This window comes from Fundulus heteroclitus, chromosome 11, assembly GCF_011125445.2.
Source record: "Fundulus heteroclitus isolate FHET01 chromosome 11, MU-UCD_Fhet_4.1, whole genome shotgun sequence".
NCBI classification, from domain to species: Eukaryota; Metazoa; Chordata; class Actinopteri; order Cyprinodontiformes; family Fundulidae; genus Fundulus; species Fundulus heteroclitus.
Window position 1 is genome coordinate 9,937,755 of NC_046371.1, and position 71,912 is coordinate 10,009,666.

At 41.1% G+C, this 71,912-nt stretch overlaps 3 protein-coding genes across 3 annotated transcripts in view; 2 read left to right on the forward strand and 1 right to left on the reverse strand.

Moving 5' to 3' along the window:
- tbl2 (transducin beta like 2) overlaps positions 1–11,131 on the forward strand; it is a 15,314-nt gene extending 4,183 nt beyond the window's left edge. Inside the window, exons 3-7 of the mRNA XM_012881472.3 lie at positions 7,725–7,909; positions 8,946–9,097; positions 9,171–9,297; positions 9,417–9,569; positions 10,533–11,131. Coding sequence (XP_012736926.2) covers positions 7,725–7,909; positions 8,946–9,097; positions 9,171–9,297; positions 9,417–9,569; positions 10,533–10,992 — 1,077 coding nt within the window. The 3' untranslated portion in view covers positions 10,993–11,131. The remainder of the gene's footprint in view (positions 1–7,724; positions 7,910–8,945; positions 9,098–9,170; positions 9,298–9,416; positions 9,570–10,532) is intronic.
- A 1,923-nt stretch (positions 11,132–13,054) lies between these two features.
- On the forward strand, positions 13,055–41,269 carry mybbp1a (MYB binding protein (P160) 1a). Its single transcript, XM_012881466.3, has 27 exons — positions 13,055–13,292; positions 14,287–14,382; positions 14,628–14,711; positions 14,801–14,875; positions 15,572–15,679; positions 15,768–15,958; positions 19,204–19,371; positions 19,628–19,745; positions 21,948–22,237; positions 22,314–22,424; positions 22,515–22,640; positions 24,053–24,250; positions 24,345–24,453; positions 24,539–24,641; positions 26,022–26,185; positions 28,314–28,478; positions 28,604–28,756; positions 28,848–29,021; positions 29,119–29,276; positions 30,282–30,416; positions 30,608–30,704; positions 35,475–35,606; positions 35,687–35,755; positions 38,751–38,864; positions 40,323–40,424; positions 40,519–40,643; positions 40,748–41,269. The coding sequence occupies exons 1-27, from the start codon at positions 13,104–13,106 to the stop codon at positions 41,085–41,087; spliced, it is 3,894 nt and encodes a 1,297-aa protein (XP_012736920.2). The 5' UTR covers positions 13,055–13,103; the 3' UTR covers positions 41,088–41,269.
- A 14,739-nt stretch (positions 41,270–56,008) lies between these two features.
- On the reverse strand, positions 56,009–58,396 carry LOC105939359 (uncharacterized protein C11orf87 homolog). Its single transcript, XM_012881471.3, has 2 exons — positions 57,995–58,396; positions 56,009–57,601 (listed from the first exon to the last, which is right to left on the reverse strand). The coding sequence occupies exon 2, from the start codon at positions 57,485–57,487 to the stop codon at positions 57,089–57,091; it is 399 nt and encodes a 132-aa protein (XP_012736925.2). The 5' UTR covers positions 57,488–57,601; positions 57,995–58,396; the 3' UTR covers positions 56,009–57,088.
- Positions 58,397–71,912: the final 13,516 nt, after the last annotated feature.

The window sequence follows — 71,912 nt, forward strand, 5'->3', positions numbered from 1 at the left end:
CACACAATGGACCAGAGGGACATGGCTCCTCCTTCCCATGGTGATTCTCACTCCACGATGTACTATCACAAACGGCTTGTCAATGGAATGTCCAGGCTTGTCATAACTGAGCCGAATGACTGGTTTAATCTCTCGACGTGACTGATGATCACCGAGGGGCTCTGCATTGCTTTCAGACTGACTAGCTAAAGGACGCGCTTCCCCAGCTAGACCTGTGTCCGCCACAGGGTCATCAGGCAGTTGCCTAACCTCTGGTTCCTCCTCAGCCTCTGAGAAGGTAACAGCACTCATAGGCTCTGTCGGACAAGCACTGTTTGAAGCTGTTGGGTCTGTAATTACGGCAGACTCTTGTCGGTTGAAGTGATCTGCAAGGAGATCGAGTGCTTGGGAAACAGACTCTCTTTGAGCAGTGGATAGGTACCACAGATCGTCTTCCTCTGCCTCAGACATAATTTCCTTGTCAGTACTTTGCATTGCACTGTCATCATGCGTGTTGGTCTTGGTCTCTGCTGAGGACCTTGTTTCTGGTCGGTGGTACTCTGGTTTCTCTTCATGATTAACAGGGAACCGAACCAGCTGTCCAATAGGTAGCAGATGGTCACGATGTAAAGTTTTGACAACAACTCTGCCTTTTTCTGACTTTACCTTGTAAACCGGCAGGCTTGGCAATTTTTCAACCACTGTATAGGGGCTTGAGTTCCACTTGTCTCCAAGTTTATTCTTGCCAGGCACGCCGGTAGCTCGAATAAGTACTCTGTCTCCTGGTTCCAGAACTTGATTTCTTACTCTTGTGTCATAGTATCTTTTGTTGCGCTGATGGTTCTTGTCTGCAACTTCTTGCGCCAGTTTGTAAGCCTTTTGCAACTCTGCTTTTAGCTTTTCAACATATTGAAGGTAACTTTGGTGGTCTTTATCATCTGGAGACGTTCCAAAGCATAAGTCAATGGGCAGACGAGCCTCACGACCAAACATGAGGTAGTATGGTGAGTAACTGGTAGCGTCGTTTCGCGTACAATTGTAAGCGTGAACCAGCAAACTGATATGTTGACTCCACTTTTGCTTTTGAGAGGGATTGAGCGTGCCCAGCATAGATAGGAGTGTGCGGTTAAAACGCTCCGGTTGTGGGTCACCCTGGGGGTGATAAGGAGTGGTCCTAGACTTCTTTATGCCCAACATCTGTAGAAGGTCTTTGATTAACCTGCTCTCAAAATCACGCCCTTGATCCGAGTGAATCCTCGCAGGCAGCCCGTAGTGAACAAAGAACTTCTCAACCAAAATCTTGGCAACGGTTGAGGCTTTTTGATCTTTGCTGATGTAGGCCTGGGCATATCGGGTGAAATGGTCTGTGACCACGAGAACATTGGACACTCCCTTCGAATCAGGCTCAATAGATAAAAAATCTATGCAAACTAGGTCGAGAGGGCCACTGCTTGTAATTTGGTTTAGTGGTGCAGCCCGTTGAGGTAGGGTCTTGCGGGCAACACACCTGCCACAATTCCTGATGTAGTCTGTAACATCGGAGACCATCTTGGGCCAGAAAAATCTGTCTCTCAGTAACTCAACTGTGCGATCAACTCCAAGGTGCCCTGACTCATCGTGAAGAGCTCTGAGTACTTGTGGTCTGAACTGAGTTGGGAGAACAAGTTGTAAGTTCTGGAGGCCTGAAGGTCTGGAAACTTTTCGGTGTAACAAGCCATCTTTCATCAGGAGTTTTGAACTTTCCTTTTGCAGAAGCAATAACTCAGGATGTTTGTTTGTGGGCCAGACCCCAACCTGAACTGCTTTCTTGGCAGGACCTATTACAGGGTCTAGGTCTTGTGCTTGGGCCAGCTCCACTTTGCTTAGTCTCTCCATAGGACTGAACTGCAGGTGAGTAAAACAAGCATATGCGTCAGGAACAGCACTTGGCTTGGCCCCCAGTTGGTCAATAAACCGTTCTGGATGCTCTGAGGACTGAGTTCTGTCCACAGGGTGGAAAAGAGCTTTAACTCCCGAGGGGGGTATTATTCTCCAGCCGCGTTCACCATCTATGGCATTTCTGGACAACCAATCAGCATCCACGTTGTCTCGGCCGGGTTTGTATTGGATGTCGAAGTTGTAAGTGGTGAGGGCGGCTAGCCACCTATGACCTGTTGCATTCAACTTGGCGGTTTTGAGTACGTAAGTGAGGGGATTATTATCTGTCCTCACAGTGAAGCGGGCCCCATAAAGATAATCATGGAACTTATCCACGACTGCCCACTTCAACGCCAAGAATTCTAGTTGGTGAACAGGGTAGTTTCTCTCTGACTGGCTCAATTTGCGACTAGCAAATGCAACAGGGCGTACGCCATCAGAGTGCTCCTGGTTAAGGACCGCTCCAAGCCCGTCAAGACTGGCATCAACATGAAGGATGTACGGCTTTGTTGGGTCCGCAAAGGCCAAGACTGGGGCATGAGTGAGGCACTGAATAATTTTTTTAAATGCCTCAGTGCATTCAGGCGTCCATCGCTCGCCAAATGGCTGAGAGGGGTGATAGTATGGTGTGACAAAGCCCTCATTTTTCTTTTGTTTCCTTTGTGTTGGTGGGTACCCCTTTGTAAGGTCTGTGAGGGGCCTGACTATGGCAGAGTAGTTGGCGATGAACTTGCGGTAATAACCGCAGAACCCTAAAAAGGACTGCAGTGATTTTAGGTTCACTGGAGGTTCCCACTTTGCCACTGCATTTATCTTGTCAGGGTCTGTTGCGACGCCAGCGGCGGACACAATGTGACCAACGTATTTGACTTGGGGTTGGCAAAATTGGCACTTATCAATGGACAGCTTTAAACCTTGTTCTCTCAGGCGGTCGAGCACTTTCAGAAGGCGCTCTTCATGCTCTTCTAGAGTACGACCAAACACAATAAGATCATCGAGGTAGACGAGACACTGGAGGAGATTCATATCGCCTACTGCCTTCTCCATTAATCGCTGGAATGTCGCAGGGGCACCTGTGATCCCTTGAGGCATGCGTTCGAACTGGTAGAAACCCAAGGGGCAAATGAACGCAGTTTTTTCTTTGTCTTCTTCTGCCATTTCAATTTGATAATAGCCACTGCGAAGGTCGAGCACAGAGAACCAGCGACTCCCAGTGAGGCAGGCCAAAGCATCGTCTATTCTCGGAAGTGTGTATTGGTCTGGTACGGTTCTGGAATTAAGTGTGCGGTAATCAATGCACATTCGAATTTTGCCAGTTTTCTTTCTTGCGATTACTATTGGTGAGGCATATGGTGAACGAGATTCTTTAATTATGCCAGCAGCAAGAAGCTCTTGTAAATGTCGGCGGACATCATCAATGTCTGCGGGAGCCAGGCGCCTTACCCGTTCTCGAAATGGTCTAGAATCTTTTAATCGGATGTGGTGTTCAACCCCTTTTGCAAGTCCAACATCCCATTCAGTCAGAGAGAATACTTCTGGTCGCTCAGCCAACTTATGTGATAGTCTGACTTTCCAGTTTTCAGGAATGGGGGAGTCACCAAAATTGAAGACTGCCGGGTCAAGTCGTTGGTGAGGTACTTGGCTTGGCTGTATCTGGGTGACTATGTCAGCTTTATGGACATGAGCTACGACCGTGCCTTTAGGAAGGGACTTGGGTTTGGCAGTTTCATTTTTCAGGAACAGTGGGAAGTGTTCTGCGTCCATGTCTATGGACAAAAGCACACTTGAGGGCATTAGTACCCCTGCCGGAAGGGATCTGGTAACAGGTGTCTCTATCACCAGTATGCTGTCCTCCAGAGATTCTGAGCAGGATACCTTACACATAGCTGTACGTCCAGAACCAGGGGGTATAGTAAGAGGCCCAGGTCCAACCCATTTCACAAAAGCTGCTGCTTTGTTTGGGGTCACAGGTGACATTTGGATGGGCTGTGTGCGTACCCGCATAGTTTGTGCCAGATTGTTGCTCTTTGATCCCATTTGGGACTGTGGCTCATGAATGAAAGTCCGTGCATTTGTGCCAATAATCACAGGCTGCTGTTCGGGACCATTCGGTTCCGGGCAGACTAAGGCTAAGACTGTCCGGGACCCACCTTTTACAATATCCTCTGGAAACTGTACTTGAGCAGCGATAAACCCTTTGTAGGGGTAACTGTTCTGGCCAAGACCCCAAAGGTCTAGGCTCGAAATGGGGTGTAATGGTAAGTGAGATAGGTGTTGGGTATACCAACCCTCAAATACAATAGAAACAGTAGAACCACTGTCCATTAATGCATCACAAGGCTGGCCTTCAATGATAATTCGGCCTACTGTTGGTGCTCCAATGAGACCTGTAGGAATTTGGTTGGGTGTGGGAGGACCAACGTGGCTCACAGTGACTTGGCCACCTTTTCTTTCTGGCTCTGAAAACCGTGAGCTGGTTCCCTTTTGATTTTGTTGCAATTTTTGCATTGACTGAATTAGTTTTCGGATGACCTTGGAAGAGTTTTCAGGACAAGTGCAATTGGTGGCGATGTGGCCATCTTCGCCACAACGGTAGCAAAATACATTCGAACCCTCTCTGGCAAACTTTGTGGGTTCTCTACCTTTTCGCCAAGAATTCCTTTGGCTCCTCCCCTGAGGTACGGGAGCCGTGGGTGGTGTAGCTTGTTGACTGAGCTGGTGTTGGAGACTAAGAACTTGTTCTTTTAACACATTCATCTCAGGATTAGAACGGGCGGCAGCAGCTTGTGGCACTCCTCCAATTATGTGAGGGCTATCTTGTCCTTTTACTGTTAGCTGCTGCACTTGGCTTCGAAGCTCCTTTATCTGATCCTTGAGGGCATCCATTTCAGAGAGCTTTGGTGTCTTTATGTCTGCTGCACCGACTTGCCGCACACTGGTAGTATGCCGCCTTAGCATTTTCTGATCCTCATCTGCACGTATCTCACTTAGCAGTGCCATGAAGGATGGGGGATTGTGAAGTCGTTCTTTTAGCCGCAGCTGCAACAGCATAATGTCAGACTCAACAGCACCCCGTAACAGCTGCTCAGCTCGTGCACGGTCTCTTAGGGCAGGGGGAACCCCACCCTTTTGAACAGCTTTGGTGAGAGCTTTTTCCAGCCTTCTAACAAAATCTGAAAGTCTTTCATTTGGGTTTTGCTGCATAGATCTGAAGGCAAAATATAGGTCTTCACCTGACTCTGTTGTGCCAAATACATTTTCAATTGCCTCCAAGAATCTTTGAGGGGGTGTATCTGGATCATTGCAGCGTAAAGCTTGTATTATTTCAAGTGCTGGCCCCTTTACACTCTCAACAATCCTCTTCCGCTTCTCCTTGACAGAACAATCACATTCATCGAGCATTAATTGTGCCTGCTCCAACCAGTTCTCGAGTGTCTCTTCCCCAGCAGGGGTGGGAGTAACTCCAGAGAAAACCCGTAGTCGGCGAAACGCATTGTTCTCCTGTGGGGGTCTCACTTTTTCCAACAGTTCTCCAACAGCCCGGATAATAGATGAAGGGTGTTCCTGTTTCAGGTTTGACTCTTGGGAAAGCAAAGGCTCAATGTCTGCTAATGTTTTTCCTTCACTTTCAAGTAGTCTTTTTAGTTTTATGGTAAACTCGTCTGTTTTTTCAGCAGGTTCAGTAAGCAAAGTTAGCTTCCATGGTAATTCACCTGTGTGGGGAAATATTTCTGGAGGTGCTTTGCTAGGGTCGACTGGGTTGCGACACTCACACAGCAGTATGTCAGTATTCAGTTTAGGGACAGATTTTTGGGCTCGGACACGTACTCTGCCGAAAGCTTTAACTGTCTCCATTAACTCTTCAACATCAGCAACACTGGTGTTCATGGGAACTCCACTCACAACAACTGCATGAGCTGGATTTACATTTGATTCGCTGCACCAGGTCTGAAGCTCTAATGGTGGTAGTGAGAGGGATGAGTTGGCCATTTTGGGGAGATTATAATTCTTCTAGTCTTGATTGTAGGACAGTTACTCGGTCTAAAATCGCAGCGGTGCCTCCATTTTATGTAACCACTGTTCTAGTTTTCCCCTATGAACAGCGCCTAGATTCTCTGACCTACACTCTATCAAATACTTTACAATGAGTAAATAGTGTATTAAATGGCAACGGTGTGTGTTGTTAATAGAGTGCGTAACTGAGCACAAAAGCAAGGCTAAAATAACTATAACTAAGACCTAAATGTAGTGCGACTTGGACCTTATACTAAAATAAGAAAGCAAAATGATAAAGTGGAAAACGTACCAGTTTAATAAATCATACTGGTCAGTAATGAACCAAGGGCAAAGTACAGTTAACTTTAATTACCACACTTAGTGTACTGTTTGGTCTCCGAACTGTTCAAAACCACCCTTTAAACCAGTCTTATACATAAAAACAAAAACCAAGGCTGAATGAATCAAACTGGTGGTATCAACCACACCATTCAGTTCCCGGAATGAGTAAAACCGTCCATTAGTCTTATTAACGTTGCAGGCCTGAAGGGACTCGGTTAGCATTCATCCTCAGAATAGCAGTTCCAATGATGGCGGCTCCCAGAACAAACACGAGGCATGGGTTACTCACCCCACCATGGATTACCAGTTTCAAACAAACGGTAACAAAAGGCTCCGACTCCGGTCCAACCGTCCATTCCAGCCCACGAGCGTGGTTCGGATCTGCAGCTCCAAAATCCAGCAAAACGTTGAGCGAGGTCCGGCTATGCGGCTCCAAAATCCAGCAAAAACTCCCAGAAAAAAAATTCGTAGCTCCAACTGGTTAGCTAAAAATAAAAACAGTCCAAAGCGGCAAAGAGCCAGCCTAGTCCATGAACAGCCGCCGGCCGAGTGCCAGTACGCAGCAGCGAACACGTAAACAGTCATCCAGTTCCCACCCCCGGCCCATCACAACCAATCAAATTGCTTAAACTTGATTTTGCCCTTGACTGACCAGTAGGGTGAAGACAAGTAAAGTTGATGCATTTACTGACGGTAGTAAATAACAAATATTAGCAAACGCTACATTTACTGCATGTTTTAAACCAGCAGAAAATACATATATGCACTATACTGTTATGGACTTTTACGGTGTGTAAAACCTCCAATATGTGAGTGTAGAACATTGACTAAGTTAAGTAAAATGTGACTATTATTGTTTAAAGGGAAAATGTCTACAATGCATTGTATCTAAGAAAATGTTTAAGAAGCATGGGAGAAAAGAGTTATATATATATATGTATATATAACCTGAGGGTTACATTTGATTAAAAACAAAACAAAAAAGGTATCGTTAAAGTACCGAGTCAATGAGGAGTATCGTTAATAGTAGTAATATCGATAAATCCATATCGATGCCCGTCCCTCAGACTCACACGGTCACAGAGAAACTTATAATCTATCAAACATGACGATCCAGTTCAACCTCCCCAGTCCTCCACTCTAGGATCCTGAAACTCTGGGATCATGAACTAATTTCAAATCCTTCAAGTGTGCCTATATTTTTAAACACCAGCTTAACATTAAAATAATCATCATCTGACTGTTCTCTGCAGGACCCCTTCCACTTTTTGCAGTGTTTCCATTATTATTACCGTAATATGGGTTAATTAGTAGCCTTCCTGTCAAAAAATATCTGAAGCGGACACTTTAGAGATGCTCGGTGCAGTGTGTGTGTTTGACAACATGAGTTAGAAGGTGTTGGAGGCTTTTGTTATCCAAGCATAGATGTTTAATCTCTGTTTAATGTAGTCCAGTTTGGATATGATATAGTCTGCATGTGTGCTCTTCAGGGCCATAGCGGAAATGTGACGTGCCTCGATTTCAGCAGCAACGGGAAATACTTGGCGTCGTGCGCCGATGACCGCACCGTCCGCATCTGGAGCACCAAAGACTTCCTGGAGCGGGAACACAAGTGTCTGAGAGCCAACGTGGAGCTGGATCACGCCACGCTGGTCCGCTTCAGCCCAGACTCCAGGTTCTCCTCCCTCCTCCTATCCAAACTGTATTTTTCTCTCTCATGGAAAGCTCTTTAAACTTTAAATGCTGGCACAACTTGTGTAACTGGCTGGAAACGACGGCTTCACCTTTTAGTGAACGTTGTGCCTCTTTCAACACACTCAAGCATAAAGTTAAACATCATTGTGGTCATAAGTGATCAAATCCTTGTTAAATTCTTTAGAAGTTAACCATAAGACAGTAAAAGAAATATCTTAGTACTTACTAAAGATACGTAAATACTGGCCTTCTGTGTAAAAAGTAATTGCTCCTCTGGACCCTAATAAGTGGTTGTGCCAAAATGACTTCAACAGCCACCATCAAGTTATTATTATTATTATTATTATTATTATTATTATTATTATTATTATTATTATTATTATTATTGGATCATGAACGTGGCTCTTAACTGGGTTGCGTGAGGCTGGCAGTGTGTTGGATGTTAATTCGGGTTCTTTTGTGACCTCCTGGATGAGGCGTTAAAGGACCCATGGAGTAATTTCTGTAGGCCAGCCATTCCTAAGAAAATTTCCCACTGTTCCGTGTATTCTCCAGTTGTGGATTATGGTTCTTGCGGCGATTCTCTGGCGTTCCATAAACTCAGAAATGGCTTTGTAATCCTCTCCAGACTGATAGATAAAAAGTAATTTCAGTAATTTCTTGCCATTATATCTGGACATTATGTGTCGCTTGTATAGATTTATTTGCCTACTTCGTGTTGTCAGACAGGTTCAGGTCAGTCAGTAATCAGATCGGGTGTTCATCACAGTTAATTCATGATTTAACAAGGTAATTATTTTTCCACTCAGGGTCAAATTGGTTTGTTTGTTTTTTGTTTGTTTTTCATTTAATAAATGAAATCATCATTTTTATTTGCCCTGGTTGTCATGGTCTTTGAATAATTGATTCTAAAACATTTAAGTATGACCAAAAAGGAGGGAATCAGCCAGCAGGGACATCCATTTATTCACAAAAGATGCTGAAACCTTCGGCGACGGCGTGTTTTTCTCCTGCAGGGCGTTCATCACCTGGCTCGCCAATGGCGACGCTATCCGCATCTTCAAAATGATCAAGAAGGACGACGGGACGTTCAGCTTCAAGGCCGCCTCGGAGGACTTCCCCCAGAAACACAAGGCCCCGATAGTCAACATCGGCATCGCAGAGACGGGTGCGGGACTCACAGCGGGAGGCGGGGCTTCGTACAGTCATGGAGATCCTAATAGTTTGTTCTCCTTCTGCAGGGAAGTTCATCATGAGTGCCTCCACAGACACCACCATCCTCATCTGGGACCTGAAAGGAGAGCTGCTGGCCTCCATCAACACTAATCAGATGACCAATTCTTATGCCGCCGTCTCCCCCTGTGGCAGGTCAGCCTCCACCCAACAAACCAGCCTTTCTATCTGAAACATGTCTTGATGCTCTCGTTTAGATTCACGCTGAGAAGAAGCGAGACTTTCTGCTCTCACCACGCTGCCTCCGTCCCCAGGTTTGTAGCGTCCTGCGGCTTCACTCCCGATGTGAAGGTTTGGGAGGTTTGCTTCGGAAAAGGCGGGGAGTTCAGAGAGGTTGCCAGAGCGTTCGACCTGAAGGGCCATTCTGCAGGCGTTCATGCGTTTGCCTTTTCCAACGACTCCCACAGGTAATGGATGTTTCTGTTCTGAGCCAATCAGGGAGAGTCTTTGCACTTCACCGTAAAATTAAAGATGCAGTGTTTATAGAAAAACTAAGAAAAAAAATTTTCTTTGTGTTTCTCTCTTCTTAGTTGTCTTTCTTTTTACATTTATTTTATGTATTTATGGAAACTTGTGTCAAAAGACTGAAAGCAATAACGTGTATTGGTAAAAATATGACAGTCATATTCAATAAAGTAGAATATGGGTTCCAGTGACGCTCATTTAAGCAAGAATTACACATACTTTTCATTAAGCTTACATTTCTATAATAAAAATTTATTTTTTATTGATTTGATTTGATATTCTGATCTTAGATGTCGTGTTTTCATTATATCTAAGCAAACAATTCTCGTTTTTAACATAAGGGCTTAAGAAACATCAGTCTGTGAGTAATTAATCTATAGTAGATTTACTTTAATTGCTTTACTGAAACAATTTTTTGATAATATTCTTATTTATTGAATAGGACTGAATAGGGATTCTGAAAATTAAGCATTTCTGGTTCTTTGATCATTTTGCTGCATATTTTTAACAACACTCACTTAAAGTTTCCACAAGCCTGGAATGGCTTCTATCAAACCGTCTTCATCCAAACAAGCTCGATTTGTAAAATCAGGGTTTTATCAGGAAAATATAAAGAAATTTCTTGTTAATTTAAATATTAAACAAAAAAAGCAAGGTAAATGAATTCCAAAAATGTTAAAAAGTCCAGTTGTTTTGTTTTTTAAATGACTTTTTGGATGACTGAGAGTCTTCACTAGCATGGTAAATTAATATAAGTTGTAATGCTGGAGTTTGATTATATTAAATAAGTGTTTTGATTTCTCTGCTATACATCAGTGAGCTGTTTTGTCGTCTTTTGCAGAGTTTCTTTAATGATTGCTCGTTAAGATTGACACAGCTGTGTTTTTTCTTTCCTTTTAAACCAGAATGGTGACCGTGTCCAAAGACGGGTCGTGGAAGCTGTGGAACACCAACGTGGAGTACAAAAAGCAGCAGGATCCGTACCTCCTGAGGACCGTTCCCTGCTCCTCCTCCGACGGCAGCAGGGCGGCCTTGTCTCCGGACGGCCGCGTGGTCGCCATCAGCGACGGCTGCAACGTGGCCATGTTCGACGCCGCCACGGGGAACCTGGAGGAGGAGCTGCACGGCGTCCACAGCGAGGAGATCACCGACCTCAGGTTCGACATCAACAGCCGCTTCCTGGTGTGCTGCGGGGACAAGGCCATCCGAGTGTTTCACAACGCGCCCGGCTACCGGGCCGCCATCAGGGACATGCAGGACATGCTGAAAAAGGCCCAGAACGAGGCCATGAAGCAGAGACTCCAGCAGCAGATCAGCGAGGCTCAGAGCGCTCTGGACACTGCGCTAGCTGCCCCCGCCGAGTGAAGCAACGCACAAAGAGCCGCCCTGGGGGGGGGGGGGTCAACAGCAGTTCTCCTTTTTCTGTCGAGGAAATACTCACATCTGCATGCGGTTTTAATAAAGTGTGTCTTTTTATGGAAGGATTAAAAGCAATGTGTTCAAAGACAGTGTGGTTTTGTTAAAACATTTTCTTGGCCCCATTAACAACAGATTCCTTTACTGCAGGTTGCCAAAAGATAATAATCTAAAAGTTTTCAAAAGGCATTCATTTCTTCTTTTAAATCTAAAAGAAAAGGAAGTTTGACCCAGAAAGTGAAAGAAACCCTTTTTTGCAGAGGTCTCTTGTTCAAGTGGGGTCAGCTGATTACAGAACAACTTCACGCTGTGTGCTCTAAGGTTTTGCTGCAAGAATATCGTTGAAGTTCTATTTAAAGTTTGTAAACATGTAGGGGACACGGCAAACGTGTGAAAGAACCTGCTCTGGTGGGATGTGAAATTGCCCAAATACAGGGAAGAAAAACTCTTGGAGTTTGCAAGACACTTTGGTGAAACATTATGGTGGAAGTATCATGCTGTGGGGTTGCTTTTTTTTTTTTTTTTTTTTTTTTTCCCCAGAAAAAATAAGCTTTCTAGTGTTAATTGGAAAGTGGATGGAGCCAAATACTAGGCTGTCATGATAGAAGTTATTAGGGGCTGGAAGACCCTCGCTCTATGATAAAGCATGGTGGTGGCAGTATCATGCTGTGAAGATGCAGAGAAAGGGAAGCTTTTCATAGTGGGAGAAGCCAAACTCAGGGCATTAATGGAAGAAAACTGGATGCTGTGAAATACTTGGGGCTAAAATCCCACTGTGAAGGTAAGACTGGGTTAGAAGATGACCTCCAACTCAGTCTGAAAGAGCTTGAGCTGTTAAGCATCAAGGAATGGGCAAAAACATGCGGGATGTGCACAGCTAGTCCAAGCTTGCGCTTACAGACATGCATGAGGACATAGCGAAATATTTCATTCAGTAAAAAATGTTGAAAACAGCATATAAATATCCATCTGCTTTCTGATTCACTAATCTTTCTTGGACAAAAAAAACAATGACGTCCGTTAAAGTGTGTGGTTTGAAACTGACAAAATGTGAAACAGCTAAAGAGAAATAAATATTTATGCAAGTCTCTCTACACTGCTAAGCAACGGTGGGTAGAGTAGCCTAAAAATGTACTCAAGTAAGAGTAGCACTACTTCAACATATTTTTAATCAAGTAAAAGTAAAAAGGTATCAGCCAAGAAAAGCAAGAGTAAAAAAGTATTCTCTAAGAAGACTACTCAAGTACTGAGTAATAACAGCTGATGATTTAATATTTTAAAATTATGTAATTGCACAGACAAAAATACAAGGTTTTGTGCAAATTGTGGTATTTAAAAGACAAAAAGATGCACTAAAGAGAAAAGAAACACTATAAGCAATACTTCTAATATAGATACAGTATGTTAGAACAGTGCAAAGTACTTCCAATAATATGTTTACTGTACATTCATTTGACCTCCAAATGGCTCCGTGAGCTAAACAGATGGCAAATAAAATTAAAACAAAGGTTGTGATAAGAAGTATCACTTTAACATAAACTTTGTTTTTGTCTCACTGGTGGTTAAAACAAGTATGTTCTTTATTCATGAAGTTACTCAAAGTAGGTAGAGTAGTTAGAAATTGTACTCAAGAGTAGCGATACTTGAGTGATAATTTGACTCAAGTAGAAGTAAAAAGTACAGCGCAGTTAAACTACTCATAAAAGTACATTATGCTCAAAAAGTTACTCAAGTAAATGTAACTGAGTAAATGTAACTAGTTACTACCCACCTCTGCTGCTAAGAAATGGATTAATATAAGTAACGCGTCCCCCACCTGCTTCTGAAACTCTTTAAATGTCTCTGTTCTAAAATTGAAGGGACGAGGTGTTGTTGTGCGTACTTTAAAAGAAAAAAAACAAAGTTAAATACACGTGTGAGCACTAATAAATAAAACTAACTCCGCCTGTCCGCCGCGCCACCACGTGCGCCGGCGTGTAAACGATGCGCACGCGGCGCTCTGCATCGACCCGGAAGTGGTTGTTGTCCCAGCCGCACGTTGTTCAGCTACCCCGTGCTGGATGCCAGAGCAGATGTCTGTGGAGATGGTGGAGGTGTCGGCGCGATCCGCGGAGCCGCCCCGGCCCGCCGGGGTCCTACAACAGAACCGGGTCTTCCTCGACTTCTTCTGGGACCTGGCCGCACCGGAGCAGGAGGTCCGGCTGAAGGCGGTGGAGAACCTGATCCAGTACCTGAAAGCAGAAAACAAGGTGAGCCACACAGCAGCAGCAGCAGCATGTCTTCAGCATGTCTTCTCGGTTTCAAACTGTGTCCCTGTTGAAAACCCAACTTTAAGGCATAAAACTCACTATTTGTACCGAGAGAACCAAAAACGGAGAAGCAGCGTTCAGTTCCTATGAGAGCTGACCCATTACATTAGTTTAAATCCCCTAATATTAAGTATTAACACGGAAATAAGGCTGAACGACATAGAAAAACAGCATCGACAAATTCAAAACATATATTTTAAGTGCAGCCATGGCAATTTTATGTTGTTGCCTAATGACCTATTTTAGGTACAGAACACACAAACACTGAATTCAAACTCAACTCTTTATTCAACCAACTTTTTACCAAAACTGCAAGTATTTAAAAAAAAAAAAAAAGAAGAAAAAATAACGCGTGCTCTCTGAACTCTTTGAAAGGGGCGGAGCGTTCCTGGGTCTGCATTGTGATTGGTTGGGAGGATGTAATGACTGTAATATTAACCCACATGATAGGATAAAACGCAAAAGGAAGGAAAACTGTTCAATTCTATTGAACTTTTTATTGATTCCTTTTTTTTCTATCATCGATCTACCAATTGATTTAATTATTTAATTATCTTCCAGCCCTACACGGAAAGAAATTTAAAGGGCCAGTTCAACCTCTTGTCTTTATAATCAAGTAAAAGTTGAATACACTATATAGAATATTATCTGCACAGCAGTAACATAAGTCATTAGTAGAAAGAGTCCACCTGTGTATTATTTAATCATCTTATCTTAAGCATACAGCCAGAGCTGCAACGAAAGGGTTTTAATCAAAGCATTTTAATTGTGTTGCGCAATTAAACTCTGTTGTTTGAGATTTGGTCCTCAAAATCTGGATTCTGGTTGGACAATATAAAAAATTAAGAACTGTAAAAGTGTCTAAAGTGCAGTTGTGGAGTATAATAAGCAGTAAAGGCTTTCATGGTGCTCTGTTTTACTCTGTGTGCTGCAGGCCGATGAGCTGGCTTACACGTTTAAAAGGCTGGTGGACGGACTGGCCCACACCCGGGAGGCGGCCAGACCCGGGTTCAGCCTGGCTCTGGGGCAGGTGAGTGGACCGCCAACCTGATTTTATTCTCCTACAAGAGGAATCTGAGACAATTCAGTTCATTTTCCGACTACAAAACGGCTAACTGTTCATTCTATATAAAAAAAAAACAGAAGCATCAAGATTTATTTTGGGCTGTGTTGGGCATAAATCAGCGCCATTACCAGACTTTGTGTAGTGACAAAGCTAAGAAAACCCAGAATGGTCAAACTGTGATCGTTGTTTTATGTTTTATTCTCCCTAAGGTGTTAAGTACCTTTGAAGACGTCTCCCTGCAGAGCATCCTGGACAGGATCAAAGAGAAGCACAACCTGCAGTCTGTGAAAAAGGTGCGTTTTGGTCCTTTTGGACTTAATTTAGTGCAGAAACCCTCGTTTAACAGATGCTTAAACACAGAAACATTGTTTCTCTTCTCTAGAAACTCGCCAGAAATGCCATGTTTGGGAACCTGTTTGGCGTCCTCGCCCTCCAGCAGTCGGGACGCCTCGTCAAAGTAAGTTCACCTCTCAGGTTGTCCACAAAAGTCCTTCCAGAACCAGGTAAGGACGTCAAGTTGCCCTTTAATTTCGGCACCTGTTCTTCTGCTGTGGAAAATACAGATACGCCTAATTATTGTTTATTTTTATTTTATTTATTTTCACAGATCAAAATAGAAACTCAGAATACATCAATAGAATAAAAAATAAAAAATGTGATGGAGTGTGACAGAAACCCCTTAGGGCTTATACCAAAGGCCACGCCCCTAAACCAACAAAACATCAGGCAGCTCACTTTATGAAAGTCCTTTCATTCAAGAGAGAAAACAGAATGGACATGTACAGTAACATTATTTTTACATTTTAGCTTTCAGATTTCAGGGAGTCAATATTTGTAAAATCATAAATCACTGTCTGTTTTGGATAACAGTATTTTTTTCAAGGACTTTCTACCATTTATTTCTGAAGATTCCAAATATTTTCCATATTCATTCCATAATTTTAGATTCAGGTATGCATAAGTAATAAGACATTTATATAAAGGGTTGATGTTGGCATGAAGACAGGTCTTAAACAGATATGTGGACATCAGGCTCAGTACTAGGAAGGGAAAAAATCTCAAAGATTTTAGAAAAGAGAGCAGTAAAAATGAAAAAATTAGGGTTTAGGACATGGATACAGAGGTTTTTGAGCTTGCTTCGCTGTCTCTGCAGGAGCCACAGGTGGTGCTGGGATGCGTGCAGCTCCTTCAGAGTCTGAACCAGCACAAACAGCACCTGAAGGACCTGCCCAGTAAGACCATGACAGACATCCTCAGTCAGGTGACAACAGCCGCTTGGTCGCTCCTTCACATTCCCACCGCTGGAAACCGTTCCCCTCCTCTAAGCCGCCGTTTTTCTGGCCGCACAGATACCAGAGGAGGTGTTCGAGGAAGTCCTGTTCAGCGCTCTGAAAGCCGACCTGGCGTCGGCCTTCAGGACGCCGGAGCAGCTGCAGCTGCTGCTGGTGGCGCTGCAGCGCTTCCCGCAGGCGCTCAAACCCAAGAAGCTCAAGCAGCTGCTCGGCTCCTCCACCATCATCAACGCAGAAAACATCCCAAAGTAAGAATCTGCTTCGTGACTCGCATCGTTCGGATTTACTAATCCAACGGTGGGCACTGCTGCAGTTTAAGTTGAATTAAAGGTTTGTAGAAAGTGATTCTTTAAAAAGATAAAAACAGAGAGTTGTCTTTAAGTTAAATGCCTCTAAAATAATCAGGAATGCTTACTTATTTACAGGTAGCTTGGGGTTCAGGGTTGGCATCTCAAGCAAAAACGATATAAGGGATGCACCAAACAATCTGCCAGATTTCCCTTGACCAGCTCAGTTGTTCAATTCCTGTAAAATGTCAAAACTAAAAACTTACACGGTTTTGGTCTATAAAGCCATCAACAAGCAGCATTTTTCTTTGGTGCGCTTTGTTTTGAGTTGAGTAAAAATCTAATTAATCCAACTGGCTTTGGTGCATAAATTTGGTGCTGAAGCCACAAACTGGACTCTGTACCACATTCGTATATTACACGGTTTTAATAATACTCACCTGAATATCGTGAATCGCACACTGTCTATTTCCCCTTCATTGTTTACATTGTTACATTGTTTTATATTGTTTACATTTCAATTGTTTACATAAATCGCTGCTGCATCTTTATCCTGAAATTTACTGCAATTTACTGTGATTTTTAAAGCTGTATGCAAACGAAATTTCGTTTTGTACGCACTTTGTGCATACAAAATGACAAATAAAGTTGTCTAAGTCTAAATGTGGACAATCTTTTAATACATTTTTTTTTATTTGTGTAGCACACTTTAAAATCTTGCGACATCTCAAAGTGCTTCACAGTTCTGCAATCCTAAAAAAAAACAAGATTAAACAAATCTGAAAACATAGTAGTAAAAATATGGCCAACAGATTGCAGTTCAGAACGAGGAAATGACAGAGGGAAGTCTTATTTGTTGAAGGCAGCATGAAACGAACGAGTCTTCAGGCTCTTGAAAGTTGGAAGGGAGTCTGCCGTCGTGACTGATTCGGGCAGCTGACTTCACAGCCGAGGCCCCGGGGAGGAAAGGCACGGCCACCCGTGGTTGATAGCCTAGTACGGGGGACGGTGAGGAGATTCTGGGTGCCAGATCTGAGTGACCGACATGCAGACAGGAGGAAAAAGAAGCTCCTGGAGGTAGGATGGGCCAGTGTGGTTGACAGCCTTGTAGACCAGCTGGAGTAACTTAAAGGTTATCTGCTGGTTGACAGGGAGCCGGTGGAGGGAATGGAGGACTGTGGTGATGTGGATGGATTTCACATGGATTATTATTATTATTATTATTATTAGATTAAAAAGAGCAGGGGGCCCAGGACTGACCCCGGGGGGATACCGGAAGTAGCCAATCAGGCTGTAGAAGTGAGATTTCCCATCTTAACTTATTCCTGCCTCCCTGAGAGATAGGAGTGGAAAAAGCTGAGGGACGTCCCACAAACTCCTACCTCCTGGAGGCGCTGACGCAATATGAGATGGTTGACCGTGTCACTTAGGTCGTGCAAGATCAGCAGGCTGGGGGAACCGACGTCAGCCGCTGTCAGCAGGTCGTTCAGGACCCTGACCAGGACAGTCTCTGTGCGGTGGGAGGTACTAAAGCCAGACTGGAACTTCTCATAGAGCTGGTGCAACTGGTGGTCAACAACCTTTTCCGAAACCTTTTCTGGCAGGTTTAAGATGGGACGGTAATCGGAGAGGGTGTCAGAGTTTAAGTTGTGCTTTTTTAGCACAGGTTTGATAGCCGCAAGTTTAAATAGAGATGAAACTTCACCAGTGGACAGAGAGCAATTAATTATCCGGATCATGAAGAGGACAATAACTGGAAGGCACCTCTTTAGGTGGACGTTGGAAAAGGGTTGAAGGAGCTGGAGGAGTTCCGTCTTCTGAACGATGGAGATTAGTTTAAAATGAGCACTTTCATTTTGTTTTCATCCCAATACTACTGCCTCCATCAAGAAACCTGCAGTGTATTTTGCTTTGTTTAGCTTTGCTGTGGCCCTGTTAGTCTTTATTTGACAGTTTCCAGACAGTGAATGATTGAAGAGAGAAGGGGAATGACATGTGGCAACCGCGGCGAAGACTGAGGCCTCCGTACGTGGGTTGTGTTGTTCTGCCACTGCTGCACTGCTACATCCCTGGCATTTTTTTTGTTTGCTTGTTTGTTTTTAGGCTTCTGTTCAAAGTTGGTAGCATTTAATTGTTGAATTAAAACACATATCAAGTCTTCTCATGAATTAAAGAAAAATCGGGCTTGGCGGGACTGACCACAAAGGAAAACACACGTCTGAATCGGTCCATTAGATCCTCGTTGAATCTCTGAACAATGCTGTTTGAAAATCATCGTATCTATTTTTCCTTAAACCTCGACAATGTCTCACAACCAGTTGCTGACCCTATAACCTGTGGTGTCTGCAATCCAATCGAGAAAAAAAAACAAAATCTGACAAAATCCTGATTGGCACGTGAAACAATTTCAGAAACAAGAAATTAGAGACTGTCTAGAAATCCCTGGATTAATCTGACATGACTCAATGTGCACAGGGTTACATCTTCAATTAGATTTTTGTTGCTTGTTTACATGTCAAAGTAGTGGGGAGCGGGCGTCTCCCTGCACTGTAAGGTGAGCTTGCTAAAATAATATTGTCGTACACCACATCTGTACAAATAAAGCCAATTTAGGTGGTATGTTTTTGTTTTTTAGGGAAATCTGGACTGCGTTTCTCATTTAATAATTCTGAGATCCTTACTCTGGTCAAATCTGAATTGGTGTATTCTGCAGCTAAACAAAGATTCTTTAAAACACAGGTTCTGGTTCATGAAATATTATTCTGATTGTGAAAACAAATACAAAACTATTTTGATGCTTATCTTTGGTTTTGTTAACGCCTTGGATTGAGCCAGGTGTCAAAACCACAAGATATAGACTACTCTGTCCTAATTTCTTATCATTCCAGTAGAAATTATTCAAAACCTGGATTATTTGTGAAATCTTAAAACTGTTTGGATTCCCTTTAGTCTCAAAATTCTTGTCTAGGGTTGAGGTTGTCCATCTCATCTCTGTGAGCCCAACAGGGTGTGAAGCTGTTCAACAGAAGCATGGCAGACAACATCTGTTTGTGACATGAAATAATAAAATAAAAAGCCCAGTATATAATGACTAAAACAACATTAATTTCTGCACAATCTGACAAAGAAAAAATAGTTCATAACCCTTGGCCAGCACATCCCTTTTGTGTGTTAATTCATCTATTTGCTAATCTTCTGTCCGGTAGGTTGGTGGAGGTTTTGAAGATGGCGGCCCACTCGGTGAAGAAGGAGCTTGTCCTCCCCTCCGTGGCCCTGGACCTGCTGAAGCTCTCTCTGAAGGAAGACAGCTTCCAGCTATTCTGGAACAAAGCCATCACGGAGGCAATGTTCAAGGAGCCGTCCGGACCGACGCAGTGAGTCCATAACCCGGAGAGGTTCACCAGTAGCTGCTAAACCACCAGTTATCGTGATGGTTTACTTTGATATATTGCAGCTGGTGAAATGAGGAATATACTCGTAGTAACCAGCCACAAGCAAACATTTAATGTTGTTCGCTTTGTGTTCAGTCCTAATTTTTTCAACTCTGCAGACGTCACTTTTCCTCTTTTACTGCCAGGTTTTTCCAGTCTGATGACGGTGTTTTCATGTGGTTTTCCTGTCTCTGTGCAGCTACCTTAGCTTCCGTCTGCTGGGCAGAGCCCTGCCTCTGCTGTCCCTATCCCAGCTGAAGGAGGTTTTATCTGGAGAGGTGATGATGCACTACGGCGAACATGTAGTTTCGGCCCAGGTCAGTTTTCACCTACTGCCTCTGTGCAGGTTTCAGGTTTCCTTTGAGCATTTATGAGGTAAATTAAACATACATTGTCATAGTTAATGCAAAAAAAACCCTGCAATGTCTTATTTCTCTCCCAATAGACTGAACTTTACAGTATCAGCCATTTAAGTTTTTAAGTATTTTTGTGTCTAAATGATGAGATTTGAGTGGCTAAACAAATGTCATACATCCACATTCAAATAAAAACTAGAAAAAAATTGCATATCCTGCTAATATGCAGTGCAGATGCTATAAGCTCCATGGGTCAAAAGCTGAACTGTTGATATGTTGAACGGATTTTATTGAATCTGAAAGACTAATTAAAGACCAGAAATTGGTTGTTAGAGCGAATACACCACGTTTAGAGGGTACACTGCAAAAACGGAACCAAAAAAAAGGAAAAAGGTCCTTTAAAATTAGTGTAGTTGTCCTTGATTTTGCATGTAAATAAGATGATTTGCCAATGGAATAAGATTTTTGCACTTAAAATAGGAACAACTCATCTCCAGCATCTTATTTCAAGTGCAGGATGTCTTATTATCTTATTTTAGGGGTCAAAATACTCACTCCATTGGCAGATAATCTTATTTACCTGCTCAAATCAAGAACAAATACACCAACTTTAAGAACATTTTACTTATTTTTAGATCCGTTTTTTGCAGTGTATCAGTCCTTGCTGTACTGTTGTTCTGGCTTCAACTCCCAGCCCAGATAACTAACTGCATGCCCTCCCATTCTGTCTCTGCTCTCCCCTCATCCAACATCTGTCAAATTAAAGGCAACAAGTGCCAAAAAAAAATCTGAAAAGGGCTAACTAAAAATGTCTTGAATAATAATTTTGGCTAACACCAGCTGCTATGCTAGTAGACCCTTTTTTAATGTGGTTCCTTTTTTAATTATAATATAGTAATTATAGTAACCATAACTACTATATTATAATTAGCTTATATGCTAGCATTAGGTAATAAACTATTAGTAGTGCATCAACTAATTCTGATGCACTATTAATTTTATCTTGGGTTACAATAACCGAAACTATACAAGCTAACAACCTATATGACATGCTAGCATTAGCATGTTAGCTATTAAAAACAACCTTCTGCTCTACCACTGTTAACTTTACCACTGCTAATAATGCTAACTTTAGTTAACATGTTATTAATAGCATCATAACAGTTCTAACTACCTGCTTTGATAGTAACAGTCTAATAAAATCTAACATTAGTATGCTAGCTATTAATAGCTAAGTGATGTACTATGATAAGGTTAATATATTACTTTGATTCTCACTATTAGCAAGTTAACTTAAAGTTACAGTTATGGAACCTATCTGATAAGCTAACATTAGCCTGTAACATGATATAATTAGGATGTTGGCTTTAAATAACAGACAAAATGCCTACAATGCTTGCGTTGCCTAATATGCTAACATTAGCTAAATATTTTAAAAAGACAGAAATTTAGAAATAGTTGAAACTATGGCCAACCTATCCTTAAAAGCTGAAAATTTTGCCACTAAATTAGCTAAAATAGCAAAAAGGTATACAAAAATATACAGAAGAGTGTCACCAACAAAAGCATCTCAAGAGTGTAAATGCTTTACAGCAATCCCACAATAAATGTTCCAAGCACTATTCATAAAAAGGTTTGCAGGGAAATCTGGATTCTAGAATGAAAAAATAAAAGAATGACTGGTGATCTTAGATTTTTGTGCCGTAAAAGGGAATGCCAATGTTGGAAAAAGGTTTTGAGGAGTTGTCACGGATGCAAACTGGTGAAAGAAAAGATGTTTTAGAAACAAAATATAACTTGAAAACCCTGCTAGTTTATTTTTATTTAATGCTAAACATAAATTATTTGGATTAATACAAATGAAAAGACTAAAAAACCAGAGATTTCAAGAACGACGATACCTTGATGCAAGATTGTTAGACACTGAATTAACTTAATGGCTCCAAAAAAACAGAATTAGCTAATTTTGCTGCTTGTAAAGATGCATTAATATTTCCCACAAAATGTTAAAACTATTGTTTTATTTGTATCATTTTGGCTGGATGGGTGATGGTAGTAAATTCTAAACCAGTTTTAAATCATTAGGAATTATTTATTATTTCTGTATTATTTATTTAGTTTTATTTATTTTCTAAATCAGAATCCATGATTTCTCTCCCCCAGAGACCGGACCGCTTCAAACTGGCGCCGGAAATGGACGGCTTTGTGTCGGACTTCCTGCAGGCCTGTCGGGACGCTGATAAACAGCTGGTGGTCGTGGTGAGCTTCTCCTCGCTGACCAACAACGGTTACCCCGTGGTGCCGTCAGTGTGGAGGGTGGTGCAGCACCTGGAGCCCGCTGCTCTGCAGAGCTACGTGGACTGGCTCAAAAAGATGTTCCTGCAGCCTCAGATGGACCAGCTGCTGGACTTCAGCACCCGCAATCAGAAAGACAAGCAGGAGGGCAAAGAGCAGTGAGCATTTACCCAGTGGGAATCTGTTGAAATAATCTCTCTTTTCTCGTGCTGACTCTGATGTTCTTTCGTTCAGGAAAGAGAGCACGATATTCCGCCTGAGGAAGTGGATCGTCCCTCGCCTCGCCTCGATCGTTGACAACCATATGGTGAAGAAATCAGAGGATCTTTGCACGGACGTGGCCCGGTGAGACCGGCTTCTTAGCCAGAAAAGTTCAAGGCCTTTGTGGAACGTAGGAGAAGTGTCTGAGTTGGTGTTGTTTCGTCTCTTCTCCAGGTTTGTCTTTTTCCACGCTTTCTTCAGCACCAAGAAGGCTACAGCCGACATCGCAGAGACGAGCGGGAAACTTTCCGTCCCGCTGGATGCTAAAACCAGAGGAGTGCTCGTTAATTCATTCTTTGGGTTAGACATAATCTTTTTTTTTTATATATTTTTTTTCAATTGAAACGACTGAATCTTTTCACTCACCTGTTCATGTAATTTAAGTCTTTAAAGTTCTTAATATCCTCATGGCGAGAGGCTTTTCTACAGTGACAGGAGAAAAATAATGAGCCACTGAAAAGTAGCCTGTTTTGCTTCTGGGTGGAAAATAAATAAATAAATCTGGATTTTTAAAAAAATACACAAAAAGGTTATCTGAATTAGAAGTTCCAAACATAAATACACATTTTTGAATGATAGATCAATTTTGTGCAGTTTTTATAACCCAGAAAGGTGGATGGACAGAGATTTTAAGTGATTTGTTTCCACATAGTCCCCATTAGTCATGATGGAGATGTTGTTCCAAAGGGTCAAAGAGCCTTACTAAGCAAGCATGGAAATCAAATCAATCAAAGCTCTTCATTTTTTTTTTTATTCCTTTAGGTGTTATAAGAAATAAACTGTTTTTCTAAATATAAACCGGTTGAAAAACTACTTAACACAAGTTCAAAACACTGAGAAGTGGAGTTTCTTTGAAGGGGCGGAGCAGAGGAATGACAGGATCTGATTTTATATCGTGAAATCGAAGTTGTTCATAACAACTGCACGGTGCAATCTTACTGTGGGAAATCAGAGCAGCACGTTGGTCATGTTTACATCCCAATGAAAGAAAAAGCCACACCAAATGAAGCGATTCTGGTATCACTGCTTTGGCGTCCTTTCAGTGAGAGAAGTCTGTAGAGCCATTTCCTGCAAAGTTTCTCTCTCTCTCTCTGGGAGGCTGTAATGCTTTGGAACATGCATCTTTTTACAACATCTTGTTTATAAATTTATAGCCATCCATTCACTGCAAAAAGGGAACTAAAAGTAAGTAATATTTTCTTGAAATAAGTGTTTTTTTTCCTTGGCTTTGATCAGGTAAATAAGACTATTTGCCAGTGGAATAAGATTTTTGCACTTAAAATAGGAACAATTCACCTCCATCATCTTATTTCAAGTTCAGGACATCTAATTATCTTATATCGGGGGAGTAAAATACTCATTACATTGGAAAATAGTCTTGTTGACCTGCTCAAAGCAAGGAAAATGCACTCATTCAAGACAAATTTACTTACTTAGTTCCCTTTTTGCAGGGCAGTTCAAACATTAATCTTTACATTTACTCGTCTCATATCTAATTATTTCTTTAAATAAAAGAATTGGCAAGCTACGGCTTGTTTATAGAGTCCCGTCTTTTCGTTGCCAGTTTTGGGGCCAAGTTTAAGGGTCAGACATGACTCGGGTGACTTTAACGGATCTGTTCTAGTTCAAACGTGTCTGCAGAGAAAGTAGCACCTGGTCTCTGTCTGAGGAAGTAAGTCTGTGTCCCTGTCTGCTGTCTGTCCTCCATCCAGACCCCTCATGTCCGTGCACCACATGCCGCTCAGCGACGACAGCGCTGCCGTCAATCAGAGGCGATCGCTCGGCGCGACGGCAGACGGCACCATGTGGATCCTCCACCTGGCCCAGTACGCCCAGCTCCTGCTCAGCCATCCCAAACACGTCCAAAGCGTTCGGCCGTTCAGCGCCGAGCAGAAACAGGCCTGGGACGGGTGAGCAGAGCGGCATGAATGCATTATTTATTTTTTTTTACAGGCCTGCTCCCTTGCAGGTTAAAGAAACGTTTCATTGGCTTCTTGTTGTCAGGATGCTGGAGTCGGTGGCGAATCTGAGGAAAAAAACAAAGAAAGGGGGGACGGCAGAGATCGCCGCCTTCCAGCAGCTCTTCCTGCTGGTCGGCATGCACCTGTTCAAGGTCGGAGCAGCTGGTTGAGGCTTACTGCCGCTTTCTTCTGCTTTGAGAGTCCAGAAGCCTAACTTTAAAGGTCTCTGTTCTGAAGGCTCCGGATGAGCTGCTGGACATCATGAAGGACCTGCAGAGGTGCGTGGACAAAGCCCAGGAGAAGAAAGCAAAGAAGAAGAAGAAGACGAAGCAGCAACAAGGTGAGGCTGTGTAACCCACAGACATAAATACGTAGACGCCTCATTGGGTTAGGGCTGGGCGATAAATCGATTTAATCGATTTATTCGAATTTACAATTCTTTAAGATTTCATTTTTGGAAAATCTGGATTTTATTTTGCCAATACACTCATTGGGTTTCCATGAAGAGAACAGCATGTGATGCTGAATATATGTTTAGGCAAATGTATTGTCAAAATATTGTTAAGTGGAAACTTTTTTTTACCATAATACGAGGTTCTTCATTTAGTTATTTACTTTTTTTTTAACTTAGTTTGAAGTTCACAAGTGCAGTGAAGCCTGTTCTTAGCTCAATGTGTAATACCACATGTTTTGTTATATTTTCATTGTTTATAATGGCACGGCTGCCATCATGTTTTGCATGTTTCACAGCTTGTTTTTAGTTGTACTTTGAATTCAGGTCAACTCCCTGACGAAATGCTTGACATAAAAAGCAAGGTTTTAAAATAATTTCTTTAATTTCTTTTTATGAAACAAAAAGGATGTGGCAGAAAAGAAGTGAGCGTCTATGTTCAGTATTTAGATAGAAATATATAGATGGAGCTTATATATAGTTGTAAAAATATATATATATATATATATATAGATTTATTGATAGAGATTGGCAGAACAGAGAGCTTTTGATCGATGTTTTTAGATATAGATGTGCATATATAGATTTTGAAGTATTGTAAATAAATAGGTGTGTGTTTATAAATAAGTGTATGTCCAGACTTTATCTAAACTTTGTGGTTTTCATTATTTCATAAACCCGTGTGAACCTTTTAAGATCTGGTGTAGACACAGATTAGCAACAGACTTTTTGGGGGAGTATTAAAGAGATAAAATTACTAATATGAGAAAAACATCACAGGAGAATAAAGTAAAAAAAAAAAAAAAAAGACAAAAGTGGTAATATTATGAGAAAAACATCATATTATGAGAATTAAGGGGGAACATTTCCAGAATAGTCACAATTTGCAGAACTATCTTAGTCCTGGAAGGGCCAGTTTAGATTATTTTAATTATTTTTATACTTAATGAGAATAAAGTCAGGAGAATGAAGCCAAGGGGATACGAAAATAAACTTTTAATATTACAAAAATAAAAATATTACAAATATAAGGTTTATTCTGAGATTAAAGTCCCTGTGATACTGTTTAAGTGTCTGAGTCTAACTGCAGATTTGCCACATTCAACATGGCGGACGCTCTGATCCGCAGCAGAGGCAGAACCCGTCCAATGAGGCGTCTACGTATATGATGTCTATGGTGTAACCCCGACGCTTGTTTGTCAGCAGTGGTTGGTATGTGTATCGGGGACTTAAAGATGTTCCTCTAACTGTCACATGAACGTGTTTCAGCCGCAGAGCAGCAGGAGGAGGAGCCGGAGTGGGTGGAGGTGCTGGTGGACATCCTGCTGTCCCTGCTGTCCCAGCAGAGCCGACACGTCAGGCAGGTCTGCAAGACGGTCTTCTCCTCCATCTGCCCCCACGTCACCGCAGCAGCGCTCACCGCCATCTTAGACGTGAGTGATCGGTCCAAACCGCATTTAAATCTGCAGGAATAAACATTTGAGTGATTTCACAGTTTAACCGTCATATTCTCTTCTGTCGCTCTTGGCTGAACCATGGTGAAGGATGTAATACGCTGTTTTGGGGGGTCAATTTTAATGAGAATTTACATTTAGAGGCCAAAGTTGACTGTATTTTTGAGTTGTCTTTTAATTTGCATGGTAGGTCATATTTATTTTTGTGTGCATTGTAAGCTAATGTAGCCAGAAAAATGTAAGTGTGAGTAACAGATCGTTCACCTAGGGCCAGACGATAGTTCAATAACTGTATATATCAATCAATACATGTGTGGTTCAGTAGGAAAAAAAAGGGTCACTAAAAAGTTCAATAGAACAGTTTTCCTTCCTTTTGCATTCCAGCCATGTAGGTTAATATTACAGTCATTACATCCTCCCAGCCAATCACAACGCAGACCCAGGAAAGCTCCGCCCCCTTCAAAGAGTTTTTCTGTTTTAAAAGTTTTTACCAAACCCTCAACCCTTTGAATAACGGGTTGAGTTTGAATCCAATTTTCTCGATCTGAAACAGGTCATCCAGGAACAGCATAAAATAGTCAGGGCTGCACTTAAAATATATGTTTAGATTTTTTTTAATATCTAATTATCGATATTGATCGATATGATTTATATTTTATCTATATGCTTTTTTCTATATCGTCTAGCCCTACGTACACCTGTGTGGCAGAAAAAAATTGTTTTATGCCCTTTTCTAGAGACAGAAGAAATTGTCTCCATTTATACGTTGAAAACGCATAAAAATGTATATGTTGAGGATTGCCGTCTGTGGAACTCGTGTAGCATACTTTTGTTTTTTATTTAAACAGTGATGCGCTGATCTGTAAAATTTTTTTTTTCAATCTTTGACCTGCTGCTACCAGCAATCTAAATTTCCTTTTATCAACTGTAGCATGAGAAGATAAAAGAACAGCATTCAGAATATTTTTTCTATGGGTAATCATTGGTATTTTTGTTAAAAGCAGAGGCGACATAACGCTGAGTGTGTAAGAGGGCAGCCACTCTAAAGCAGCATTTAACTGTTATAAAACAAAGAGAAAATGATTAGAGTTCATATTCAATTGTATTTATATAGCTGCCAATTCACAACACATCATCTCAAGGCACTTTACAAAGTCAAATTTAGTAAAATAATCCAGACAGATTGGTCAGAAAGTTTCCTCTCTAAGGAAACCCAGCAGGTTGCATCAAGTCTCTCCAAGCAGCATTCACTCCTCCTGAAAGAGTGTAGAGCCACAGTGGACAGTCGTCTGCATTGTTGATGTCTTTGCAGCAATCCCTCATACTGAGCATGCATGAAGTGACAATGGATATTTAAAACTATATTGAGCATTTTATAACGTTTAGCTCTCTTATTGCATCTTTAATTACTTAAATAGTTGTCTCTGTGTGTGTTTGCTGTAGAATGTAGATCCTTACCTTCACTCAATGTTTCCAAAAGGCTTCCAACATTTTCATTATCTACACGGACAGAGGTTGAAAGATTAGATAGCTCAGCCTTCCTGTTGTCTGCTGAAAGTTGTTCTCTCTCTCTCACCCACCCAGAAAGATCGGCAGACTCCGCATGGCATGTGCACCCTCTGATTTCATTTTTAAACACCTCACTAAAGCTGAAAGTCGCTGACATTATGTTGTGTTCATTTAGTAACACCTTCCACACTGAAGAGTGTCCCAGTGACCGGTCAAGGCTAGTTTTGGTGCCCTCTGTGTTGACAAAAGGATGTAATTTGGGGTTTCAGATCAGCCGGTCACCAGTCAGGAGCTAAAGATCTGTCCATTTAGGTCACCGCCCAAAAAAGAGATGCAACACCGACTGCATTCATGGAAGAAAATCAGAGAGAACAGTGCTAAGAATTAAAATCTTTTATCATTTCAACTGTCTTTAGGCGGCTCTGGTGTTCCGAATCCATACACATTTATCAAGAATTACCTCGTTGCAGTTTAATTCTTCACCACTAGGTGTCACTAATTCCACCCAGTCGAAAACAATGGTATAAACTAGAGAAGAAGGCATAACTTTTAGTCTGACGTATGAACGTCTTCAGGAAGTGTCTGTTTTTTCTTACAGGTCTTGGACCCGGACAAGGAAGATGAGGAAGACAGCGCTGTAGTTGTGACAGACGATGGCGACAAAACGCAGAAGAAGAATCTCAAGGATGATGATGATGACGACGACGATGATGATGATGAAGAGGAGGAGGAGCAAGAAGAAGAAGAAGAAGAAGATATGGAGGTTACAGATTTTCCTCTTACTGTCCGCTCTTTTGTAGTTTCACATTTTACAGGTTCAGACCAAACTTCAGACGCTGAATTAAAAATAATAATAATAATAATAATAATAAAACGTGTTGTGGTCAGGCTGACGAGTCAGACGAGTCCGATAATGATTCTGACGAGGAGGATGCAATGGAGGAAGCAATGGAGGAGGAAGATGAAAAGATGGAGGGAGGAGAAGTGGACCAAAACTTTCGCATGGAGCTGATGAAGGTCCTGCAGCAGCAGAACGCTCTGGTGGGTGATCCGTTCAGCACCTCCTGCTTCGCCTGCTACACCTTCTGGCCCCTGAAGCTTTAAGGTTATCTCAGTAATGACATTCGTTTAGGCCACGGAGGAGGACGCCGACAGCGACGAAGATCTGGACGACGAAGCCATGATGAAGCTGGACAAGAGCCTATCAGCGCTGTTCTCTGAGCAGAAGAAGAAGCTCCAGGCGAAGAAAGACGAGAAGGCGAAGCTGCAGAAAGAGAGGGTTCTGCTGCGGGAGTTCAAGATCAAGGTAGCGTACCCTCAGGAGTTTTAGGGTCATGAAGGATAGATGTGGGCCATGTTCAGGTGGACGGGTCTTTTTATCAGCGGTGACGTGTCCCTTTCAGGTGTTGGACCTGGTTGAGGTGTTTGTGGCCCGGCAGGCTGGGAGCCCCCTCATTCTGGGTTTAGTGGAGCCTCTGCTGAACATCATCGAAAGAGGAATGAGCTCCGGGAGCGAACAGCAGGAGCAGGAATTCCTCCGCAGAGCCGCAGACATCTTCAGGTAGGAACCACCTCACCTGGGTTCCTGATCTAACGTCGGTTTTCAGCCGTCTGTGGAGCTTTTTTTTTTTGTTTTTTATCGATTACAGGATTTGAGAATATGTCAAACACTGTGAATCTTTTCCAAGGGCTGCACGATAATTCAATAACATTATATATCGATTGATAGACGGATAGATAATAGAAAAGAAGGGTCAATAAAAGCTTCAATAGAATAATTCATTTTGCATTCTAGCCATATAGGTTAATATTACAGACATTAAATCCTCCCAACCAATCACAAACGCAGACCCAGGAACCAAGCTCCGCCCCCTTCAAAGAGTTCATACAGCATGCATTTTTTTTTTTTTTTTTTTTTTTTAACTTGCAGTTTTGGTAAAAAGTTGGTTGAATAAAGGGTTGAGTTGGAATTCAATGTTTGTTCTGTATCTAAAAACAAAACATAAAACGGTCAGGGCTGCATTTAAAATATGTTTTGAATTTGTTGATAATTATCGTTATCGATCAATGGGATTTCTATTTTATCTATATGCTTTTTTTTTTTTAGCCCTATCTATTCCATACCTCCATTTCATTCATCCGTCTCTGTTCATCCATTCAATATTAATGTGTCAATCTTTCTGTCCAGTTGTCCAACTATCAATGTTTGATCCATCGCTCTGTCCACCAACACGTCTATTTATCCATTCGTCTGCCCATATATCTCCCTAAATTTCCATCCATCAACACGTCAGTTTACGCATCCATCTGTCCAATCACCAGTTTATGCCCATTTCTCCAGTGCTTTTTATAAAGGTAATTTTAATAGTTTGATAATAAATTGCTATCATCAGGTTGAATTTTCAGGCGTTTTAGATCCAGGTCATATTGTGGGGACGGTCAAAGCTGCTGCTGCTGCTGTGATTAGAATAAGTTTAGAACTACCCTAATATTTTATTATTAATAATCAGATTATTCATGCAAACCTTTTCTTCATGGCTTTGTGCAACATTCTCTCTTTTTCCAGGAACCATCTGTGCAGGTCCAGAGTGTACTGCAAGACCGCCGGCGACAGGCAGGGGGAGCTCCACGACCTGCTGGAGAAACTGATGAGCAGAGCCCAGAAGCTGTCCGAGTCCTCCGTGTGTCTCTACTACTTCAGGTATGAGGTCACGGTCTGATGGCGGCGGCGAGCGGAAAGCCACGCCGAACTTTCTCGCTCGCCTCCTGTGTCTGTGAACGCTCCGCTCACGTCTGCCCCCCCAGGGCGGAGCAGAGCCCGCCGATACAGACAGAAAGCAGACTTTCTACCTGATTGTGTGAATCAGTTGCTGATGTTGTGTTTCCCTTCAGCGCGTCTCTTTATGTGGTGAAAGTGCTGCGCGGTCCTCTGCCCGCTGAGACCAAAGAGGAGCCGATGGCCGACGGAGCGGCGGCTGCAGTAAACGATGTATGTTTAAACACTTTGACCTGGTTCACGGCTGGATTTAAGCTTCTCCTGATCTCCTCCCTGTAGGAGGCTGCTGGGCTTAGATTATTGGACATGGTAGATGGTAGAAAACGGGAAGTAAAGGAGTAATTTGGGGCTTTCCTTAATTTTAAGCCAAAGGGATCAGCCCAACATTCAGATGGTCTACCTGACAACAGACAACACCTCCGATGTCTCTTCCTCTAATTAGAACGTCACCTCCTTTTTTTTCCCCTTCATGTCTTGGCACACATATTTTCTGCCGTCGTGCTGTTTCCTCATAGTTTTACTTCCCTAGTCCTTTCAAGAATGCATCGTTTGTTTTCATGCATATTTCAGCCTGTGCGGGCAGCTCTCACAAGCTTTTTGATGGGAAGAACGGCGAAAAGAGCCAAACAGGGGGGAGACTTTCAACGACTGTCAGTGCGGTTGGCTTCTAAAATACTTTTTATTATAAATAAAACAAAGCAAGTAGAGCTTTGCGATTTTTTGTTTTGTTTTATCTTAATATTGCGATTTAATGCAATTATTTTTTTCCCAGTTTAATTCATCGTCTCTTTTTAAACTTGTACAAACAACAAATCAATCTGTTTCATCTCTGTGTAGATCAGGTGCTAAAAGAGCCGCTGCGTCTCAACTCAGAGCAGAAATGATTGCGTTCTGCCTGCGATATATTTCAACTAAAATTGCGATTTCATTTTGACTTTTCTCTGCATTAATCACAAGCAACAAAAATGGCTTCTAGATAAAGATGTTTGTAAACAAGGACTATTTAAAACAAGAACTTTTAATGTTTTTATTAATCAGAATATTATTCAAGAGAACAGCTTTTAATTGATTTGGACGTCCATCCTTGCTGAACATAAAGTGCAAAGAGCAACTAACAAGTCTGTGTATTAAACTGATTGACCAGAACTTAATGCTATGGTGAGATTCCTGAAAGTTTCTGGTAAAACAGTATGATTATATAAACTCTAAAACAAGTTATTAAAATTAAATTATCTTACTGCTGCAACTCTTTTCCCTTCCATGTGGAGGCACACCAACTTTAAACATAATTACGACACCTAAAGGATGCGTCTGATTCACTAATTGTTATATAGCCAAAAATTGCAGACCCCCTGCGATTTGGAAATTATGTTTTTTTAAAATTGTAATTATATTACAAATGCGATTAATTGTGCAGCCCTAAAAGCAAGTGTTTAATTATTGTAGTTAATGTGCAGGTCTGGCTGTTGATGCTTTCTGTAGGCCCCTCCTGATGACAGGACAGTGCTTAGCTTCATATAACATTTCAGTAAGTTGAAAGCAAATAGAAAGAGGGATCTCTGACTTCTTTTTGCACAACCTCTTCAGATTCTCCAGAGTTCTGGGTGGTTGCTTGTCACCTCAAAGGTTTTCTATACAATTCAGGTTATGGTTTGCTAATGAACAGTTTCTGTGCCAATTAGGTCAGACGGCATGTTTTAGATCACAATCCTGCTGCAACGTCGGGTGATTTGTTTTATTTTTGTCATGCCACGCGTTCTAACAAGGTTACCCAGGGTCCGCGAAAGAGAAACAGGCCCACAGCATCACAGATCCTCCACCATAACCACCTAGCGAGGGTAAAATGTTCTTTGCTTCTCACCAAACCCACCTGTTGGTCGTCTGAAGCCACGTTCAAAGCATCAAACTGCCTCACGTTGCTCATACCGGCAAGATGCACTTATCCAGCCTTGTCTTTTGCTCTGACTGTTGGCGGGTTTTCTTGGAGCCAGTTGGGATTCCTGGAAATCCCAACATAGAGGATCTGATATCTCAGAAAATTAGAACATTGTGAAAAGGTCCAATATTGAAGACCCTTGGTGCCACACTCTAACCAGCAGCTTAACTCAATACACCTGCAAAGGCCTTTAAATGGTCTCTGCCTAGTGTAGGCGACACAATCACAGGGAAGGCTGCAGACTTGACTGTTGTCCAAAAGACCTCGCACAAGGAGGGCAAGACACAACAGGTCATTGATAAAGAGGCTGGCTGTTCACAGAGCTCTGTGTCCAAGCACATTAACAGAGAGGCGAAAAGATGTGGTAGAAAAAAAGTGTACAAGCAACAGGGATGACCGCACCCTGGAGAGTATTGTGAAATAGTACCTATTCAAAAATGCTGGAGTCAGTGCTTCAAGAACCACCAGACAGACGTATATGACATGGTTTCAGCTGTCGCAGTCCTTGTGTCAAGCCACTCTTGAACAAGAGAGTGTCAGAAGCGTCTCGCCTGGGCTAAAGACAAGGAGCACTGGACTTCTGCTGAGTGGTCCAAAGTTATGTTCTCTGATGAAAGTAAGTTCTGCATTTCCTTTAGAAATTAAGGTCCCAGAGTCTGGAGGAAGAGAGGAAAAGTGTAAAGTTTCCACAGTCAGTGATGGTGTGGGGTGCCATGTGTTTTGAAGTTAAAGGACAACGCAGCCGTCTACCAGGAAGTTTTAGAGCACTTCAGGTTCCCTGCTGCTGACCAACTTTAAGGAGATGCAGATTTAATTTCCCAACAGGACTTGGCACCTGCACACTGCGCCAAAGCTATCAGCACCTGGTTTAAGGACCATGGGGCCTGTTCTTAATTGGCCAGCAAACTCGCCTGACCTTAACTTCATATAAAATCTATGGCCTCAATCAGAGCAACCTGGACTCTCATAACACCTGAGCAGACTGATGGACTCCATGCCACGCCGCATTGCTGCAGTAATCCTGGGAAAAGGAGCACAAATGAAATACTAAGAGCTGTACATGCTCATATTTTTCATGTTCAAACTGCAAAAAGGGAACTAAAAGTAAGTAAAATCGTCTTGAAATAAGTGTATTTTTCCTTGACTTGAGCAGCTAAATAAGACTATTTGCCAATTGAATGAGTATTTTTACCCCTAAAGTAAGATTATTAGCTATCCTGCACTTGAAACAAGATTATGGAGATTGTTATTATTCCACTGGCAAATAGTCTTATTTACCTGCTCAAATCAAGGAAGAATACACTCGTTTCAAGACAATTTTACTTACTTTTACTTCCCTTCTTGCAGTGCATAGTTTTCAGTTGACCAACATTTCTGGAAATCCTTTTTTTATGTAGGTCTTCAGTAATATTCTAATTTTATGAGATACTGAATTTGGGGTTTTCATTAGTTGTCAGTTATAATCATCATAATGTAATACACTGAAAGAACTATTCTTTCAGTTCTGGTCTAGATTAAGTGGAACTGTGATGCATTGGTCTGAATACCCCGTGATTGTTGCCCCACAGACATGTCCCCTTTAAATGACATGTTTTCTTGTTTTTCCCATCTTGAAGGGTGGCATTTTCATATTTGCACACCAAGGAAACAAAAAGGGATTCATTTTGCTCTGATAAACTTTAGAGAAAGTAAAATATAAATTACCTAATGGGAATCGTCAGAGATGCCAATAAGTGTGCTTCCAGTGTTTGTGTAGCAACACTAACATTAACTCCCCATTTAATAAATGTACCCTGTCTACATGTTTTGTGTAATTATGCAAATTTAATAAAATATTCATTAGTTTTGAGACTTTGAGGCGATAAATGTGGAGAATGCTTTACGTTATACGCCCTTTACTATATGATTAATAAAGGAAATTGAGCCATTATTAGTTTCAACTCGGTATAAACTGTATAACTGAGAACGAGTTTAACACACAGAGCTGCGTCTCCCTCACATGCGCGCACACGCAGGCGTTTTCACAGCTGAAGGATGGAGCTGTTGTCAGATGTCTTCAAAAAGTGTCTGAAATTAATTGAAAAGGATCTTGAAAGGGGAGCCTGACACCTTTTTGGCATTAAAAAAAAACATTTCTCCACTGTTTTCAGATAATTAGTTTATTATAAGCCCGAGCTGACAGACAGCTCTTACTTTTACCAGGCTTTGAACTATATGTTTCCACAACAATAAAGCAGATGTGAAGGTACTGATAGTGTTTCTTTGGCATATGTTCTAATTAACTACGAGGCTGTAACTAATAAATTTTTGTATTAATTAGAGTATTATCAAAAAAGTTTTACAAAAAGTGAAAATGATCTAGTTCCACCGCAGTCTAAACATTTAATTCTGTTCATTTTCATGATTATGCCGTACAGTTGATTAAAACTTTTTTTAATTGTTTCCTTGTCTTTATAAAGTGGAAAGTTCAGTGGAAGGAAAAAGTGTGCTGGAAACAGCTGGAAAAGGGCTTGTGAAGCAGAGTTCATTTTAAGAATTTGGAGCAGCCGCACACAGACGTATGCAGGAAATGAGCTGCGAATAAAAGCCTCTTTTTCAGATAAAACTAAATTTGACGTTCCATTTGGAAAACAAGGTCGAAAATCGAAGATCCCAGAGCCTGGGACATTTTAATGAGATTGAAATTTAACGAGATGCTCCTGCTTCTCTCAGATAGAATCAGGAAATATGCAGTGATTGTTCTCACCATTTGGTACATTTAAAAAAAAACAATAAACAAAGAGAAGAAGCTCCAGTGAGAGCAGCTCTGACTGACAGGAACAAGATGGTTAGCGTACAGCAGAGAAACAGAGCAGAGCAGCTCATCTGACGGGTTTTTTTTCCCTCCGCTGTCATTTCATCCTGTCATAAGTGGGAAGCGAGCCAGCAGGACTCAGAAGCAGCTAGTCTAGCTTGACTTGTCATCATTTGAAGCGTCGTCTTTCTGCCAACTTCTCAGAAAGAGAGTGTGAGCCCTCATGCCTGTCTCGTCTCCTGTTCGCCCACAGCCGACGTTCATGGGGAGCGTTGACGTGGATCGGGTGTCGACGCTCTTCAGGGAGGCTCTGATCTCCTTCATGAGCCGAAGGAAGAGCCCGCTGACGACCCAGATGTTCACCGACTTGTTCAACAGGTTCCCCGTGAGTCCAGGAGGCACATCTTTTACCTGCGTTCTCCCTGTCAGACCATGAATGACTCTTGACCGCCGTGATTTCTGCAGGTTTTATGCGTGAGCCTCCTGGAGACGGTGGTGCAGCACATCACGGCCGGACTCCGGGAACATCAGCAGGTAAAGTCTGTTCCCAAACGGGAAACAAAACCAAAAGCTGACAAATGATTCAATATTAAGGCAGCCTAAAGAATCCTTATTTGTATTCATACTGAGCAAAAATTACACGAGAGAGCGAATTAATTGAACAATTTGATCACAAGAAGCATAACTCTGCTGCGTAATTAGACCTTGAAGCTCTTGAGTCATTGCTCCATATGGTTTGAACCTTTTTTTAAAGGACAATTATGGAAATCATCTGCAAATCCCAGGGAAAGATGAGTCGACAAATGTTTGTTTTGACTTTGCAACCCCACCCCCACCCCCGCCATGAGGGGAAAAAAACATCATAAAAGAGCAGCTCACGCACAGATTTAAATAAATCTCTCATTTCTCGTTTAACAGCTGGGGGCTGCACATCTCCATAAAAAGCATTCACACTTTAAACTGTTTATTTTAAGACCCGAGGAGGTGTTTCAGCAGCGTTCCCGAACTTGTTCATGTCACAGTTCTCAGTTACAGCCATAAAAGCCGAAATGGGCCCAGAATACGTGACGAATATAGTTCTACAGTGGTCAGGCTGTACGGAGCCTGAAGATAGATGGATGGATGGATGGATGGATGGATGGAGGGGAAAATGGGCGGGTCAATGGATTGATCAGTCGATTGATGGACGGACGGATGGATGGATGGATAGAAAAGTTGATGGATGAATGGAAAGAAGGATGGATGAAACAATGGATTAATGGATGGCTCAATCGATGGATGAAGGGATGATGGATGAAAAAAAACATGAAAAATCTGTTGGGTGGATGAATGCATCATTTGATGAATGGATGGAGACATGGATGGATGGATGGAAGAATAGGAAAACTGGTGGATGGATGGATGGATGGATGGATGGATGGATGGATGGATGGATAGAAAACTTGATGGATGAATGGAAAGAAGGATGGATGAAACAATGGATTGATGGATGGCTCAATCGATGGATGAAGGGATGATGGATGGAAAAAAACATGAAAAATCTGTTGGGTGGATGAATGCATCATTTGATGAATGGATGGAGACATGGATGGATGGATGGAAGGATAAAAAGATGGATGGATGGATGGATGGAGGGGGAGAAAAATGAAAAATCTGTTGGGTGGATGGATGCATCATTTGATGAATAGATGGAGACATGGATGGATGGATGGAAGGATAGAAAACTTGATGGATGAATGGAAAGAAGGATGGATGAAACAATGGATTGTTGGATGGCTCAATCGATGGATGAAGGGATGATGGATGGAAAAAAACATGAAAAATCTGTTAGGTGGATGGATGCATCATTTGATGAATAGATGGAGACATGGATGGATGGATGGATGGATGGAGGGGAAAATGGGGGGGGTCAATGGATTGATCAGTCGATGGATGGATGGATGGATAGGAAAACTGGTGGATGGATGGAAGGATGGATGAATAAAAACAAATGCATGGATCAATCAGTGAATTTATGGCTGGGCAGAACTTTTACACATTATGATAGATTTTTCTATCTGGAGTTTAATTTTCCCAAATTATCCAATGTCACTCACGACTTTTCCAGACTGTCGGAGCCTGTTTCATCGATAGTAAAGGATATAAACATTCAGCTTTTAATAATAATAATAATAATAATAATAATAATAATAATAATAATAATAATAATAATAATAATAATAATAATAATTCTTTAAAGAAGCAATAAGCAGAATTTCACCACTAGGTGCGCTGTTGAGCGTTGTCTGTAGACCAAAACAAGCCACGACTCTCTCCACCTCCAAAATCTAAGCAACATAGCAGTTATCCACTTCAGTTTGACAACTTTTGTCACAATAAAGAATGTCCTGAGTGTATATGAGGATCACAATGAGCCGCTCACATCAAACTATGCTAACGGTGTTAGCTGGGCTCCCGGCTACTCGCCTCACAGAGTAGTAACACCTGGTCCATTGCTGGTCAAACTCCAACAATTAACCCACATCCCACAATTGTAGAACTACATTAAATGATATCAACATAGCAACACAAGACAAAATTTTAAGACCGACAAAAACAAACATTTGACTTAATGCTGTTACTCACCGGTCCAGGAGGAGGAAAGCTAGCTCCAAGTCAAACTGGAGCTGCTTCTGCTCTCCTCCTTGGAAACCTGAGGACAATATTAGTCCTTTCCTTGTCTGTGTTTTTTTTTTTTTTTTTGTTTGTTTTTTTGTGGTAATAATGGGTTCTGATTGTAGATGAAGGCGACGGTAGCATTTAATGGCCAGGGAGGGTCTAGCCCTCTTGTTCACATGGACGTACATGCAGGCCCGGCTATGTAAAGAGATGGTGTATGACGTCATACCGTAGTCTGTATCTAAAAAGACACCTTTAGTTCTTCACAAAACTATGTTTTTAGTTCTATCTAGAATAATGAATTATTGCTTATTGCTCCTTTTAAACAGTGTGTGGATAAAAAGTGTTTTAAATAACTGATTGATTGCATTCTCTACTATCAGCAAGGCCAAAATTAAAAACAAAGTTTTATTTCCTTTTTTTTTTTGTTGCCATCATCATCAACCTTCACACAAATCAGACACTTTCCCTTCCTGTGTTTTCTTGCTGTAATCATTTTGGGTATGTGCTGGATTCTTGTTCTCCCGCTCACTGCAAAAACGGATGTAAAAATAACTAAAATGTTCTTAAAATTTGTGTTTTTGTCCTAGATTTGAGCAGGTAAATAAGATTCTCTGCCAATGGAATGAGTATTTTGACCCCTGAAATAAGATAATTAGATATACTGCACATTAAATAAGATGATGAAGATAAATTGTTCCTATTTTAAGTGCAAGAATCTTATTCTATTGGCAGATCATCTTATTTACGTGCTCAAATCAAGGAAAAAGACACACATTTTAAGAAAATGTTACTTATTTTAGTTCCGTTTTTGCAGTGCTGGGCGTTAGGAGCGTTTCTGGTCATAACACGGATGTCATTTTGTGTCCAGGGTCAAGCGTGCGTGTTGGTGTTGCGAGCGATGCAGAACAAAGACGTCCAGCAGATTCAGAGCGCCGAGCAGAGGACGCAGCTCTGCGAGAAGGTGTCGGAGCAGCTGGCTTTGGTAAGTAAGCTGGCTTTCTGCACCACCAGAACCCTGAAAGCCGTCAGTGAGCCGTCCGGATGTCAGATGAGTTTATCTGTGAATCCCCGCTGAAAGTACCCCAGCCTCAGAGGACGCAGCCTGTTTTATGGTTTAACTCATTAGTAAAGAATGAGCTAAACATTAAACTGCATTTTGTTGATGTATTTGATGTAATTTCGGATCGACTCATCCGACTTTCCCTCCTCTTCCTCCTCCGACCAGCCCTGCCCTCTACAGCTCAGGCTCTGCCGGCTCTGTGCGTGTGGAACTGATTGAACGTCTCACTCGTGCGCACCGCGGCTCCACTTTGAGCAGAAATGTTCATTCAAATGCATGCTTCAAGCCTGTTTGCCTCCTAATTACATTAATCTCAAACCTTTATGAGATTGCATGGTGCAGTGATAAATGATAATTGGAGGCGCTGCTCCTCTCGCCGTCCTCCCCGCGTCCTCCAGAGAGCAGAGGGTGAAGACATGCGTAATTACATGCTTCTGTAAGCCCTCCCAGAGCAGCTCCGCCCCGGCCGTCTCGTCCCCTGAAATAAAATCTCGCCTTGTCTCGTCTGAGCCGCCTCCTCTGTCCTTCATTTCTGTTTCTTACGTATTTGTCTCGGAAGTAAGACAAAATAGGCCTTATTTGTAGCATATAATGCTTTTAAATTCCCCCTTTTTTTTCTTTTTTTTTTGGCAGAAAACTGTAATAATAAGGCACTTTGAAACTGTTTTGTTTGATATTTGTAAAGATTATACAAGTATTTGTGTAAAAATAAATAAAAAAATTAAAAAAATAAGGACAAATAAATGGGGGCAGCTATATAAGCATAGGGCTGGACGATACAGGAAAAAAAGCATATCGATAAAATAGAAATCATATTGATTGATATCGATAATTATCAACAAATTAAAAATATATATTTTAAGTGCAGCTCTGGCCATTTTATGCTGTTGCTTAGCAACCTATTTTTATACACAGAACACACAAACACTGAATTCAAACTCAACCCTTTATTCAACCAACTTTATACCAAAACTTCAAGTTTTTGAAAAAAGGAAAAAACACGCTCTCTGAACTCTTTGAAGGGGGCGGAGCTTGGTTCCTGGGTCTGTGTTCTGATTGGTTGGGAGGATGTAATGATCTAATATTAACCTACATGATAGGCTAGAATGCAAAATGAAGGAAAACTGTTATTCTATTGAACTATTTATTGACCCTTTTTTCTATCATCCATATATATTGTTATTGAATTATCATCCAGCCCTATATAAGCAGATATTGAATTAAAAATGTCCATTATCTTTGATGTTCGATTATAAATGTCATCGCTTCTAACATGCGGATTGAATTGGTTGACTTTCGCAAAGGATTTGGTTTTTAAAGTTTGTCTTTATTTACCAGGGAGCAACATGAATTGACATCTAGTCCTCTCTGTTGTTTTAGAGTATCGGTCAGGTGGACCCAGCTCAGACCAAGGTGGGCAAAGAGAAGCTGGTTAAAACCCTGGAGCTCTGTCAGTTTTTGGTCAAACACGTTCACTACCAGGTGGGTGGGCTCACGGTGCAGAAATGAAGCCTGAATCTGAAAAAATAATGTAAATGTGGTCCAGATTCAGTTTTTGTCTCTGCTACATGTGTAGAAACTGCCTGTGGACCTCGAGCCCCTGAAGAAGTCCTTAGACTCCTTGACCAGCAGCATCACTTTCAAGAAGACCGGACAAATGGAGGACACCTACTGGGCTGTGATGAAACACTTTGGAGTGACGTAAGCTAAAGAGACGTCTTTAGAAACCCAATTTTCCTGTTTATAGTTCGGCACACCGTATAAAATCTCGTTTCACCTTGACTTTGTTTATGTTCTGTTACCAGGAAGCCCAAAGTTGTAAAGACGAAGCCTGACAAGGACGGCGAGCAGGAGGCTGCTCCCAAGAAGAAGAAAGGTTTCCTGCCAGAAAGCAAAAAACGTAAAAAGCGCAACAAGCCTGTGCTGGAGCCGGCGGCGGGGCAGCCGTCCCCTGCCGACAAACCCGGGGAGCAGAGGGGACAGGCGGCAAAGAAACAGGACAAGAAGGCTAAACAGAAACGACCCGCCCATGGAGCGGCTGCTTCACCTTCCAGCCCGGCCAAGAAGAGCAAAACACAACCCGACAGCAAAGCTGGCAAGAAGAAGAAGAAACCCAAGCAGAAGAAGGGTGTGGAGCAAGCATAATGTGGACTATTTAAACAGACGAGAAAATATCCTTTTAAACCGTCTTTTTTTCCCCCCCCCGACTCTGTTTTCTCCAGTGTTCAGCAAATGTAAAGCAGAGATGTGTAGGAAGTTTATTTTTTTCTAACATGTGACTGCAGTTGATTTTAAAAACAGTCTGAAACAATAAAAAATGTTTCTCAGCCTCTCAGTTCATCAGTTTTTTCGACTCTTAATTTCGGCTTCGTTATGCAGCACTAATGAGGCAGAAGCTAAATGGAAACGGCGCCGCGTCGCCTTTCGCAGAGCGCGGCGGCCCCGTGCCCACATCCGGCAGTCGCACGCATCCATCCTCGCTCTGATGGCTCTAAGGTAGAAAGTATCGGGATCCGGTCGTGTTTATCACCTTCAGCAGCTTGATTGGACATTCGGCCAATTGTACGTAGCGGTGTGAATGCTAATGAGGCCCGGGCCTCATTAACGAGTCTCATGATTCATCCTCGCTTTAGCAGCAGGCTTTTTTTTTTTTTTTTTTTTTTTTTGCTCCTCTTTCGCTGCTTTTTCAGTCGGACAGCTGGGAAGCAGAGGTGTGTGGTAAACTGAAGAGAGCGTTGCATTGTGTGAAACATTAACTTCAGCAGGTAATGCTCGCGTTTCATCACACTGAGCTGTTACGTTACCAGCTCTCGTGGTCCAATTAGAAAGGTTTTCAGTGACATTCGCTCTCAAATGGAATATTCTGAGCGTGCTAAGTCGAGGTGTGAACTCACAAACTCAGCATGAACCGAACCGGTTCGTAGCTCTCATTGACGGGGGAAGGCTCTGATGGAGGCAGCTGAAGTGACAATGATCCAGATCCTCAAACAGATTTTACCATCAGACTAATAAAATATGAGTATATATAAAACTCTTGAACGAGCTTTGTTTTATTCCTCTCATGGCTTTGCACTTTTTTTCCATGACACGTTTTCCTTCCACTCAACTTTCCCTTGACACCACTTTTCTTCAGGCCATTGACGGCCTCCACTAAAAGGACTGTCAGCTGGTCTTCCCCAGGATCGTGTGGAACAAAATATATCATTTCTTTATTAGAAAAAAAACCTTTAAAATATTTACTGGTCTGATGTAATATTTAAGTTTGATGAGAAACTGAATTCTGTTTGTCTTTATTTTCCATTAGGGTCAAGCAGCACACTGCAAATAGGGAACTAAAAGTGAGTAAAATGTTCTTGAAATTTGTGTATTTGTCCTTGATCTGATTTGAAATGATCTGCTAATGGAATAAGATTTTTGCACTTAAAATAAGAACAACTCATCTCTATCTCCTTATTTCACCTGCAGCGTAGCTAATTATCTTATTTTAGGGGTCAAAATACTCATTCCATTGGCAGAGAATCTTATTTACCTGCTCAAATTAAGAGCAAACACCCTCATTTCCAGAAATGTCTACTTTCAGTTCCCTTTTTTGGAGTGTAATCATCGAAATGAAATAAAAAGCATTTACAAAACATCACCCTGTGTGTGATGAAACTAATGGATTTCACTTTTTCAATGCAGTTACTTAAATCAACTTTTTGATGTTGATCTAATTAATTGAGATGAACATTTACTGTTTAATATTAAAATAATTTCTTATGATCACAGAGGAATCTTTTTCCTTTTAAGTAAGAAGTTAAATCATAGTAAACATATTTGATAAAAGGGTACAAGGCGATCATAAATCCCAAGACAAAAATGCTAAAAAAAAGTGATTTTTGAGCAGATGAATAAATATCCACCAACTTTGAGAGTAGATCTTTGATAATACACCTTTTGTTTCTTATCCAATTCTGTATTTTGTAAGAGGATTGCACTAGTTCCGTGTTACAGGTGAAATTGAGCACCTCTCTGCTCCCCACGCCCAGACTGAAACAACTGTGGCTGCATTACATTCCACTCTAGGCAGGAAAAATAACCCTGGCCTTTTGTGCCGGATTGGATGTTGCAAAGCCTTTTGTGCTATAAACAAAGGTAAGCAATCACACAGAACCCTAATTCTGCTGTCAGGAAAATGATGCAGTGTCCCCCCAAATGGATTACTATACAGGACAAGGAGTCGCGCGGCCATAAATCTGCAGGAGTGTTAGTGAGCAGCCGCCTCATCCATCAGTAATCTCATCTTAAAGCTCCTCTCTGCACTGCAGGGCCCCCGAAAAAGGAGGTTTACGACGGCAGCCGGCGTGCGTCCCTGTGTCTGCTGTTTGTCTCCACGCTCGCTCTGCTTTGTCTTTTAAGCTCCAAAAACCGACTGCAATATGCACAAAGACCGCCGCAGGGTGGAAAACGATAAATCAATACGCATCATGGGTTTGGAGGGAAGCTAGAAAGGGACAGCAGACTGCAAATTCTCCCTGCACACAGCATTCAGAGTTTCAATCTATTGTATGTTTATTTCGTCACTTGTTTTAATCCATATTTTAATCAAGAACAGATTATGTGTCAGCTTGGATTTAAACGACGTCCCTCGTAATGACAAGTTACACAATCGCCACCCACTTCTGCTTCGTTTCACTTCTTGCTTTGGTATTTTGGTCAATATTATTTCTTTGCCTCCTGTCTTGAGGCTCTGAGCCTTTTCTCTGATGATGAAATTTACTGTGTAGACCCACTTTAAACAATTAACGACGTCAGTGTGTAGCTGCAGAGGCACACTTTTTTCATCAAAACGGGTGCATAAGATCTTATAATATATATAGGATAAAATCTTAACATTTTCAATGTATAAATAAAGCTGATTTAATAAAAAAAAGACATTTCCCCCTGAATTTATTACAAACCAAAAATGTAGAAGAGACTAAATATACAGAGTTTTGGACAAAGTAATCGAAAAGTGATGCAAATATTTATCCATGTGTGAATAAGCAGCAGTTTTGTACTTTGCAGCACATAATTTTCTTTTTACTTGATCGTTTCTGCTATAATTTGTCCTTAATACATCCATCCATCCATTTTCTAACACGTCTATCCCTTGTGGGGTCGCCAGGGTTGCTGGTGCCTATCCCCAGCTGTTTCCTTAATACATTTAGAAGAAAAACAAAAATGCAAAAACTAAAACCACCTTTGTGGCTTCCACAGGACATTAAGAAAAAAAGCAGCCAGTTGTTGCTAATATGCACGTTGGTAAGTTGACCATCAACAGGATTTTAGCAGTTTATTGGTCTGAAGCGTGTTTGTTAACTCAATGCCGAGCAGGAAAGACATCAGCAATCATCTTAAGAAGTTAGTTACTAGCATGATCTGAAGTTCCAAAATGAGGTTTATTCACCGGTGGGGAACGTTTAAAACAGCTGCCAGGAGAGAAATCCATGCAAACTGTCCTCAAAGTCAGGTTGCGTCATCCTCAAAAAAACTGCAAGAGAGCTAGAGCTCCGCCTCAGACTCCACATGCCTCAGGTTAACATGTTAAATGTTAAAATTATTGACAGAACCATCAGAAAACACTGATTTTGGTGGAAGGCCCGCAGGCGGAAACCTCTCCTCTCCAACACAAACATGCCGTGATTTAAACTTGCTGAATTTTAAGCTGAGTGAGGCTTCTGATAAAACGTCCTTTGGCAAAAAATGTACTTAAATAGAACCCGTTTGAAAACATGAAGCAGTCACGTCATTTCCTAATCAAGAGAAATTAACGAACAGATGAGAAACAAGGTCCAGAAAGGGTTCCAGGGCCAGTTCTGTGGTGCTGACCCTCTCCAGAAGTAGCCGAACCACCAAAATGACTCCAGGAGCGCAACGAGGACTCATCCAGGAGGTCAGAAAAAGAACCCGGAGACTCATTTAGCAAAACCTGGAACCAATTATCTCAGATAAGACGTGATTAAACTAAAAGAGAGAGAGGTGAGGCAAAAAGAGCATCTGTGGGAGAGTTTCCAGATGAAAACCACTGCTGGGCAAAAATGTTGCAGGGACTATCAGAATGATCCCCAAGACTCTAGGGTTCTGCAGCTATGGTCCAAAGCACACAGCAGATCCGCCTCTGAATGGCTCGAACAATAAAACAATAAAGGAAGACTCAACTGAGTTCAGTGGCTTGATCTTAAACTGAGCATTTCTGTTCAAAAGCAACCCAGCAGGGAAGAGTGGGCGGAGATTCCTTAGAAATAGACCCACTGCTGCTCTGATCTCCAGCTGTTTAGGGTTCTGATCCATTCCTTGTTGTGTTCTTTAGGTCTTGCCTTCTTGGTTCATACTTTGTGTTCAGTTTATTAGTTTATATTCCAATGATCATGGCTCAGCTCATTCCGTTATTAATCTATCGGTGTCCCTTCGCTTACAGCTGTTCCACGTTGCCCCTGATGGACACACCAGGACTCCACGGTCATCACCCACACCTCCCCACAGCAGACAGACCCGCTGCTTTTTCTTTGCTGTCGTCTTGCATAGACTTCATATTCCCAGTAGCTTCGTTGCCCTGCCTGTTCTCCATGCCAACATATTGTAAGCTCTTATTTATTCTTCTTATTAAAAGCGGATCCCTTCACCGCCCTGCATGGCAACTGCCAGTTATTAAGTCCAGGGGGAGGTCAAACAAACACTTTTTCCCACTTCGGGCTCGGCCGGTTCGGATAGCTTTTAATAGATGAAATAATTTAGAAACTCCTTATAATAACATATTTAACAACACTAATTTGATAACATGAAACATTTAGGAGTGACAGCCAGAAGTCTGTGTAACAGGATCTGAACGGCCCTTTTGCTTACAGCTGAGGCACTTCGATGAGTTCTTTTCCTTATTTCTTTTTTTTTTTTTTTTGGGGGGGGTGGGTGTACTGTATCCTTGGAGTCACAGCTTGAAGCCACAGTAATGAAGCATATAAAGTGGGTCTCCTGATGACAAATTGTTCTCCTCGAACCCTGACAGCAGGGGTGAGAACGGGAGCAGCGCTGCGCTCTCCTCCTGACAGCCAACTGACACTGTTCATTGCTGTGAGCAGAGATACGGAGCGCAGAACCAATCTGCTAATGCAGCTCAGCCCAATGATGGCAGCCAGTTGTGAACTTTGTGTGGCGTGGAGGAGAAGGAGGAGGAGAAGGAGGAGGGCCAGCGTCTGATCAGTATGAGAAAGATGCAACCGAATGCCGGTCTGATTCATCCCCTCACCTTGAGAAATGTTTTCATCTTCATGGATTCATGCCGTAAAGCGCAGACTGTGAATTTTTCCAATACACGATGCAGCTGACTGTGAAGTATTTATTATTGCAGGGCCGTTTTTTTTTCTTCTTCTTCTGCTTCTTCTTCTTCATCTGTGCCTGTGCCGCTCTTATTAAAGTGTCCCCTTTGGAGTCTGCAGCTCCTCAGCAGATAGGTTGGCAGGTTTCACGCAGAATGTTGGTTTAACGACTGTTTCAGATGAAATCCTATTAATTAGCGCCCTCAGTGATTTATTTACCGGGCCTTGTGGGAGCAAGCAGCTCTGAGCCGCGCCACCGCTTGAAGGAAGTCCAACCGAAGGCGCTAATTACTGCGCTGATTGTCACACCTCACCTTATATGGCTCACCACACATTTTTAGAAGTGCTGGATATCTTTAGCACGTCTATTCTTGTGAAAGCTTCTTTTTTTTTGAGCGAGGGACACTGGCTGACCCTGTAAAATCACTGTTCTAATCTCTTTTACCACTTATAGGCAAAAGTTTTCTTCTTCAAAACGAAAAAGGGCCGCATGCAGTTGGTAGAGCTGCTGCCTTGCAGGAATAAAAGTCTTGGGTTCAACCGTGGGACTTTCTGCATCGAGTGTGAGTTCTCTCCAGCCACACCTTATTTTTCCCATAGTCCAAATAAAGGTGTTACTCTGAATTGTGAGCGTTTGTGTGCATTTGTCCCTGTGATGAACTAGCTTCCTGTCCAGGGTGTACCCCTCTTTCTCTCTAGGATGGAAAAGCAGGTGTAGAGAGTTGATGGAAAGCTAAAGCTTCAATTAATTAATATTTGGTAGCTATATTAATGTTCGTTAACCATTCAGTCTGTGATTTTGTCAGGAATCCTTCTAAATGTTTAAAGAAAAACCAGGAGATTTCACTAGAATGGACGCCAGTTTTAACACAAGTGCGAATAATCTAGAATTAAATTTATCATTGATCAACCTGATAGATAGATAGATAGATAGATAGATAGATAGCTTATTTATAATCTTATAGTCTTTGAATCCATGCTGGTAACCGGGTTGTACGTAAAGCTTCAAAATGTAAAAAGAAGAAATAAGAGTGGAGCCATACCTTTAAAAAGAAAAAAAAGTACGTAATTTATCGGAAAATATATTTGAACTCAAGCATGCTGTTCTTTAGCCGATCTAAAGTTTAAGATCACAACTTTGAAAAGTCAAAATCTCTGTATAAACCTGGTTCTTGTGTCCTTTTCTGACACCCCCCCCCCCCCCCCCCACCTGAACGGCAAAGGCAAAAGAAAAGGTGTCTGGCTTGTTTAGATTCATCGTTGAGTCGTTTGGACGCAGTAAGGCCCTCATTTGTCAATGGTAGTGGTGGCCTACTGGTTAGAGCAAGGCTTCAGGTTCCCTGGTTTGAATCCCACATGCTACCCTGCATCCAACCCCCACATGGATTAAACAGAGAGCACAAAATTAATTGGAATGTACAACTTTGCAACGACATATTAAGATCATTGGGTTTTTTTTAAATGAGAGTTTAAAGACAATAAAGTCAAATGGTAGACAAACTAATAATTTTACCTGCGTTGAGCCGGAGGATCCAAGGGCTGCACTGCAAAAATAGACCTAAAAATAAGAATTTTTATCTTGAAATTAAAGTACTTTTCCTCGATTTGAGCAGATAAATAGGACAGTTTGCCAATGCAATAAGATTTTTGCACTTAAAATAGGAACAATTCATCTCCATCACCTTATTTCAAGTGCAGGATTTATAATTATCTTATTTTAGGGGTAAAAATACTCATTCCATTGGCAAATAATCTTATTTACCTGCTCAAATCAAGGGCAAATACATTCATTTCAAGAAAATTGTACTTATTTTTAGTTCTCTTTTTGCAGTGTGCCTGCGAACCGCAGCCTAAATTAAAGACCCTTACTGATGCTGACAGCAGCCTGATATCATAAGACGGCAACTGCAACCTGCCTCAAACTTGCCACTATGGACTTTCCATGGGGCCACCATACATATAAAAAGGTAGAAAGTTTTGTTATCTGACAAGAAAAAAGTTAATTTCAATGGTTATGATGGCTTCCACCGTTGGGCGGCTGTTGTGATAAGGAGAGCCCACCGGAGATGTTTCCTTCGTGGCACAGTGAAAGAGGCCCCGTTATGAACTGGAACTTTTTTCCTTTAGTGGAAAAACTGGAGCTTCAAGTTCTTTGGGGATGTCCCATGAAAATCAGAATCAGCTTTTTCGGGCCAGGTTTGTGGACACAATCAAGGAACTTGACTTTGGTTCCTCTCCTAAGATCTGAACTTGCTGCAGCAGGAATCCGTCTAGACTGAAGGAACCTCATCTGTGTGGTGATCTCTGGGTCTTTTAAAGGGCAAAACTCTACCTTTCAAGAGGCTAGGCTTAAATAGGCAATACGCTTACAAGTTTTAAAAGATATTGGTTTTCATTATTTTAATCAGGTCTTGTCCAATAATGTCTCTTTAGTGCATTTTGCAGGCAAGAAACTGCATTAGGGACGATAAAAACAATAACCCTCTCGTTTATTTTCACCACGGAGCTGACACCAGAGCAGCTCCGTGTACTTTGTCAGTTTAGCAGAACAGTGTATTTGAAATTCAGCTATCAGCAGAACTGATGGCTGAATGTTCTCAGCTCAGCCCGGTGGAGCTGACTAATTAAAGCTGGCCTGGCTTTCCAAACTGGAACGGGTCATCCCGTCTATTGACATCTGACAGAGGCAAAAAGCACTCTGGCCGCAGTTCATGCTAACATTGTAAATTCCTAAAGGTAGCACCAAGCTTATGCACGTTAAATTTAGGCATGTTAATGGCGGATAATACAACCATACTGCAGAATAATAGGACATTAAGAAAACACCTGACATCATTTAAGTGACCAACTTTTTATGAAGAACGCTCCCCGGGACAACAAAAGCCTGACAAATGGCCTCGTTATTTCTAAATTAGGCTGAAGACAATAACTAGGCTATTCCCAAAGCAAACTTCAGCAAGAAACCTGTCCCTTTCTCCTTAACACCACTTCCCTCTGTATGTGTGTTAGAAGATAAAACCGGATCAAGGCCATATCCAACTACAGATCTCTGACCTTCTTTACTTTTCAGTCCCTTTGGTCCTCTCACTAACTAACTAACTGTTCGCTAAAGATTAAAACATTAGGTATATGTCGAAAATGGCTTCATGTGAAACATCTGTTAGTTTTTGTGTTACTTGGAATAATTTTGTTTCTGTAAAGTAAAAATAACGTATACAATCGCATTCAAAATATACCTCTGAGTTAGACATTTTTTGCTCCACTTAAAAGCATATTTTTACACAGGGCTGGGCGAGATGGACCAAAAATAATATCTCAATATTTTTAGGCCGATACACGATATTTATCTCGATACGTTTTTCTTATCATAAAGTAATTATAAAAATGTCCCACAGGCACGTTGTTTTCTAACAAACAGGTGTAGATCAGTATGAGAAATGGCTGAAAAGTAACCTACTGGAATACATAAATGTATAATCATACAGTAAGATAGTCCATCTTGATATGAACAATACAGGCTCATCTTAGATTTCTTTTTTGTTTTTTAAATCACGATATTTAAAAAAAAAATCTCAACATATTACCCAGCCCTACTTTTAAAAGAACAATAGCTTGTCTATAACTGTACCTTGATACAGTAGCCAGACCATTCTTCTTTCCTTTCAGCTCTAATTACTGACACATAATCTCGGTTTAATCCACTTAATGACCTCAGTTATCTAACTATTGACTTTTCTTAAACATAGCCATAAATGTTTGTTGTTTAAACAAAGCATCTCCTTCCTTTCCTCGAAGCCATCCTTTCCTGACTATTGAATTTTATCCACTTATATTCATTGAGCTTCGCCGTTTACAGATCAATGACCTCCATTTGTTCTTGGCTATTGACCCTAAGTTGTTCCTCGTCGGTAATTATTCCTGACAATTGAATTCATCCACTTTCCAGCTGTTGACCTTCACTCACAACTAAGGATTTAGTTTCATTATACAGAGCCGCTGACCTTCATCCATTCCCAGCCTTTGCTCCATTAATCTCTAGTCACCATGCAGCCCAAAGCATTGATCTCTGTGTATTGACCCTCAGCCACTAACCGCTAACTTCCACGTCTTCCTGCTTTCTGACCTTGACTGATTCCAGTTCATTTATATATCATAACTGACCACTTGCCGCCGACCTCAGTTCATTTATAACCTCTTGTGACTGTCTTCTCTAAACCTCCAGACGATGTTCCCCCTCATAAGGCAGTGCCAATATCCCACCGTTCCTCTGACTTTCACCTGTCCATGACAAACGGCGTCCACGGGCCATTTTTCCCTGGCTACTCACCTCCAGCCTTGGCTATTAACCTCTCACTATTTAGCCATCTGTAACTGCTACTGTCCATATACTCGTCCATAAATTCCCTTTATTCCCACTCAAATCCATTTTGCCCACTGAGAGGCAGCCAGATTTTAATGTCTCATACCATCTCCTGGAAAGAGACGGCGGCTCTCCTAAATGAATTATACCGAACCCCATCTGTTTCAGACAGAGAGAGCTTCACAAACAGCCAAATGATCAGTATTTTTTAAATAAAAATATCACATAATTGAGCAGGAACATTGTAATATTGCTTTTTTCCCCCACCAATTATTAGCACCAATTCATGGTTGCTTAGACATTCAACAACGCTAACGTCTGTTTGCGTTCAATTATGATTCTCTTCATTAGGAAAACCTATTATGTTTTTCACATTAAGCAAAAAATTGCTCTGAAGAAAGCATATGTTTAAATATAAACGCATTAGTCATCTTTCAATGACTTTTCTTCCTCCAGTCTCCCTGAAGGAGGAAAGAAACCGGTTTCGTTTTGTTGCACTTATGCCAATGAGATAAAGGCCGGCTTTCAGAGCGTCTTCCAGGGCTCGCTGGCGTTTCGCCAAAGTCCGCTTCATATTCTCAGGCCCTTTTTTCTTTTTTTTCTTTTTTTTTTTGTTGGGGACAATTAGGAACACGATGTCCTGGATGTTGGCCAACATACTGACAGATGCAGACTCACTTCCTCTGACCCTCCCACAGGACACGATGTGGCTTCATTACAGGGAGACGTGGAGTTTAGGAAGGGAGCTTTCAACCTTCGTGCCAATAAATCACGTGGAAGGATTGATGGAGTCTGCACAGGTGACTTTGCTTGTTGTACGCAGCTGGCCCTGATTCTGCATTCAGCGGACATAGCTGTCAGTGCATGTAGTTTACATGCTTTAACGATCCGTGCACTTGAATTCCGGTGCAAGTCTCATTGAGGAGATCGATAATACACACCAGGAGAGTCTGTTAATGTAATGAAGATCTATTCGCACAAAAAAAAAAAAAATGTAAATATATTTTCCTTTACTTCGTAAGGCTTGCAGCTGAATACATATTCATATAATGTCAGGAAGTGAGAAATCTGGAGGGATTTTAAGTGGAAAATCAGATTACTCCAGTTCATACTGGAATAATTGAGGAAACCAGGATACAAATCACTCTCATTTTTTTTTTTGCAATGCCCGAAATTAAGCGTCTTTTGGAGAGAGGTATTTGATGCCCTCAAAGAAGTAACATTCAAGAAGACCCCTTGGTGGCAATGTTGGGAGTTGTGGCAATGGGCTTTAATGGAAGGGCTGAGAAAAAACGTTTAAATATTTTATTTGCTAAAGTGCATAAATATCAGATGGCTGAAACCAGATCCCCCAACATACAACACATGGATCTAAATGGAGCAATTAAAATTTATACTCCAAAATCCACTTTTATTAAAAGAAAGGACCCCTCAAAGCCTCAATTACACAATGAAGACACAAATCCAATGGTATTCAATCCTTTTGCTTCATTATACCTTTTAAGTGCCTCATACACATTTCACATATAGGCATGGTCCATGCCGTCTCCTCACGGAACAAATACTGTGTCTACATTTCTGTAAATATCATTATGTCTTGCCGTGGGTGTTTCTGATACGTTATATTTATTTATTTATTCATTTGTTTATTTATGGTTATCATTGGTGGGTTCATTCATCTTGGAGTCGACTGTATTTCTGTGTTTTTTGTTTTGTTTTATTGTCCCCTCCAACTTCAGTTTGACACGTATAAAGATTATATAGGCCTACAGCTAAAATAGGACAAAGAATGTAAATTCTATATATTATTCGTTGTTAACAAATAGATTTAGAAGAAAAAAACAAAAACTTGACAAATCTGTAAAAAAAAAAACACAAGCGTGAAAGAAAGAAAGCCAAAGACAGCCAACAATGCACAAGAGTGATGACGTTACGTATGTAATGCTCCACTAGATAATTGTGCTTTGCACACCTGCTACCCAAGAATAAAATAATGATAACAAAGTCTACAATTTGAAATTTAATTTACAAAGATTTAAAGGATTAAACGTGTGAAGAGGAGGAAGTCAGGAGAGCTGTTGTTTGAGAACAGTGGCTTAGAGACCTATTAAACCGGCTCTCTGGAGAAGGATTTAAAAGAGCTCTGTGGTGAGCCACATGTAATTTATCACAGTGGGCGAAACAACTTCTGACAAACTGCAATCCCAGCTATAAAAAAGTCATGCAGTAGTTGTTCAAGTCTCACTTTTTCCCTACATAATCAGTCCCTGTTTTACTGATGATGATTTAGCTACACTACAGCAATGTGGCTGTAAAATCATTCTTCCGGGGACACTGTCTATCATGTCACTAAAAGTCTATTGGTCCCTCTGAAGAGGCTTTCTAACATCATATTTTTGCCACTAAAAAGTTAACGTCAAGCTAAAGCTGCCCATGCTGTGGTTGGACGAGAAATGTAAATACTTAGAAAGCGTCTACAGTGATGTTCTCTCCTTCATTTGGCTACGACACAGATAAAAAAAACTAATGTTGTTACAGCTAATTATTGGCAAAATGCAGAATTTGCTTACATGATAACTTAAAGTAGCCTAGCTATGTATTTTAAACATAAAAAGAAAATGCAAAACACCATATATGCATCTTTAAATAACACAATATACTCCAACAATTCAGGACGAACGGGTGGAGTATATTGCATTATTTTTCAGCTTTTCAGGCTCTTTTTTTGAACCTGAAAAGAATGTTGCAATGGGCACAATCAGCTGAAATAAACATTACTGTGACATCTGACAGCAGTACCGCGGACCTATCAGAAAGCAAGATGGAGAAAACTGATGCAGCTAAAGTAAGAGCCAGTAGTTGGGTTATTCCTTCTCTTAAAGTCATGTTTCCATGATTCTTATAAATTTTAAACAAAAACTGATTGAGTTGAAAGCCTGTTTTTACTTCCACTGACCTCATCCATGTTCCTTAGACAGACAATCCTTGTAGCAAAAGTGCTCACTACATTTCTGTGTTATCGCTAAGCGTCCAATCATCCGTTTAACTTATTTCTGTTAAAAGGGCCATTTTTTGTTAAGGAAACAGACTATTATTCATTTACTGCTACAGAGAATGGCAAATTTCAAGATGATGCCGCTACTGTTGCATTGTCATTGTTCAAATTTGGAAGTACCTCCTTGTTGTAGACAATGGTGACTCAAAAGGCTCTTTTTTTTTTTGTTTGATAAAATTGTATATTAAAATTACTCACCAGGATTACAAACAAATGGAAAGACTGTGATATTTATGTGATTAAAAAAAACTTTTTAAGTTTTCTAGTATGACATTCTCACAATGTGATGAACTTTGAATGTTTGAAAAACCTTTTAAACAAAACTGTATCACATGACATTATTTATTGTATTTAGGGAACATTTATCCAAATATTCATTAACCCCCCCAAAATTACTAGTAGTGTATTGGAAAGTGCTACTGTGCAGATTAGTATGTATTTGAGAGTATAAGAAGCGGATATCATTTGGGTTTTTTTTGTCAGGCTCTCTGCTCCAGTACAGGGTCTGCAGGTTGTTAATAGCTTTCCAAATGTAATTTTAAAAACAGCATCACTTTAAAGTGAGTGATTGGTCTGGCTTCTTTAGTTTCCTTGTCAATACATAAAGTCGTAGCAAGAACACTAAATCAAAGCATTAAAGTATCACCCATTTATTTATAAAGTTTTTATTATTATAGAGTTTTCTCAGGTAAGGCAGATTATATGAACTCCAGAAAGATGTTGTTACTGCAAAACATTCCAGCTCGCATAGTGGCATACAATTTACAATGAATTCATATTAATAAATGACACAGTATTTTATTTTATTTTTTATCAGGCTCACAATGATACAATATGAAGGATCAAAAAAGACTGGCTTCAACCGAAAGCCTCTGCTGGAAGATTTCTCGGTTTAATACACGTCAGAGAATACATTAGAAATACTCAAAAATCTAAATACCGTATAAGCGCTAAAACTTACTAGCCTATTTGACACTTTAAGGAAAAAAGGTCTGTGTGCATAACTACAGCAAAAAGGTCTTGCATCCTGTCAAGCTATCTAAAGCTACCCGCGGATGTCTGAACGACATTGGAGGACAGCAATTAATGCAACTTGGCTAAGTCACTTAATTGAAGGAAAAAATACTACGCAAACAAATAAGCCATTTCTATAGCATATATGCAGCTTTGCGCTGCCTAACAGCACCACAACATCCATTATAGTCTAACTACATACTGGTAGTGTGTCAGAGGGCATGCCAAGGAAGATCAGCGAGCCACCAAGGTCTGAGTTGTTTCAGCATGTCTTAATAATTTAACACAACCATGTGTCAAATCCCAGCGAGGAATTAATGTTCAAACCTCTTTGAGGTTTAAACAAAGGCAGGGCGAGAGGAAGCGGTCCAAAAATTAAATGTGCAGGCTAATACTTACAGTTTTCAAAGGAGTTCCCAGCTTCCTAGATGAAGGTGATGCGTTAACTTAGATTCAGGAGCAGGACCACGCCTCCACAACAAATCGAATCACATGGCAAGCTTTCTGGTCTTAGCCTTTTCACCCTCGCTTGTCTCATGCTATCAAATCCACTCAATCTTCTCATCTAACTCATCCCTAACCCATTTCACTCCACTCATCTTCCTCTTTCCTTAATGTTAACCCTTTTCATCCAATTAACCTAACACATTCCACATTATGACCCCTTTTTATTCCACTTGCCTTCCTCATGACTCGTTACAGACCCATTTTTTCCCCTACTTTTCCTCTTTAATCCCACTAATCCTCTTTATTTATATGCCTTCTCATCACACTTCTTTTTAGCCCTGATCCTTCCCCCTTTCTACCACTTATAGTCTTTATCATTTACCCTCCTCATCTTTACATTTTATTATTCCACCCGTTCTTCTCCTCCCACTCATTCTCCTCATTTTTAGCATTCTCATTCCATTGATTCTCTTAAATACTCGTCCCTTTTTGATGCCCCTCATAGTTCTTACCGGTTCATCCCACTCATCCTCCTCACCCCTTCATTCTTTTCTCATGCTATATCCCTATTATGACCCTTTTATCCTTTTTAGTGCTCATCTTATTCCACTTTCCCTTGTTCTCATTCCACATAATGTTTCCTAATCCATTCTTAAAATTATTCTCATTTCTACCCTTCTCTTCGTTATGACCTCCCTCTACCCCACTCATCCTCCTCAGGCCTCATTGTGACTCCATTTCATCACACTCATCCTCCTTGTGTTTTAATTTGCCCTTCTCTAATCCAATACCCCTCTTTTTCCACCTCATTCGTTGTAAACCTCTTGCAGTCCTACTCATTCCCCTTGTCTTTACGTATAACCCCATTCACATCCCATTCATCACCCGAAAGCCCAATTATGTTCCCCTCTCATCATCCTCACACTTTATGACCTTCTTTTATCCCTGTCATCCTCTCTTTTCCTCATTATGACCCCTTCTCACCCCACTGATTCTTCCCATGCCTTATTATGACCCCCCCCCCCTCATCCCATCATAAATTATGACTCCTTCACATCCCAGACATCCTCCTAATGCCTCATTACGACACCGTCTTATCCCACTCCTCTATCTCCTGTCTTGTTATGACCGCTTCACAAACCACCACTTCTCTTCATACCTCATTGAGTCCTCTCATCCTACTCATATGTGTCATACCCTAATTATGCCCCCCCCCCCCCTCTTATCTACCCCACGCCTCATTATAACCTCTTGTCATTACACTAATCCCCCTCTCATCACACTGATCCTCATTATTCACCTCTAGTCCCACCCATCTGCATCATGCCTCATCACGAACCATCCTCATTTCTTAACAAAAACCTTTCCGGCATATTACTGGGAGTACCGATGCACAACTAAAGTAATGTCATAGTGCTGTACAAAACATGTCCAATGCAAATCCGTTTAGGTACCGCCCAATTCAATCAAATTGAGTCCAATTCAGTTGAACAACTCAATCAGGTACATCAGTCTCCAATTGACGGCAAGTCTTCTTCCCACACTCCAGAGCATTATCCATTCATTTGTCCCAATGTATCTGATCCTTCTGGATCCATCAAGAACCCCCATCTTCTTGTTTTCCTTCTTAGTCAATAATCACTAAGACTCATGATGAATCTCAGCCTTCAGATCTGCTTCTTCTGGTGTTGTTGTTGCAGCGTGGCCCTGTACTGATGTAACTCTGAAATGAAAGTTTGCAGCTGCCACAGCTAGCCTGTGTGTCACTGCAGCGATATATCTAGGTCTATTAGGTCTGCTATTCTGCTTTCTAACCCTAACGTGTCTATAAGTCATCTACAAGCAGCGGGGATTGGAGGGGGGGGCGGATGGGGTTCTTGTGCCTTATTGCTTTTCCAGTTTATTCCACAGTCTCATTCCCTGAAGTTTCCCGGAGTTAACAGTCCAGAGCAACTGTCTGTGCGTCCTCGCTGTCCACGCTCCGGCTCGAGGGCTTCTCGTCACGCCTCACCGGTCGCACGATGACGCACGGCCTCGCGGGCTCCCCGGCGCCGGGGCCGGCGCGCGAGGGGCTGCGACTGTCGCGCTCGAACTCCTCCTGCGCGCGCTGGATCTTCCTGTTCCGGAGCTTCCTCTTGTGGAAGTGGAACGTTGCCAGGGAGACGAGGACGATCCCCACGAGCACGGCCACCAGCACGAGGAGCGCGAGGGTGGAGGAGAGCGGCGGGAGGAGGCTGAGCTGCTCCGCGCAGGTGCCGTTGCCGGCCTGGAGCCCCCCGTGGCAGCGTTGCGGAGGCGCCAGGAGCCCCGAGGCCTCGGCGGTTCTGGACGTCATCCGGTCCGCCTGGTTTTTCTCCCCCGCCCCTAAGCGCTCTTGTCTCACTGACCCCTGATACCCTTCGTGCTCTCTGGGATCAGCGCGGTGACGCCGGCCCGCGCATGTGGTTACCTGCACCGAAAAGAAGACACATGTGACCCGCTTGCTTAGCCAGATCCGGGGGAAAACACTGGGCACCGGGTCCTCGTTGCGCCTGCTCCTGGATAGCCTACATTAATCAGCTCTGTGAGAGGCGACTAATGTGCGCCCATTTGGCTTTGTCCGATTAAGCCAACGTGAGAATAATAAAAATATATATATACAAAAAACAGCCGCTGAATTAAATGGCAAGATTGAAAAGTCTGGAAAAATCTATTGTAATAAATAGGCCTGCGAGATTATTCATTCCTGCAGCGTTTTTTGGGACGAGAAAGTCCGCTTTACGCAGAGGATGCCGCCTGTTCTGGCTACATCTAGACGGGCGAATATAGAAGAAAATGGTATAAAAAAGGGCCAAATTCTTACCCGATGAAGCAGTCAGCAAACGAAACGGTCCGTGAGCGGAGAGGTGGGATGTGTAAACCGGACCGCGGTGACGCATTTCACACAACGAGAGGCTGGTGCTGCTGAGATCCGATCATTCAGGATGTCTTGGATTGCCGCAATCCTCACAGTCTGCATCCAGGGCAGCGCTTTCCAACATTAAGTTGCGGGAGAATCCCTCAGTATGCAGGAAGAGGATGAAATGCGGTTACAAAAAAATGGACTGTCTCTGTTTTTTTATGCCCTACAAGGAGGGGGAGGAAAAAACTCCTCCTCGGGTGGCGATCCGCGGCTCCTCTCAGCATCTGAATGAAGAGCTGCAGCTGCATTAAAGCTCCCGGATAGCTTACCAGTCAGCTGGCAGGGGTGGGTTCTCCCTCCCTCCCTCCTGAAGGATGTGAAACACCGAAGCCTTTCCTGCTCAACACTTTGCATATTAGACCATGCCCAAAAAAGAAAGAAAAAAAAAAGACCATAAAAGTATTGATTTATTTGGTTTTAGATGATAAGCCCATATACTGAGGGTGAGGTCAGTCAAGCAAAGCCAATCTACATGGTTTATAGGTTTAAGTCTGATTATGAGGGAAATCTAAGAGCAGTTCTGATCTGCATGTTGCGTGTGGGCTACTCGTGACTGTCTTGTCTTAATTCTGGCCTTTTAATGATTTATTTAAATCACTCTTTTCCAGGGTGGAATGACTTTACAATATACAACTTCCTCGGTTTTTAAAAGCATGGCGTGGTTGCGAAGGTGTTGATTAATTGAGGACGCAGGAGCTTGAGTTTATATTTCGTGAGTTTCTTGGTATGCATTATGGTTAATGTTTTGGGTTTGTGTTTCTTGCTAAATTGGCTTCTCTTGAAATTCTTTGATGGTAATTCATATTAATTTAGGGAATTAGTATATTTAGCTATTGCGGTTATTTTTTCATTATATTCATTACTTCTTGGGTTTAAGGCTTCATACGTGTCACTTTTAAGGAGGATGCATCATGGGAGTTTTGTTGTGTGGAGCCAAATTTTTTATTGTTTATTTTTTTTTTACCTCTGTCGCCTTTATCCTTTGTATGTATGTTTGGCACCCTTTTATTTCTATCTACTCTCTAAAAGTTTTTTTTAAATCCTTTCCATGGATTTTTGTGGATGAATCACCTGGACAAATTGTGTTGGAAATTTTAAGAGCGCAGGGAGTCAGGCCGGCTTCACCTATTTTTAACCCCAAAAGTGGATATACCCATAGCTACACATGGCTAGAATTACACTTGCTGGCCCTGACAAATGTATACATAAAACCAAATTATGTTTAAACATCTCTTTGCAATTTATAGCCATCGACATCCTTTCGAATTACTTTATTTTATTTATTTATTTATCTATTTGACTCTGCTCCTCAGACCTGTGGAGTCCCACAAGGGTCAGTTCTTGGCCCATTATTATTTTTCATTTGACATTTTCCCATTCTCATAACATCTATGCAGACGACATCCAGCTGTTTGCATCTTTTAAACCTCAAAAGCTGGATAGGCTGTCGACCCCAAGCAATGTTTATCTCGTGTCAGTGACCATCTCCAGCAGCTTTCAGAGACCTTGCATGCAAAAATCCATCATACAATTGCTTCATTTTGCCCAGCACCCAAATCCACAGCAAGAAATCTAGGAGTTACATTTGACACGCACATCCAATCTATTTCTCCTTTGTTTCTTTTGAAACCTCAATAAAATATGTGCCGTGGTCTCCCGAGCAGATCAAGAGAACGTTATTCATGCATTTGTATCATTCTGTTTTTAGACTACTGTAATAGCCTTTTTTATATGCCTGAACAGATCTTCAATTTTATGACTCCAAGCTATCCAGAACCCAGCAGCCAGACTTCTTACTAAATTCTCGCATAATACTCCAGTCTTATGCTCCTTACACCTTCGCCCAGTCGATTGTAGAATTTAATTTAAAAGTCTTATTCTCATGGCCGGGCTCCCAGCTATTGCTTTTCACTAAACGCTCTGCTCCTCACAGCTTTTGGTCCCGAGCCCAATATCTGCTGGATGTTCCTCGCACTGAGCTGTAAAAACTAAGGGGTACAGGGCATTTAAACCGTCGAGCATGGTGGTGGTTGCGGCATCACACCGCCCTTGGTAATTTCATTTAAGTTGTATATTACTTAATTATCTCAACCAGGAAAAACTGTTTGATTAATTAATTAATGAAAGCTTCAAATTATTAACACATTTGTGCTCTTGATAATTACGTGTAGACCTCTTACTGCTGTGTGTCAGCAGCAGCATTTAGACTGGAAAAAAATATTTAAATCTCTACAGACCAGCGATAGAGAGAGACATAATGGGATATATGAAAAAGCTATAAACATTGTACTGTTACCTTGGCCCTACAGCCGAAAATTGATTTAAAATTCAATGACACTGGTTCACGATGGTCTTTCTGTTCAGCACCCTGGGAATCAATGCTAAGCCTTTCAGGGGACCATTGTTTGTTTCTGATGGATAAAACATCAGTTAATGGCAGACAAAAGTAGACTTCAGGTTGTTGCTACTTTGGTTTGTCCATGACTTTGTTGCTCAAAAGAAAAAAAAAATCTATTTTTTGACTGTAGTGCAGGCAACAAATACGATCTCGGTGAGATTGTTTAGCATATTTATTGAGCAAAAAAAGCTGGAGCTACCTATTCTGGGTGCCGGGGAGGAACACTGGGGAAAATAGGTGAGAGGTTATTGCCTTGACTTAATGGGGATGGCTGTGAGATGTAAGAAGGAGTATAATGAATCGTTGCTGACGTGATGGTGGAAAATGTCCAGGGGAAGGTAGGTCAGATCCACAGAGACTGAGGCTGAGCTTCTCAGGTGGTGGAGAACAATGGTTTAATCATATCGTCTCTTTATTACTACCGGCCTGGAATGAGCGTGCAGCGGACCATGATGGCGTAGAAGGGTGGACAGGCAGGCGAGCTTGAGTTAAGCTGCAGCGTGGTGTGAACGGCTGGCACCAGGAGGACGGTGACCAGATCAACAGAAGGGATCTGGAGACGATTTCTCCAATAGCAAGAGGGGCGAGGAAGTAAAGCGTTGGAGCATGGGGACTTGAGAAAGACAGACTGGTTTCCTTAAAAAGAAGGACAGAAAACAAAAGCACAAAGTAAAATCAGAATTTGACGAATAGAGAAACACAAAGAAGGTGGGCCTGATGACCTCGCTGGGTGAGGGAACAATCTGGCATCTGTCTGTTGGTGTCTGTTCCTCTTTATGCTCCTCCTGATTGGTCCTTAGTGAGCTGCAGCAACGGAGCCACACCCACTGATGAGTAGAGACACACACATCCACCGACATGCACACAGCTCACTGGATCTAACAATGGAAAGTTCACTTGTTTAAATTGTGGAGCATTTTGGTGTAAAGTTGTTTATCTTTGGTCTGGTTTAAAATAAATTTAAATTGAGTAATGTAATGCTAACTTCTCTGACCAGCAGACAACTCACATATTTGTTAAAGCTGTGGTTTGTTAGAGCAGGGGTTCCCAAAACTTTTCAGCCAGAGACCCCCAAAAATAACAGAGCCAGGGATTGACCACCCCATTTTGGCGAGGGGGACCTTTTTTCTTTCCTTTTTTTGTGTAGAAATTACAAGAATAACATTGTTAAACTGTAAGAATTAAGTCATATTTTTGTAAGAATTCTTACAAGAAAGTGCATTAAAATGAGAAATGTGGAACATCTTGTAATGTTATACTTTGATACCAGTTTCACAAATAAGAAAATGGTAAATCTTTTTAGCATATTAGCATCAAATCATCTCCCGACCCCCACTTTAGGAGCCCCTTTGTTTCCAATTGCTGTTTCAGTGACTTTTGTTTTGAACCACGATATCTTTAGAAGTTCTATTTCTGCCATTTTTAGACCACGTTTTTTGTTGAAATGCGTCCAACTGACAGATACTAAACTGTTTTCCTACGGGTCTGGTCAGCAGTTATTTAATCAAACCATATTACTGTGGATCTTGGGAAGTGCTGCAGAATCGCCATCCTTTTATTCCCAAATTAAATTAATCTTTCTGGCAGGTGAGTGCTTTCCTTCAGGTGCCGCTTAATTTGATTAATAGCTGAAAAAGTTGAACCGTACCTGGGACGATTATTCAATATTGAGATCTGGATACCAAATACATTAATGTCAAAATGTTTTCATGTATAATATAAGGAAACAAACTGAAATGCAACATGGAAGAGGACTGGTACCTGTGCAAAGGAATGAAAAAGTCTTAAACCAACCCTAATGCAATGCTTTAAAGCAACCAGACTTTCCTGTAATCTAAACAGAAGTCTTGATCAGTAGTTCTTCAGACTTCCTGGAGTTCTTGTCGGGAGTTTTCTCTGAACTTTGAACTGCTTTTTAATTTATTGTCCTTTTCTGTCTGGTGCTTCATTACCATGGAGTCATGTCAAAGAACGTATCATTCAGTTGATCACCTACTGTCAAGTTTTCAGCTAATAGGACTTTGAAAATAACCTTGTTGACGCTAAAACACAATTATGTCTATCAAACTGATGTAGCTTTAGCTTTTTTCCCTCATGGATTTACCTAAAGAACTGGAACAAACTATTGTCTTTTTGTCGGGCTGCTGGTTACAAATTCCCTAAAAATCCAGCTGAGTTTACTTATAATGGATATAAAGTGTGCCCGCCCCTGTTGAAGTCCTAAGTTACTGTAAATGGCCCAGCCAGAAACCAGCACTAAATCTTAAAGAAAATCATTGGAGAACCCTTGCAAGGAGTGGGCAGATGCTTACAGGCTCAAAAGTAAATAAGTGCCACAAAATATGCTTAATGAACGGGTTTGCACACTTTCTCCACCAGTTTTTTGCAGCTTTTTTTCTTTACATTTTCTCCCTTCATGGATTTGTTTCCCTCTCAGTTAAACTGAACAAAATACACATAATGTAATATAAAAAATAGACAATTACTAACCACTTTATTCCAGTAATCCAGTTCTCTAAGTGAAACACAATATATAGATCAATTGCACACACACCAATTTTCCACTTACAGCTAATGACATTTCAAATTAAAATATTTTATTAGAACAATTAAAAAAACATTTTAATACAGAAATGTGGGCTTAATAAAAAGTATGTTTCAAAAGGTACTTTTAAACTGACAAACACCTGATCAGAAGGCATTTTCTAATTTACTGAATATGACTGTATAGAGTTACAGGTGGACATTTTTAGATGTTATCAAGGTCTTATTTTTTTTACTTCACAAAAACCTGGCCTTTCAACAGGAACATGAATAGTCTGAAGAGCCATTGAATGTGTACAAGAAAAGGTCAGATAGTGAAATGAAAATGGGGGAAAGCATCTGAAGTCTAAGAAACAGACTATGAGACTCTCAGGAAGCCAAGAATAAACATCAATCATCATTTTATTACTTTTTTTTGTTCCTAAACATTTCTTGTATTGTTTTATTACTATTTCTGTTCTGATTTGCCAAAAACTAGTTCAGAAAAGCCCTCCTACTTGAGACAAACTGATCTCCTCCCTGACTAGAAGATAGCTGGAGACAAATATAGACGTGTGGGTGAAGGCGAACACAGCGAGGAGACGCTTGCGCCATGACGCCACTCCTCGACCTACTGAGGATTTGAAAAAAACTCCTTCAAATGATGCTGTGTTAGGTTATTTAAAGTCTCACACCACGGTTGAGTGTTAATGTTTATGCGGTGTATAATTCATAATCTTAGAAGTGCTTCTGCGTGTTTGCATTTTGAATGTGCTGCTGATGGACACTCAGCTGAAGATGAAATGGAGGTTAAACCAAACCTAAAGAGATATAAACTGAATTCTATTCTTTTTTATTCTCTTTTGTACTCTTTGTTCTTGCAGCAACTATTATGCATTCAGCTGGTTTTTGGTTGGTTTTATGCACGTCAACTTATCTTTCTTTAATTTCTGAACAAGCTAATTATGCCCCCCCCACCCCACCATTATCAACTGTTTAATTTGTCTACTTATTGACATTTAACATTTGTTGCCCTTGATTTTCAATAAATCAGGCCAAGCATCTATATATTTTTGATCACCATTACGTTGAGTCCTTTCCTTCCTTTTCTTTCTAGAAAATTCATTGTTTTCTTACAATTTTTTTGTCATGACAAAAATATCCCTTCTGGCTGTTCTTTAAGGGTCCAGTTTTTGCCATAGCTCACCATCTGTTTTTCATTAAAACAGTGGGTATGTCTCGATTTAAGTTTATTGCCTCAATTATTAAATGTAATTAAACGTAATTATGTAAACCTCTGAATCGTAAGAAAGGTTAAAAAGAAAACGTATCTGATTATTCTGGCATTTAGGTAATATAATTACATTTTCAGAAAAAGAAAGTGGAAAAAAAACATGTTTATTTCAACAATGTATGTATAGACATCTGGTTTCAGCAAATGAGGGCTGACTTGTGACTTTTGCACCACGCTATGCTCCCAGGTCCTGATTCTTGTTGCTCCTGTCAGCTACTCTCAGTCTGCTGTCACGGCGCACCACAGTGCAGAACAACACCCCGAACACCACCAAGTAATCAATCCCACCACCAGACAAGAATGTCAACATGAAATGATTCATCATAACTCTAAAATTATAGTCAGTATTACATTTTTTTTTTGTAATGTTCAGTAAGCTCAAAGCCTGCACTGCAGTGAGCTCAAAATCATCATATGACCGACTCCCATGATATTACAACGCCAGTGGTTGCAAACCTTACATTTTACACATACCAGAAACAATAAAAGGATGACTTATTTTGTGATAAGCAGCTTAACTCTCTGTAAAAAAAAAAAAAAGGTCAGTATTTCTGGGAGGTGACTGGTAATAACACATAAAAGCCAAAAAAAGAAACTTGGAATTGCATTAAGGTCTCTGTGCTTCTTAGTATTCGAGCCACAAAGTGCCTGGGAGTCTCACAGTAATTTCCTGGCCCTACTTGTGGACATGCTCCGTCACCAGCGGGGCTCCATGAAAAATGAATGGCTGCGGAGGGAGTGAGGGTCCCTGGATGATGAACTCGCTGTAGATGAGTGCATCCTGAAAGATTTATGCAACTATTCATGCACAGTTTAAAGCATGGCATATGTTTGAAGACTCCTAAATGGAGAGTGATTATGGCACCTGTTCTAAAATTAATGCTGGTCCATTCAGCTGCCAAAATCAACCAAACTAATATAAGAATCCAGCAGGGGGAGTTAAAAAATAGTCTATTTTTTTTTATATGAAAAGAATGTGCCAAATCACATCCAAAGCAAAGTATTTTTAGCCACTTACTTGGAGGTGGTGCAAAACGCTTCTCCCTGCCTCTCCAATCTCTGTTCAAGACCTCAGTGGCTTTTGTGCGTCTTTAAAGTCCCGATGTGATGAATCCTTATAGAGATAAAGGTTTACATGTTCTCATAGTCTCTCCTCGAGAGCTTTCATGGTTTCGCACACAAAAAAAAAGTGGCTGTAGGGAGAATAAAAAGGCGAGCTGGAGAGACATGTTTAAAACCCTGTTCAATTTCACACCTCTGCACACTCCATGCTGTCTGCCCAGCACCAAGCGCCGCCCGGTTTAACTGTGTTTGTTCGCTGCCTGCTGAGGCTGGAAACGAGGCTGATGAGACTGTGAGCTGCTACAGCAAAGGTTGCAGTCCGTCGCGCCATCACGACGAGCTGAAAAGCATCGAGACCTCAAACTGCAGGGTTCGGCGCCAAGAGAAGAAGCTGAGCTGACAGCCTAAACGTCCTCTATAACCTTCCGGTTTTCACTTCTCTTACTCAAACTACGAGTCCAGGACAGTACAAAAAAAAAAGGATTATGTGACTAAAACCTTGAATCCTCTCTTAGGATGTAGGCATATTAGGTCAGTTATTTTACTTTGTAGCCACCCAAACTGCTATCGAGAGTTTCTGATAACAGGGAATAAATCTTGTACCACAATTTGGAGGAATTTGGGCCCACACTTCTTGGCAGAATCTTTTTAATTCATATATACTTTTCTAGCATGAGAGGTCATCCCACAAGCAGTTCACGCAGATTTAAGTCCAGACCTTTCCAAAATCATTAATATAAAAAAAAACGTAGCTTTTTATTTTTTATTTATCCACTGGTGTACTTTCTGGTTTGCTTCGGGTCGTTGTTGTGCCGCAAAACCCATGAACGGATTTTTTGATTGAAGCAGAATTTATGGTTTCATCGACTACAACAAAGTTGCCCAGCTTCTGAGACCGCAGAGCAACCCCCTGGATTGCTCTTTTCCATTAATAAAAGAAATGATCATTTGAAAATTGTATATTGTATTTACTCAAGGTATCTTTATATGATATGAAAATATATTTGATGATCTGAAACATTTAAATATGGCAAGAAGAAGGAACCATCACTGAACCTGCAAAGGCTTCTAAACACAATTAAAAAGTCAGCCTTTCTATCACCTGACGAACATTTCCAGGATTAAAGGACTGATGTCTCAGCAGGATCTGGAAAAACTAATCCATGCTTTTATTTTTAGTTGAATTGATTACTGCAGCGGTGTTTTCACAGCTCTGCCTAAAAAGTGGATCAGACAGCTGCAGCTGATCCAGAACGCTGCTGCCCGCGTCCTCACTAAGACTAAGAAAGTAGAGCACATCACCCCAGTTCTAAAGTCCTTACACTGGCTCCCTGTATCTCAGAGAATAGACTTTAAAATACTTCTGTTAGTCTATAAATCCCTAAATGGCTTAGCACCTAAATACATCACAGACTTGTTATCAGTGTATAAACCCTACAGACCACTCAGGTCTTCTGGCTCCAGCCTACTCTGTAGAACCAGAACCAGAACTAAACACGGAGAAGCAGCATTTAGTTCCTATGCTCCACTTATCTGGAACAAACTTCCAGAAAACTGTAAAAGTGCTGAAAGCCTGAGTTCCTTTAAATCAATGTTAAAAACACATTTGCTCAGAGTTGTCTTTAAATGTTAATGCTGCAGTTTGTAGTCCAACTTGTCTTATACTGTATCTGACCTGCTGAGCTATTCCAATGCAATGTGCTTGCCTCTGTAAAGTTTCCCTTATTTCTCTGTAATGTTTTTCTTTCCTCTGTTTTGGACAGGACTTTGAATCTTCTTGTTACTGAAAAGTGCTTTGTAAATAAACTTGCCTTGCCTAGCAATGGAGCGCTGCTATTTGATACAGACAGTTAGAAAAGAGCGTAAAGCTCCTAAAAGCCATTGCTTTAAAAGTTGGCGGATATTCCACAATTGGCATATTTCTTTTTACTTAAACAACAGAAAGAAAATGAGCTATATCTTCATTAGATTTTTTTTCTCTCTCTTTGCGTAGTTTAGAAGCTAGCAGTAACGCTCCAGCATTGCTTGCTAGCTGCTAATGAACATTAAAAATGTAACAAATTAAAAAGGTTGTTGCTTCATCTGGCTTTTTATGAGTATGCACAGATATGAAACAAACTACTGAAATCAAATATCCACTTATTGTTTTAGTTGTAATTACTGCAGTATATGCTTTGAAGCATGATATTAATTTTGATTTTATGTTTGTTTTTCTTGCCGTGTCCTAAGAGGAGACCATTTTAATATTGCCAATATAAGAAAATCCTTTGTATGTTGCTATGGTAAAGATGTTGAGACAAGAAAACAAAATCAAATTTTTACATTCTTATTGGTACTTGAGTTAAAAAACAACAAATAACTATAATTCATACAAACTGTATGTGCCTGCAGCCTGTTAAACACAAGATCAGCTTGTCTTCCTTCTTGCCACACTGAAATATGAACTGACCTGTGATTTTACCGCCTGAACTCCTTTGTGTTAGTGCTGAGAATAAATAAATCCTAACAGCTTGTGAAGAAAGAAAATAAATAATTATCAGTGTTCATTTGGATGTTTATAATAAAACCCCTCTTTTTTACCTCCTCCACTCTCCTGAGGGAAATTTCTCCCACTCCAATTATACTGAACAGTTTACCACCATGAGTCATCTTTTTAAATCTGTTTTAATGTGTTCTTCTGTTGCTCCAAATGACGCCACAGATTAGATGAAATGATCAATAGTCAAATGTCATTGTAATAAAAGCTAAAACAAGGCAACGTTTAATTGGATGAAGTCAATTTATTTTTTAGCGTATACAAAATAGCATAAAACAAGATACATAAGAGAAAAGCACAAATAGATAAAAACTCAATACAGGACATTTAAAATATGTGTAATAAATGGTAAATGGACTGAACACTTATAGTCACATTCATCTAATCTCACTCACTAACGCGCACACATTCATACACACAATATGCAGATCGGTAGGCAACTTGGGGTTAAGTGCCTTGCCCAGGGGCACATCGACATGTGACCAGAGGGAAAGCATAGAATTTTTTCAGGAGTTAAGCATTGAACAGCTTGAGGCAGAGAAAGATGTGGCTCAGTTTGGTGGTGCTGCTTGTAGTGTTGCTGTATTGTTTGCTCATGGCTGCAATTCAGAACCTTCCTGGTGATAATGTGAGAACTCCCTTACAATATAGAGCTCTGATCCTGTAGCAGCTCTTAAAGAGATCCTGAAGGAGGGTACGGATGCTCCATTTATCTTCTCAGCTCCCCTCACCATCCTCTGCAGGGACCTATTGGCTCCTGCATTGCAGCTGAAATACTTTATCACAGATAGATGCAGCATGTCAACGTACTCTCAACCACAACCCTGTACATTGTTCTATAGATGAGTAGAGTTCATCTGCTCGATCCGTTTTTTAATATGACGGTAAAAGCATCTTAAAGTGGCAAGAGAAAGACTGGAAAATGGTAGCTAACTTAAAAGAGGAGATAAACTGAATGAAGATAAACTCACAGGCAGCCAGATAAATCAGCTAAAGGTGAAGTTAATTAACCAACCAAAAGCCTAAGTAAAAGGTAGTAAAAGGCGCTTCAGGGCAGAAATCCAAGAGAAGCTAAATTAAAAATGCAGAACAGAAAAACAATAAACAGAGAGAGATGTAACCAAGGAACAAAAAGCAAAGAATATACGGAGGGGAAAAGGCCCAAAGTTAAAATTAACCTTTTCTTGGAAAAAACATTCAGTTATCTGTCTGTCTGATTGTTACTCCTTTATGTTTTCTGCCCTGAGAGAGTGAAGTCCTCCAGTATTTTTATGTATCTTGTGCATGAGCAATAAAGTATCTTTAATCTTTAAGAACCCAACAACTGTCTAAATGTATTTTTTTTTCACCCATTTTCCTTAATGACAACTGTATTACTGAACCATATTATTCCCTTTTGTCTGCAGCTCTTCGTAATCAGGACTGCCAGCAGTAATGAGAAGGGGTTTTTGGGCTCTGAATGCTAAGCTGATATCAATGCACACACTGCTGTCCAGCCAGTGTTTGTTTATGTTATTGTGTGATGTTTTATGGCCTCGTGTGAATGAGCCCATATCTTTAAAGCTGCAGGCCATCTCCGAGCAGGGAAGGTCTTCTTGATATTCCCTCCACGCACACACACTCACACACACAACCGCTTTCCCTGGGAGTCTCTTGTCAGCAGAATTTGTAATGAATTGCACAAAAGCTAGTTTACCATGCGTGCAGTCATGCGTGCACACATATAAACGCGCACAAACAAGACACAAAACAACTTTCCCTTCTGCGCACAGCAGAAATTGCTTCAGGAAAAACGAACGAGGCTGCATGTTGAACAGAGAGGAAATGCCTTTCATGAATGGATTCTTTTCCTCTTTCCTAAAGAGCTGGATGTTGTGAACATGTTATATGTCAAGATTCCCTTTTTTTTTTTTAATCCTCCGGGTTGACTTGCTGTTAGCCTTGCAGATGACGATCAGTTATGTTTCACATGCATATTGCTCTGAGATAATACAGATGATAAAAAAAAACATTAGAGGATGCGGTTAATCAAGAGTGATGAGTGACAAACATGAACATTTCCAGCACACGAGATTTATGAAACCAATAAGGAATCAAAATGAGATCATCTGTTAGCGCGGCTTATTTTAGTGGAAAGGAATAGGCCAGAAATGTGACACAGAAACAGACAGGAGTTTAACAATGTTGTCAAGGTTAAGTAAAAAAAAAAACCCGAAAGAACAAGCTCCCCTCGAGCACCTCCTTTCTACATAAACGTGAAGAGATTAGGAAACACCTGCTGCGAAATCTCTGACAGCTTGCCAAAAGAGAAACTACGAACCCAGGGGTGTACAGTGCTAAGAAAAGGTTTTAAAGCCATCCCTCATTTCTGTCTTTCCAATGAGTCAGACGCTCTTGTGTGAATTTAAAGTGGTGATTGATTAATAGCTCTAAAAGCTTTCTGAGGGGTTTTGGAAGGTTTTTATTTGGCTCCGAAGGTTGGGTAAAAACCCATCTGACCTTGAACCGCAACTCGTTTCTGTAATGTTTGAACTGGCGCTACAACTACCGCCTAGCTAGCTCTGACGAATTAGAAAAGCAGTGGTTAAAAACAACATAGTGGATTCGCTCCACATTTTTTGCTTTAAAAGTGGAAAGAAATAAGAAAACAAAGATGAAACAAAAAAAAAGTAGTTTTCTGCTGTTTACTCGAGGTGACGAGAACAAGTTTCTGTCCAGGACATGTTACTGTTTACGCGCTAGCTATAGCATTAGCGCTGCAGCACAGCTAGCCGACACGTTAACTTTTTAAAAAGCAGCAGTTCAAACTTCAAACCGTCCTGCTGTCTGTTTATTGATTGGTCCCATGTGGTCTCCGTTGTGGCAGACCGTTATTGTGAAATCTGTTTCTGAAGATGCTGCTTTATTATTGCTATCATGAGTCAACATGATGCGTGTTGCTTTAGCAGAGACTCCTGAGCTGACAGTGTTTGTGAGAAAGTTATGCTTTTTAATGTAGTGCTGTTATCCTACCAATAAAATACACGTCTGTGTAGATTCTTTTTTTTTTTTTATTAAAAATGTACTCAGATCTTGCTTTTTTTTCATATACTTGGGATTCACTGTTTCCATTAATCTAATTTAGGTTTTTTTCAACCAGGACTTTTTCACAACTGCTTTATATTCAGCTCAATCAATCCATCCGTGCAGAGACTCCTTGTACAAGAAATACTGCAAGACATGCATAATATAAAAAAAAAACCAAGAACATTAAAAGAGAAGAATTGGTTTCAGTGTCTTTAAACTGCAGAGCCTGCAGGGTTTAAGCGTTGTCACCCGAACCAGCCTCCGGTGTCTCTCGGCATTCGACCATGTTCTGCTCAAACATTTACAACTTTGAGTGAACTCTGAATGGGATCAGAATAGAAGAGAATAAAACACAAGACAAACAAAATAAAGAGCCAAGGAGCAGTATAGAGACGTTTAACGCTGGCCCATCGGCTGCCCACACTATGCCTCAATCATGTAATACATAATTAAAACATAAAAAATACGCCACAGATTGAAATATCGTATCAAAATCTCTTTTGGTCTTCCTATACGAATAACTGATTGCACCTGCATATGCAAAAGAAAGTTTTTAGCAATGCCTGAAACCCCCATAGTCAGAGGAAAATCAAACTTTGTCTGCACACGCATTCAAATGTTTTAGATTATTTTCTGGTTATTGTCAGCCTCAGAGAAGTTTTCAGCTAGATCTCTCAGCACTGGCAGCTGATAATGACAGATTGCTGCTTTGGGCTTCGTTATTACTTTGTCTTCTATCTTTTTTCATGTGATACTCAAAAGTAGTTAGGAAAAGGGGCCCTAAAGTCCCTACCACTTCTGCAGTGTCTGATTTATTTGCAATAACTTTAGATTTGGGATGCATAGTCTCTTCTGTGTTTGTTTCATCTCCTCCTCTGATCCATCACAGGAATATGCGCCTCATTAACCCTCTCTTTACTATTGGATATCGCTTTAGTTT

Excerpts from the sequence above, each read along its gene's own strand:
- LOC105939359 (XM_012881471.3), bottom strand. The coding sequence starts at position 57,487 with ATGACGTCCAGAACCGCCGAGGCCTCGGGGCTCCTGGCGCCTCCGCAA.
- mybbp1a (XM_012881466.3), top strand. The coding sequence starts at position 13,104 with ATGCCAGAGCAGATGTCTGTGGAGATGGTGGAGGTGTCGGCGCGATCC. Across the intron at positions 40,425-40,518 it reads TCAAACACGTTCACTACCAG|AAACTGCCTGTGGACCTCGA; the intron begins GTGGGTGGGCTC and ends CTACATGTGTAG. Across the intron at positions 40,644-40,747 it reads ATGAAACACTTTGGAGTGAC|GAAGCCCAAAGTTGTAAAGA; the intron begins GTAAGCTAAAGA and ends TTCTGTTACCAG.